The sequence below is a fragment of the Microcaecilia unicolor genome, chromosome 3 (assembly GCF_901765095.1).
Source record: "Microcaecilia unicolor chromosome 3, aMicUni1.1, whole genome shotgun sequence".
Lineage (NCBI taxonomy): Eukaryota > Metazoa > Chordata > Amphibia > Gymnophiona > Siphonopidae > Microcaecilia > Microcaecilia unicolor.
In genome coordinates, this window is record NC_044033.1 from 457,595,719 (window position 1) to 457,667,153 (window position 71,435).

At 43.7% G+C, this 71,435-nt stretch overlaps 1 protein-coding gene across 3 annotated transcripts; it reads left to right on the plus strand.

Moving 5' to 3' along the window:
* Nucleotides 1-7,535: 7,535 nt before the first annotated feature.
* TMEM14A (transmembrane protein 14A) lies at nt 7,536-46,729 on the plus strand. 3 transcript variants are annotated; one of them, XM_030198951.1, is made up of 5 exons: nt 7,536-7,593; nt 12,546-12,629; nt 33,780-33,881; nt 36,623-36,710; nt 46,540-46,729. In XM_030198951.1, exons 2-5 carry the CDS (start codon nt 12,554-12,556, stop codon nt 46,577-46,579), a joined length of 306 nt encoding a protein of 101 aa, XP_030054811.1. In that variant the 5' UTR covers nt 7,536-7,593; nt 12,546-12,553; the 3' UTR covers nt 46,580-46,729. The 3 variants fall into 3 exon arrangements, with proteins under 3 accessions (XP_030054811.1, XP_030054809.1, XP_030054808.1); XM_030198949.1 differs by lacking the exon at nt 7,536-7,593 and adding an exon at nt 11,058-11,271; XM_030198948.1 differs by lacking the exon at nt 7,536-7,593 and adding an exon at nt 11,281-11,390.
* Nucleotides 46,730-71,435: the final 24,706 nt, after the last annotated feature.

Below are 71,435 nucleotides of genomic sequence, written 5' to 3' on the forward strand. Positions count from 1 at the left end.
GCGAAGCCGAAGTATTTTTAGATGACAGGCAAGGACAACAAAAAGTAAAGAAACAGAAGTGTTTGGGCAGGAAGGGGGGGCCATGGGCTGTCAGAAGTGGCGGAAAATAGGACATAAAATACACAGGGGTTCAGGGAAAAAGAAGGAGGAAAACAAATGTTGGACTGAGACTTAAGACACGAAATGTCAAGGCGTTAGGCAAAGAATAGCCCGCATAAGACCGCTCACTGACAATCGTGCTGAAAAGGAAAATACAGTCACCATCTGCTAAGTATGGTCTCCCAAAACTCAGAATCGAGATGGCTTACATATTCTTTCATACAGCAAACACTCAAAAGGAACAGTATATAGGTGATGAATACAAGATAAAGTATACGGACAGTCAGAAAGAAGGACCAAGATACAGATGTATTGGTTCAGTATAGGAAGCCAGCAAAATAGGAGAAAATGGGGAGAAAGGTGAGAGGTAAGAAAAGAATGGACAGAATAATAGTGCCCAATACCCCTCAAGTGGGCAATGTCCGTAAGAGGGAAATAAAAGAATGCAGGAGATAAAGACATGCAGGAGACAAAGGAAGAAGGCAGAAACATAGGAGAGTATTTAATGCAGGGGTGAGAAAAAGAAACGGACAGAACATGAGTGCCCATTACCCCGCAATAGGGCAATGTCCGTAGGAGGCAGAAGGAGAGAGAGAAAGAGGGAGAAAACGAAGGAATGACAGAGGGGGGGCACGAAAGAGATAATGGCCACGGGGAGAAAGAAAAAATAGGACATTGAACGCACAGATTAAACATCCCCTCTTGCGTTCAAATGGGGGGGAGGAAGGTCAGCGAGTACGCTCAGCGACCGGGGCTCACCACTGTTTTAAATGGACCTCGTTTAGACCCCTTCTGGACTTTTCCAAATGGGGAGGGGAACCTCTTAAGTTCATCCAGAAGATTCTTTATAGTTTCCCTCCAATCCCAGGGTGGTTGGTTCTGGGGAGGCATCAGAAGGCGTAATTCAAAACTGATCCCCATGACCTCTGCTTTCTGCCTTTCTGGATCTAGGTGTATTCCGGGCCATTTATGTTCCCACATATAGTCTATTTGAATCTATCAGTATTTTGTGCACAAAATGAGTGTCTGGTGTGGGTTTAGTTTAGTTTGTAAAATAAGTAACCGGTAAGGAATACTTGAAAATGAAGACAGAGATAGGTTTCAGATAGAAGGCATTTATTCTTACCAAAGGTTCAAAGTAGTACAGACATCGGACAGATTCTGGGTTCAATGGCACAGCGCTCTGCCGTCTGAGATGCGTTGGGGACGACTCCGAACCTAAGCCAAAATCACCCTTCTTTTATACTCTCATCTCTCTATTGAAGTCTATGGCAGCACCTATTTTGGGACCTGTTTTTTTCAAATATTTCTCAATTTCTGCGGTTAAACTGTCGCGTACTGCCATCTGTGCTTTTTGTACCCAGCTCTTCCGTTCCATGTATTTCACAAGGTTGCAACATTTTCCGGTAATATCAACATGTTTTTTTGGAACAAACTGTTTTTGCGGTTACTAACATTTTTTCTGTTGAGATACCAGTTTCACATATTTCATCAACATCTTTCACAACACCTTCTGATCTCTGTATCAGTATCATTTTATACAATAATATACTAAAATAGGCCCCATTTTGAGAACCACATTTTATTCATTTTATCCATCATTCTTTCATTTCAGGTGCTATATATTATTTGGATATTGTACCTGTACCTGTTTGTGTCAAGACTCATTGTTCAGACCTGCTTTCTGCAGATTCTCAAATATTAATTCATTTGTTACTTGTTTGGCCTAATCAGTACTTTTTCAGATGTTTTTGGCTCTGTGGCTTTGTCCGTCACAATTCCTGTGGCAGATCTAAAACCAGGCCATATATTAACAGCGCCCTCACACATGGTATTATCTTCAGGGTCGCCGCCATGGAGCCCAACACCTGAACATAGTCCCAGGCCTGGGGATCGACAACCACAGAATATTGGAAATCTGAGAATGGAGCTTGAACCTCCACTTCTCCAGCAAGAATACATGGCCCAGAGCCATGTCGAAGTAAGCTCCCAGGTAGTCCAAAGTCTGAGAAGGGATCAGATGGCTTTTAGGAAGGTTCAGTACCCAGCCCAAAGACTGCAGCAGCACCATGACCCAGTCGGTGGCCATGCAACTCTCCTGTACCGAGTCTGCTTCAATCAACCAACCAACCGTCCAGGCAGGGATGGACTCTGATCCCTTCCTTTCATAGAAATGCTGCCACAACCACCATAACCTTGAAGAAGGTCCATGGAGCAATAGACAGGCCAAAAGGCAGCACCTGAAACTGGAAATTGTGCCCCAGAACGGCAAAGCACAGAAAGAGCTGATGTGGAGGCCAAATAAGAATATGGAGATAAGCCTTCTTGAGATCCAACGCCATCAGAAACTCTCTCAGCTGAACTGCCACCACAACGGACTATAACATCTCCATAGAAAAGTGCTGGACTCTCAAAAACTGGTTCTTCCTGAGAAGATCGAGGATAACATAAAAGGAGCCCCCTTTTCAAGGCACCATGAAATAAAAGGAATACCGCCCCGCACATGCCTCGCAAGGTAGGACAGGCACCACTGCTCCCAGCTCCAGCAGGGAATGGAGTGTGGTCTCAACTGCTGCCGTCTTGGAGGCAGTAACGCAGTGGGACTCTAAAAATGCATCTAAGACATGCGAAGCGAACTCTAGCTTGTAGCTGTCTCTGATAATATCCAGAACCCATTGATATGAGGTGATCTTGGCTCACTCTTCATAGGGGGTCATCTGACTCTCTTCTATCTTGAGAACCGAAGTGGACCGGTGCCCCATCGTTGGGAAGAGCGGCCTGTAACTCCTGGATGTGTGGAGTTGGCTGCAGACAGTTTATTCCCTCGAAAGGAAGGATGCTGCTGAAAGCAGGGGTGCTGAAAAGTAGTCACAGGACGACCTGGGCGATAACGGCAAGCCTCTCTGAGATGAGGCCATGCAGGCCCGGTCTGCAGGGCTGCTCTGGGCTTGTCCTCCATGAGACATTGATCCTTGTAGTCCACTAAATCCTTCACAAACTTCTCCAAAGAGAAGCTTGCCCCGAAAAGGCAACCAAGTGAGTCGCTGCTTGGAAGCCAGCACCATCTGTTTAGCTGAAGTCCAGACCAGGTCGTAAAGAGAATCAGCTAGATAAGCTAAGCTCAATTCCATGTGGGGTACAATGGACCCCAACACCGGACCCACATCAGAGTCCTGCTTCAGAGCCTGCTGAAGCCAACTGAGGCTCACCCTGGCCGCATAAGAGCTACAATTCGAGGCCTGGCGTTCCAACTCGGAAACTCGAGTGCCACACCCCCTTCCACCAGAAGTGTAGTCTTTTTTTTTTTTGGTGCAGCTTGCTGGGCCTTTCTGCTGTGGGGTCCCTCCTTTGAGCCTGCGGTGCCTATTTGGCAGTGGACCGGTGTCTGGGAGGCGCCGTATCTGTCCAGGACATCTTCCCTGCTGTGAGTGCTTCTATCTTCATTTTCCCCTGTCCCACAGGGTGTGCGCTGGTATTATGGCAGCAGAGGCGGTAAAGCGGTGTTTCCGCTATGGGAAAAGGAAATCCCCAGCGGGCCTTTGTATTGCGGGCTGCTCAGAGGCCTTGGCTCAGGGGGACAGAGTTACTTTTGTTTATAGTGGAGTCTGGGGTTGTATGGTCCCCTCTGCTAACCACCCAGTCTCAGGCTTTAATATGTGGTAATTCTTTTTCTGGTCTTTCTATTTACCATAATAAATATACCAATAGGGTTTCCTGCCTCCTTACACCCCCCCCCCTCAAGATACAGTGGACCAGCCACCCCATAAGATATGGGGTGACAGAAAAGACAGAGGCTATGTTTCTTCCAAAGAGAACGTGTTTATTCCTTACCAGTTTAGATAGCAGAGCGATAAGGCAATAACAAATTGCAATTTGTTATGAGAGGGAGAGAGAGACCAACGCGGTAAAGACCTACTCACTGTTGATCATCTCAGCCTCTGTCTAGTACAATACAACAGTGCCTTATATACAGTGGATTGGGCATCATCTCCCCCCCCCCCCCCCCAAACCATACAACCTTGCAACTTCAGCTAATTTCTGTCTTATTTCAGCTAATTTCTGTCTTACTTCATTGTTTACATAAAATGGAAAACACTATCTGAATGTTATGGAATACAGAACACATCTTGTAACAAGTACATGGTTTCTTTTACAGAAGATTGTAGTGCTATTTTGCTACAGGAATTTCTCCTGGACCCAGGTCTTTATCATTATTTTGTCTAGTAACCTCAACACATTCTTCACTTTCAAACTGTGTGTATTCTCAGTGTCCTTGTGATGTCTAAGTCAGTGGCACCAACTCTGTCAGGGAGGGTGAAGAGTGCTCCTTGCTGAATCAGTATGACCACGAGTTTACAGCTCTCAGCAGAAAGTAAAGATGCAGCTTTCAGGCATTTTAAGTTTGATCCTTTTAGCTATGCAGTTCATAGGTCATAACTGACTTGTCAGTGGTCAGAAAAGTGCAAATCAATTCACTTTGGCGAAGGCGTTCATTTCCTGGGCTGATGCGAGCACACGCACCATTTTATCTTCTAACTCAGACGCAGTTCCCGCTAAACAGCTAATGGTGTTTTCAGAGTCCTTGTTTGGTTCAGGGGATTTTTGTTGTCTTCCTTTGAACTGCATCAAGTCTTTTGATGTCCTTAGTGAGATACCACAGAAGGCAAAAGTAGAGACTAATAGACGATTCACCACTGGAGACGTGAGTCCAACAGTCTTTATTTTATCAGAGATAACGACCCGACACAGGCCGTGTTTCGACGCTGAAAAGCATCTGCATCAGGGGTCAATAAATACACCAAGTAGTGGATGCAAAACGAAGAGTCCTACTTGTATATGTGTTGTCAACTCACTGATCACGTAGCACCAAACAGAATATGCTGGATACAAACTATCTGATAGTAATACTTGGTAGCAATAATGAAACAGTGATTGAATATTCAGATAGCAAGCAGTATGAGCCAACAGACTTATTTTCCACTGAACATAATTAACTTTGTATGAACTTGGCTGCTAATAGTGTGCTGAACTGGACAATGTTGGCACATTTAGCCACACCTGTTTACTAGCCACGGCGCATATAAACAGTAATCATTGAAAATATTACACCAGTACAGGAGAAGAAAAATAACTTATTTTGCAATGTATAGCAATGTTCTGTTTTTCTGGTATTGTGCTGCATGCAGAATCTGTATGCTAATTTGGTTTGTGTCATTTTGGGTATACTGGAGCTATAACAGCTTAAAGAAATTATTTATAATGAAAAAAAAAACCCCAAGTTATTCTTCTCCTGTACTGGTGTAACAAAACAAAAAAAGAAAACAGATTTTGGGCTAGTTTCGGCGCCGTTACTAAAATCGAAATTCAGTTTACTAAGCAGCATTATAGGCGCGTTAACCATGTATGTGCCTACAATATCCTTATAGGCGCCTATATGGTTATCGTGTGTGCTAAGTTTAGGCGCTCTAAAAACACTAACACACCTTAGTAAGCAGGGCCCTTTGTGTGAAAGCTAGCTTTTACAGTGAGTGGAACTGTTATATAAATTTATTTCATCTTCATGCCATATAGTGAACCTCTGTTTCTCACACATTTTTAAATACCGTCAATGTCTTTGACCTCACTGCTTTGGGAACCACTGCTCTACAGCAAGGGTGTCAAACTTGTTTCAACATGTAAAGGTGATAAATAAATCCCACTAATCAAACATCAGGTCGCACAAGAACAAAATGTACCCCAAGTGGACTGACTTAATGAGAGAGATCCTGGAGTTGAGATGATGCTGTCAGGCACTGCAGTGTATATAAGTCCAAAAGAGTACTGGCCAGCGTTTCATCCCTACAGAACATTATCAATAGATAAAACACAAATTTGTGTATAAACAAAAACAGCTCAAAAGCAAATTCAAAAAGAATCTACTGAACAACTTGTATCCTTTTCTGTCATACAGTGTCTGACTACTAAAGCTTATCATATATGCTAAAAATGGTCTAGTTTAAGAGGTCTGTACATGGGGGGAAGGGTCAGGAGGAACATCATAAAATATTTCTTCATGAAAAGAGCGGTAGGGGTGTGGAATTATCTCCCAAAAACGTGATGGAGACAAACTGTAACTGGAGTTCAAGAAAGCTTGGGATAAACATAGAGGATACCAGGACACACAGGAGTGAAGGGAAGAGATCAACTGTGATCTATGGCCATTTCCCACCTCACTCCTTCCCCAGGCTCCTACTTCCCATTACCACATTTCTACCCTCTGAACTCACCAGCCTCCTCGCACTTATTTCGCTGCCATGCCCCTACCTTTTAGCCTCTCCCATATGGTTCCACAATCCACTCCTTCCACTAGCCCTCATAGCCTAACATCTTCCTGTTCCATCCCTCCCCCCTGTTGTCCAGTATGTCTCTCTCCCTCTACTCCCCTCTGCAGTCCAGCATCCTCCCTCAACTCTGACCCTCCTCTGTGTCTGTTAAAACACATGTCTCCTGTTATAGGGATTGCCAGCAGTGGCAACAGTTGTGATTTACAGATGCTGCCTGCAGTCAACCCTGGACCCTTCCTTTTGCTACAACTTCCTGTTTCCACATGTGTGGAATGCGACAGAAGACTCGAGTCGGCCACAGGCCACAGGAAGATGGAAAGATGAGGCTTGGTTAGTGGGTGAGGGAGATGCAGCAAAGGGGTGGAGGGGTGAGGAAGGGAGAAGTCTTGGCTGTGTATGAGGTGGAGGGGAGGGACACATGCTGCATACAGAGGGGATAGGTGGGGAGGGGGAGAAATGGTAGGCATAGGGGTGGAGAGGAGGGAGAAATGGTGGGTATAGTGGTGGAGGGAGGGCAGAGCAGAGAAAATTTTGTGCCCACCCACTTTGGGATCAGGCCCACCCAAAACTAGCTGTCTGGCTACGCCACTGGACTAAGGTGTCCTTTTACTAAGGTGCACCGAAAAATGGGCTGTGCCAGTATAGGTGCGTGTTTTGGGCATGCACAGATCCATTTTTCAGTGTGCCTGTAAAAAAGGCTTTTTTAAAATGTTTGCCAAAAATGGATGTGCGGCAAAATAAAAATTAGCGCACATCCATTTTGGGTCTGAGACCTTACCGCCAGCCATTGGCTTAGTGGTAATGGATCATGCGGTAACTGTGTGGTAATCGTCTACGCACTGTGACGAGGCTACATCCCAGATGTATAGAATGAAGCAGCAAAACCCTAAACTACATCTCCCAGAATGCAGTTCCAGTCCCAGCAGTGAGAGCCCAGGGGATAGGCAAGCTGGCCATATACCATCTCTGACCACAAGAGGGAGGGAGAATGAAGGAGCCCAGTTCCCCTGGACCAGAAATCAGTATATCATGCTGCCCACCTGTAATAGGGAGGGGTGGGGTGAGAAGCAGAAGGAGGATTGGATGGAAGAGGGGATTAATCAGGCTGAGCAGGGAGAAGAAACCAGACTGGAATGGGAGCTTGAGAGCCTGGGGAGAGCAGTACCTGAAGGTTTGAAAATCCATATTGTTTTGAAAGTTATTTTGATTGAAACCTTATTAGAGAAGCCTGTTTTCTTTTGGGTTAGACCTGTTTGCTGTGGAGAAACCCTGACTGTTGAGGGAGGTTGCTGGAAGAGTTACAAGCCTGGTTCCCCCCAAGCTGCACCCTGATTATTTTGGAAGGAATATGTGGAATCTGAAAGACTTAGGCAGGAGGGGGAAACCCTGCTTGGAGGCAAGTATTGATTTTGCTACTGACTTTGAAAAGGAGGGAGTTTCAAAGGACTATTGCAGTCCTTCAAGAAAGGGGCAGAGACTCTGTGTTTGCTGGCTTGTACCCTAAGAGAGGCAGAACAGCCCTGCTGGGAAAGCCCTAGCCCAAGGCTCTGGACTGAAGTGTTTGTCATTAACTTGGAAAATAAAAGAATATTTTAAAGTATCCACTGGTGGCAATTTGTGGAGATCTATTTGGGGGAGGCTGCTTCCTCCCCCCCCCACATTCTGGAACAGCGGGCCCGTTTACAGCGCATTGGATGACGATTACTGCCCGGTTTCTCCTGTGTGCAGGAAAATAAAATTATTTTCTGGCGCGCGTAGCAGACTCATAAAAAATGAAATTATCGCAGGGCTTCACAGTAGCCAGGTGGTAACTCCAAATTGACGCACAAAGGGCACGCATAGGTGCCAACGCGGCTTAGTAAAAGGGCTCATAACACCAAGAACAACCCTATCTGGGATTCAGCGATAACTGTGGCTTTCTAACAAAATAAAAAAATAATTTTTCATGTCTTCCACACTACTGTACCAGCAGATCATGCAGCACACACATGCTGCAATATCCCAGGCCCAACCTTAAGCTTTGGAGACCAATATTACTAGTGACTTAACTAGGATTAATCCACTTACACAAATTTGTTTTACACAATCATGCACTTGTTCTCAGTACCTCAGTCGTAACTGCAAAACTTTCAAAACAGCACATGAAAAAACAAACAAAAAAAAATCAGTTAGATTTTTTTTTCTCTGCTCAAATCCAGCACCTTTCACTTCCAGCTCACTTCACCTTCACTCAGTGCTCAAACACTTGCAGAAAAACTCACTTTCCAATACTTTGTCTCAGGAATCCTATCATACAGTCAGAGCTCCCTCACACACACACATCCTCACTCTTCAATGTCTTTAGCCCCTCTTCCCACTCCCAGGCAAACTGTTGCTAAGGGAGTCAGTGACTCTGAGTCCTTTGCTAGCCAGGTCTCAGAACACAGAATGTTTGCAGCATGAACCCTAATTAGCATTTTTCACAGTCTCCAGTTTGGAAAATAATAGAAACGTTACATTTTTAGAAAAAATATCATAAAATTTCTATACAATTTGATCAAAATATCCTGTAACCATTAGTGCTGTCGAACTACACATACAGTGCATTTTTAAATAAATGTAAACACACATTTAAAGGCGCTTACAGATTTTGTCATAAATCTCTATCAAAACTTCTGTGAAACTGGAGACATTCACTCTAATAAAATTGTGCATCATCCCATGCCTGAGTGGTCGCTCAAAAAAAAAAAAAAAAAAAAAAAAAAAAAAAACAAGCTCAGAACTGTCCAAAACTAAAATCTTCTCAAATAAACCCAAAAATAATTTTTTCAAAATACTAGGCCACCTAAAGAGGGTCTCAGGGACCCAAAACTACCATTAGAATACCTCAAAAATTAACCCCTTAAGTGCCACCAAAAAGAATACATTAAAAAAATAAAATAAACAATTTCTTGCGCCACCACACCCCTTACCTGGTCCCCAGAAGGGTCCTCACTCAACCTCCACCACCGGTCAGAGTCCCGGAGGTCCCTCTGCAGCTGCGGCAGACCACCACGGATTAGCTCTGTAGCTGCGGAGCTCCCCACCGGAGCACCTCAAAAATCAAGGCCCTGGCTTTACTTCAGGCTTATTGCTGATCTCGGAGTGCTACCACGCATGTGCGAAAAAGCGCGCATACCCAGTGCTTCCTCCAAAGGCTGACACCAGCCATTCTGATAAGTGTATCCAGCTGGGAAATAGCACTTCTTGACCGGGTAGTATCAGGGGTGGTTGCAAACAGCAGGACTCCCCCCCCACCACCTAGGAGACCCCGATGGGCACCGGAGCCCTGAAACTGGCCACCAATGATGTCTGGAAGCCCCGGAGGACCCCCAAACATCATCAGACTCCAGGTAATAAAAAAACAAAAGGAAAAAAAAATCCCACTGGGTTACATTATACAGGAAGAACAAAGGTTTCTTTTCAAATATGAAACAATGTCACCAAAGGGCCTTAATACTGAACTAGATTTGTCAATTTTGTTATGATTAAATTATGATTGAAGGGATATATACATCCTGAGCTTAAAGATGGATATGCATGCATTCAAATAGTTTTTGTACTAAGGAAGTCTTGTATAGTAGGGAAAAAATGTATTCTTAATCATTGGATATCGGACATACCTCCCTCCTATTGGTAATGGAGAAATAAGCTTCATCAACTAATGTTATGGGAATCCCGAGGGGCAAAACTATTGCCAAAAAGGCAGTTGAGATTTTTGGGCATATGGCAGCAATATTTAAACAAAATATCTCCTAGGGCACGTAGCCAAGTTCTGAACAGTTTGCCATGGGGGTCCCCGGAGTGAATAGAATCCTAATGATTGGTTTATGCAAGCAGGACTTGGGAGGGTGGGTGGGATAGTAGAGAAGGATAGGAGGATGGAAGGGTGGAGAGAGGTAGAGGGTTTAGGCTGTTGAAAATTGTTTACCTGTTTAATTGGTTGGAGCTCTATTATAAGCGTTGGGAATGAAGCAGTAGAAGGGGATGGGGTGGGATAAGATAGGGGGGTAAGGGAGTGGGGAGGAAAATGTTAAAAATGTTGATGGTGAGCCCAATATATGGCACACATTAAGTTGAAATGTGTTTTAATTTGATGTAAACTGAGCTTGTCGGTTGTATTAGTGGTTGTATCATCAATAAAAATTGTTGAAATAGAAAAAAATAGTTTTTGTAATGATTCATCACATGATATTTGTGTATGTTTTTTTTATTTGAACTTTTTATGCGCGCTGTTATAGAATAAGGAGGATCTGCGCCTAATTTAGGCATGGGGATTTACGCCAAGGTTTCATTGGTGTTATGGTTGCTCCTAAATGTAGTTAGTGGTGGTTCCTGGTGCTTAGCGCTATTCTGTAAACAGCACCTAACTTTGAGCGCTGTCTATAGAATAGCTCTAAGCGCTATTTTTTTTCAGCACCAATCTTTAGGTGCCTTTTTCTGAATTTACCCCTAAAAAAATAAATAACAGATTCAAGGTTAACTCTCAAGAGTGGCCATCTTCCCACTCGCCTGTTAAACAAAAAGAAAAGTTTAAACTGTACAGCAGATGGCAGGCAAACATAAGTGTCAGAGAGAGAGAGAGAGACAGACGTGCAAAACCACAGCATTTGAGGAAGAAAAAGAAACGAAAACATGTTCTGAGCAACAGGAAGAGTGACAGGAGGAATGACTATCTGAAGTTTCGGCCTCACTAAAGTGGCTGCTTTTTTATTTTCAAGTATAGAAGAAAGCGGCTCGGCTGCAAACTGTAATATAGCATTCCTGAAGAGTTATTATACGGAAATCCCAGCAAGAAAAGGCAGGCAGCATCAGAGGATAAAGTTCAAGGGTTAGTCACTGGAGGCAGGCACCAAAGGCTCAAGGCAGGAAGCTGGCTGAGAGGGAAAAGAGGAAGAATTTCTGCTTCTGAGTGAGCTCAGGCCTGGACCCTGAACCCAGCCAGCAACTGTATGTTATATGAGGAGAGGCAATGCATAACCATAGGGGAGGGTGAGAATGTAAGGAGTAAGAACCGGGGAAGGAGAATCTTGCAGATAAGTGTGGAGGAGAAGGATAATATGAATAAGCAGACCAGCAGGGAGGGAGGTTATATGATTAGTAACAGGCAGGTCTTAGGGTGTGGACCATTCTGTTTGTGGCTTTCCTGACTTCTGTGAGCTAGAGATCTTTATGGCATAGTGCTGGTGCTTCCCTTTCAAGGTTACTAAGTCCACTGTTCTAGGTTCATAAGAACAGGGCAGTTGCTGGACCAAACAGTGCCCTTTTGCTAGGGCTACTTTCAGCACCTCCATTCACTTTTTCGGCTTGTATACTTGTTGACTTGCAGAGTGGTGGCACCTCCTGCTCTCCAGTTTGGTGCTCGGGGCAGTCATGCGTGTTGCCCACTCATTGTGATAGCCAAGGAGTATCCCCTGAGGCACCAAGACTCCTCCTGCCCTCTGCAGGAAAGAGAGAGAGAGATTCATCACTCAGGGATGTTTTGGAGCATTTGTCTGCTCCAGGCTTGGTGGTGGTGGTGGTTTTTTTTTTTTTTTTTTAAATCTTGTGTAAAGCGTGCATTTGTATTTGAGATTCCCAGCCAGTACTACTGGTTTTCAAAATTACATTATTTTTGTGTTGAATTTTTTATGTTGTAATTTTATCTGATTTAATGTCTTCTGTTTCTATTTCCATGCACTATTGCCTTCTGTAAGTCAAATCCATACATTGGCTTTAAATTTTACCATTCATACCCGTCTTTCCTGTGCACTGTCTGCTTCCCCTACTCATTATGCATCTTTCCTTATTTTCCCCTTATTGTATCGGTGTTCCTCCTATCTTGTCATTCAAGAACACACTTCTTATTCTTCACCTACCCAATGCACTATTCCTCTTACTCTCCCCATGCATCAGATCCCCACTCCAATGCATCATATTTCACCACTCCCACCCAATGCTGCATCTCTAATCCACAAGCACTTTTACCCTACTGCTCCATAACATGCACCAATTTTCCCCTTATCACTTACTCCCAAATACTGTTGTGCCCTATTTCTCACTGTCGCATCCCTTGTCTCATTAGCATATTTTTTCTAAGTTGTTCTGTTCTTCTTTTTCCCCTAGAAATAACCATGGCAATTGACTGGATTGGTTTTAGTTATGCTGTTGTCCTGGCTTTGGGAGGTGTTCTGGGATATACTCGTAAAGGTAATTCTGTGTGATAATCATAAAAGTTGTATGTATTTAAAGGCAATACTTAGCAAAGGCTCTGTCTGCATTCTTACTTATGTACACACACTGATATACCTGTATTATAACAAGAAGAGTGGAAGAATGGCCTGGTGGTTAGAGCACCTGTCTTGCAATCCAGAGGTACCCAGTTCAAATCTCACTGCTGCTGCTTGTGATCTTGGGCAAGTCACTTAACCCTCCATTGCCTCAGGTACAAACTTAGATTGTGAGCCCTACTGGGACATAGAAATATCCAGTGTACCTGAATGTAACTCACCTTGAGCTACTACTGAAAAAGGTGTGATCAAAATAAATAAATAAAACATAAGAATAGCCATACTGGGTCAGACCAATGGTCCATCTAGCTCAGTATCCTGTTTCCAACAGTGGCCAAATAGTAGCAAAATTCCATGCTACCAATCCCAGAGCAAGCAATGGCTTCCCCCATGTCTATCTCAATAGAAGACTATGGACTTTTCCTCCAGGAACTTATCCAAACCTTTTTAAAACCCAGATATGCTAACCACCAATACCACATCCTCCAGCAACGAGTTCCAGATTTCGGTGCAGAACACTAGGAGTGATATATAGAATCCAGGGGATAGAATGTATTTGCATGGGGGGTATATTCATGGGTGGAGCTTGGGCTCCTATTTTCTTAGAGCATGAGTGAGGCTCAAACTTATGTGCGAAGCTTATAGAATACTGTAAGTTACGCTCATAACTGAGCATTTGGGCACTAATACTTACACCAGACCTATAGCTGGTTGTCCTTGTGCCTAAATGTTAGATGCATAAATATCTGGCTAGGCTAGTATTCTATAAAGGAATGTAGGTGCCTGCATTCCTTTATACAGTAAGTTCCTACCAAGCGCCCTGTTATAGAATTGCCTTCTATATGGATATTGCCACTGAAACTTTTTATACAGTGCAAGCAGTCCGCCTAAATCTATGAATGGTGGTATAACAGGAGCTGGGGATTGGGCAGTCAGATTGGGCCTAGGTGGCTGCAAATGAGTCTAGAGTCTTAAATTACATTTATCTCTGGGCATGGGCTGGGACTGGAAAAGAATCCAGGAGACCGAAGAGGCTGGATTCCGCTCACTCACTGCTTGCTCTTTCTCTCAACAAATGCAGACCACACGGTTGGCTATGTTCCAAACCAAAAGGGATCTTATACTTAAATAGTCTTTTAGGGGTTCTTTTACTAAGTTGGGGTAAGCACTAGCATTAAGTTTGACATCTGTACGCGCAAACCACACTCTGGAAAATGTTTTTAGTCTTTTCCACAGAGGGGGCACATCAGGGGGCAGACAGTGGGCATTGCTGCATTAATCAGTTAGTGCATCTACATTACCATGCACTGACTAATTAATGTTGGTAAGGGCTCACATGCTAATTTATTAAATGGCTGTGCACTAATGGGGAAAAACCCACTTAAGGGTGTGCTAAGGCCAACTTTTCCTGCAGCTTAGTAACTTAAATTCAGGGACAGCATTGGCAGAGGCAGTATAAATGCGGAGTTTCTCCAACTATGTACAAATTCATATTGATCATTTCCTTCTTGTGAATTGTAAAGTTCTTTTCAGTCAGCATACAATAAAGCTGTCAGCTGTACTTAGTAGCAATGGCTATAGATACTCTTAGTGGCAAGGGGCAGGCAATTGCCCAGTTCCTGCAAACTCCTTAGGAAGTGGGAAGTTGTTCAGAAGTCAATACTTGTAAATATAGATGCTGTCGGTAGTTCTTCTCCAAGCCTAAAAAGATGGCACGGGCAAAGCATGAAACCGTAAATCAGGGGAGTAGCCAGACACCCAAATTTGGGTGGGCCTGGGCCCAAGATGGGTGGGCAGAAGTACTCCGCCTTGTCCCACAAGTGATTTCGTCCCTCCCTCTCTTGCCTGCATCCATATGGTCTCTCAAACATCCACCCTTCCCTGAATACCTTTTAAATAGCAGATTTTCACCGGCAGCAACTAATACACACTGCTCATGTTGGCCCCACAGCCTTTCCTCTCACATAACTTCCTGTTTCCGCAAAGGCGAGAATACATCAGAGGGAAGGCTGCAGGGCCAGTGCGAACAGTATGTATCAGTCGCTGCTTGCTGCAGGCAAAGATCTGCTATTTAAAAGGTATGCAGGAGGGACAGTTGGGAGTTTTCGGCTGGTGGAGCTTGGGAATCCCTGTCAGCCACATTATAGATGTGCTGCTACTGGGTGGGCCTGGGCCCACTCGAGCCCACCCTTGGCTACGCCACTGCCGTAAATCATACAAATGATGCTAATTTGGTAGGTTACAGAGTAGATACAGTTTCCCTTTCTCTTTCAGTCCTTAGAAAAGGGTGAAATGTATACCCTGCTTCCACACAGTACAGGTCAGAGGCCTGGATGACACTTCTGGTGCCTATCTTTTAAATTATACAAATTATTGTGTTCACTGGCTTAGTATAAATTCATGGCATCATACTGGAGAGCTCTCCCAGTATGATGCCATGGATCCTGTGCAGGAGGAATGGATCCTCAGGAGCTTAGTCAAGATCGGGAGGCGGGGATAGTGCTGGGCAGACTTATACGGTCTGTGCCGGGGCTGGTGGTTGGGAGGCGGGGATAGTGCTGGGCAGACTTATACAGTCTGGGCCCTGAAGAACACAGGTACAAATCAAAGTAGGGTATGCACATATGAGTTATCTGCAGACTGGATGGACCGTGCAGGTCTTTTTCTGCCGTCATCGACTATGTTACTATGGAGAGCTCTCCCTTGCACAGAAGGTCAGGGCCAACAGACAAAATTTAAATCTGTGCTCCCCCTTTTACATTTCTCAGAATTCCCTCCAGAATTTAACTCCTGCTTGGTTTAGTGTATCTGCCAATTAGATACTCCCATTTCCTTTTTGAGATCACCAGAACACACTCTTCCTTGGTAACCAGTGATGTCATCACACTCTCCACAGTAATTACCATTAGCGGAATTGAGGGACTTTCCTATGCACATTATTTGTCCCACAGTACAACATTCAGCTGCTATCCGGTTTAATCTCCAACTATCTGTACAGCCAATAGCAGTCGCCGATCTCCATGAATATTCAGTACTGCTTGCTATGTAGACAGTAGCACTGAATATACATAATATATTTAAAAATTACAACTGGCATTTTAAAAATGCTGACTGCCGCCGAGAGTTGAAATCTCGCGAGGCTGCTTCAACTCTCGGCAGCTATTTTGAATTTCAAGACCGTCACAGCAACAGGATGCAGAGCAAGGGCAGCGCTCCGGGCAGGAAAGAGGGGGCTCTTTCCTGCCCCGAAGAGGTCACTAGACCACCAGGGCAGTAGATGAGAAGGGGAGGCTAGGATAGGCCCGCCCGTCCGTTTGTCCAGAAATCCAGACAAACGGGCGGACTGGCAAAACCAGTCCGGATGCCCGAACATGTCCTCAAAAAGAGGACATGTCCGGGTAAATCCGGACATATGGTAACCCTAGTTGTTCTGTATTTTTCCAATGTTATTTATACAGCACCAGAGTTTTGAGCATCGGGGCCTCTGTGCCTTTTGGAGCTTTATAATTACTGCTTGCCGAGAGCATGCTGGGAGGAGCAGAATTCCCCCTCCCTCTGATTGCTTTCTCGGGAGAAAGAGAGATGGAAGCTGTGCCATTACCGTTGACTGGCTGTGCGGTGGTACTGTTACTGCTGTGTTTCAGTATTTCAAGCACCAGTCACTGACAGTTCTCGCACCTGGAGAGGGGCTAATCACAGATTCAGACTCAGTCTGTATGTACAGAATCCTAATCCATATCAGTGCAATTGTAAGTAATTGAGTTGCTTCTCTTGTCATCAAATGAATTAAATAAAGAATGGGATCAAAGATGAAAATCAAATATTGGTAACAAGCAACTCCAGGTTAAGCCTCCACTCCCATCCCACTATCTGTTGGAGTTCCCCAGGGATCTGTCCTTGGACCCCTTCTCTTCTCAATCTACACATCTTCCTTGGGCTCGCTGATCTCGTCTCATGGTTTTCAGTATCATCTTTATGCTGATGACGCCCAGCTGTACCTCTCCACACCTGACATCACCGCGGTGACCCAGGCCAAGGTATCGGCCTGTTTATCCGACATCGCGGCATGGATGTCCAACCGCCACCTGAAGCTGAACATGTCCAAGACCGAGCTCCTCGACTTTCCTCCCAAACCCACTTCTCCTCTTCCTCCACTCTCTATCTCTGTTGATAACACCCTCATCCTCCCCGTCCCATCTGCCCGCAACCTCGGAGTCATCTTCGACTCCTCCCTCTCCTTCTCTGTGCATATCCAACAGACTGCCAAGACCTGTCGCTTCTTCCTCTTCAACATCAGCAAAGTTCGCCCTTTCCTCTCTGAGCACACCACCAGAACTCTCGTCCACGCTCTCATTACTTCTCGCCTTGATTACTGCAACTTACTCCTCACCGGCCTCCCACTCAGCCATCTATCCCCCCTTCAATCAGTTCAGAACGCTGCGGCACGTCTTATATTCCGCCAAAACTGATATACTCATAACACCCCTCTCCTCAAATCACTTCATTGGCTTCCGATCAGATATCGCATACAATTCAAGCTCCTCCTCCTTACGTACAAGTGCACTCAGTCTGCGGCTCCTCACTACCTCTCCACCCTCATCTCCCCCTATGTTCCCACCCGTAACCTCCGCTCACAGGACAAAGCCCTTCTCCACCACTGCAAACTCCAGGCTCCGCTCATTCTGCCTTGCTTCACCCTATGCCTGGAACAATCTTCCTTCACCCATAAGCCATGCCCCCTCCCTACCCATCTTCAAATCTCTGCTTAAAACTCATCTCTTCAATGCTGCCTTCGGCGCCTAACCGCTCGAGATAGATAGACTGCCCCAATCTATCCACCCTATCAGATTAACTGTTCACTCGTCCTCTAGATTGTTCTCTTGTCTTTTAGATTGTAAGCTCTTTGAGCAGGGACCGTCCTTCTATGTTTAAATTGTACAGCGCTGCGTAACCCTAGTAGCGCTTTAGAAATGCTAGTTAGTAGTAGTAGTAGTATATACAGGGCCGTTAATGCCTTGTAGAGGCCAGTCGAGTAAAAATTCACTTTATTATAGTGTTTCAGAGGATTCTTCATCAAAAAGCCCAGGGCTTTTTTTGAGGGGGTACTTGGGGGGTACTGAGTACCGGCACCTTTTCCACTGTCTGCTAAACTTGACCCATGGTTCTCGTATTTTAATGAAAGAGCTCAGGATCTACATACAAATTCTGCCTTGTTATAGATTCTATGACTGGTTGCAGGGGTCCTGGCTATTGTGGGGTGAGTCCCTCAATGATCACTCCACCCCTGAAGGGTTGCCTGGCATTTGAGTACCGGCACCTTTTTTGCTAGACAAAATGCACTGAAAAAGCCTTAGCGACACAGAACCAGGATTGTGTCAGCAGTATTCAGATTGGCTTCAGTGAGAGCTAATTGCTATAGAAATCAGTCAGTTTGTGGAAGATTACTTGCTGATTAGCTGTGATAACTGTGTGGGGACTGTCAGGATTGAAATGTGATCAGTATAAATTAATCTGAAGCAGTGGCATAACTACAGGGGGCCCAGGCCCCCCCCCCATTTCTGTTTCAGGCGCCTCCAACAATAATGGCCAGCCAGGCGGTTTTTTGCTTCCTCAGGTTCCCTGCTCCCTGTCCCCACGGTCAGGCAGCTGAGCTCTCCCTCCCTTCCTTAAGGTGCGGCAGAGCGGGCAGCGCTGAAGGCAGCTGATTCTGGCTGCCCCAGTTCATTTGCTGCTTCATCCCGCCTTTTCAACTTCCTGTGAGTGGGATGAAGCAGCGAGATGGACCGGAGTAGCCAGAAGTATCTGTCTTCAGTGCTGCCTGCGCGGCTCACTAGCTGCTCAAGGAGGTTTGATTGAGAACAGGAGCATGACATCAAAAAGCTGAAGCCACGGAGGTTAATCTCTCTGCTCCCCCTCGTAGCCGCCATATCGATTCCCCATACCCTCAAAACAAAGCTACTTCATCCACGTTCTCGTTCTTTATTGTTGGTACCATTTTTATTTGATTCCACTTATATTTTCAAACATGCTGGCTTGTGCAGCATACGGATGTACACAGAAGAAGTATAATAATGGAATAACTTTTCGTATCGTGCAGAGATTTTTTTATTCCTTGTAAAGGGCCACGAAAACAGACATCATGATATGAGAATCAGGTGCTCAACATTCAGAGTTTCTATCTATTTATGTATTTTACATATTTATGCCATTTATATCCCACATTAAACATGAATTAGGTTGAATCCTAGAAGCATTTAAAATATTTTATTCCTGTGCCTAGATAAAATAAGAAATATGGTTTGTGGGAACTTGCTCCTTTTGTTTTGTGGAATGCAGTGATATATTATAAAAATGCACTTAATATTGTTCATTACTACTATTTATAAGAAATTATTACCTATTAAACTATCCAGCTTATTTTCGAAAGAGAGAGACGCCCATATTTCGATCCAAATCGGGAGATGGGCGCCTTTCTCTCATGGGCGCCCAAATCGGTATAATGGAAAGCTGATTTTGAGCGCCTCCAACTGCACTCTGTCGCAGGAATGAACAAAGTTGACAGGGGCGTGGTGAAGGCAGGACAGAGGCGTGTTTATCAGCTGAGGAGATATGGGCGCGCTTGGCCGATAATGGAAAAAAAGGGCGCCAGAAATGAGAATTTGGGTCACTTTTTTGGACCCTTTTTTGTCACGAAAAAGTGCCCCAACTGCCCAGATGACCACCAGAGGGAATTGGGGGATGACCTCCCCTGACTCCCCCAGTGGTCACTAACCCCTCCCACCAAAAAAAAAGAACTTTAAAAACTTTTTTTCCCAGCCTGTATGCCAGCCTCAGATGTCATACCCAGCTCCATCACAGCAGTATGCAGGTCTCTGGAGCAGTTGTTAGTGGGTGCAGTGAACTTCAGGCAGGTGGACCCAGGCCCATCCCCCCCTACCTGTTACACTTGTGCTGCTAAATGGGAGCGCTCCAAACCGCCCCCAAAACCCACTGTGACCACATCTAGGTGCCCCCTTTCAGCCATAAGTGCTATGGTAATGGTGTAGAGTTGTGGGCAGTGGGTTTGGGGGGGATTTGGGGGCCCAGCACCCAAGGGAAGGGAGTTATGCACCTGGGAGGTGTATTAATTTTTTTTTTACTTTTTACAAGTGCCCCCTAGGGTGCTCTGTTGCTATTCTGGCATGTGAGGAGGACCAGGGCACTATGAATCCTGGCCCCTCCCACGACCAAATGCCTTGGATTTGTTCGTTTTTGAGCTGGGCGCCTTCAGGTTTCCATTATCGCTGAAAACCGATACCGCCCAGCTCAAATCCGCCCAAATGCGATGCATTTGCCCAGCACAAACAGTATTATCGAAACAAAAGATGAACACTCATTTTTTTTTTTTTTTTTTTGAAAATACGGTCTGTCCCACCCCTTCGCGTATCCGTCCTCGGAGATAGGCGCCTATGGAGATGGGCGTTCGCGTTCAATTATGCCCCTCGATATCTCCTTTATTGAAAATTACAAAGCATAAAACTATTTATAAAAACACCAGGTTCACTTAACATTAATCCCACACTCATATTCATACATACCAACATCACTCTTTATTATCATCCTGACTATGAGAGCACATTCACTTTCCTACTGCTTTTCCTTCATATCTAATTTCTTTAACAATAACTCGTATTGGTGGTATTATGTAAATATTACACAAATACTTCCAACAGCACAAACTGTAAGTCTTCAATATGTTGTTGTTTCAGAGCAGTCTTGCACCTTCCAGGATTTTATAAGCTCGACCCCCTCACCGAAATGGGTATAAGGGTTCCACCACTAGGGCAAACAGAAGTGGGGACATGGGGCAGCCCTGCCATAAACCCCTATGCAGGAAGAAAGCTTCAGACTGCACCCCATTAACCAGGATCTGATTGCTGGGCATCTAATAAAGTCTCTGTACCCAGCTCCCAGACCTACTTCCCAATCCCATGACCTCTAACACCTGAAAAAGAAAGGACCACACCTTCTATATGGTCATACAGCTCCTCAAGCCGCTGAAAATTTTCCAGTGTCTTTTTTTTTTCCCCCCTCTTCCAAGTCCATGAGCTTCACCTCCACTGCATCCAGGCACTCCACAAAGGCCACAAACTGTTCTTGTAGTTTCGCCTCCGCCTGATCTTCTGTAACATTCTTGGCCTCCCGAAGCTCCTGGATAATCTGCCCTAATCGTCCACCCTCCACCGCAGGCTGCTCAGAAAGGCTGCTGACGGGGCTTGCAACAGGTTTTCCTGGTGGGGTACTTGAAATCCCGGCCTTTCCACCATCAAGCGCTGGCGAGGGGCCTCACTTGTTTTCGCATTCCTCCCACTCACCCCACAAAGCAATGCACTTTCGATCCTGTGACCATTGAGCCTCTTAAAACCAGGAGGGGGGGCTCCTATGGAGCTCGTTCACCCACAGCATACAGCATGGCTGCCACACCTAATTTTCAGCATTTATGTATGTGCACACACAGCCACATGTATATGTTGGCATTAAAAACTTCTACTAATGTAATCAGCGCATAAATGTTAGTCCCCACTTTACAGAATTACCTCCTAAGGTGGTAATTTTTTTTAACAGAGGCTCTATTACAAATGCTCTGTTACAGAGCATCTGGTTTAAGAGAGAAAGTAGGGGCCTCCTTAGGCTCTATTTTATAAGGACACGTGATAGAGGTGTATTTTGAAAGCACATAGACTTACAAATTTACATAGAGGGGCATTTTCGAAAGAAACATCTAAGTCGGAATTTGGACGTTTTACAAAGACATCCAAATTTGGAGGTGGGGAGAAGGCCATTTTCGAAAAAAGATGGATGTCCATCTTTTGTTTCGAAAATACCAAGGACGTCCTTTGATTTGGACTTCTGATTTTCGGCGATTTTTGAAACCAAAGACGTCCAAGTCTAAAATGTCCAAATGCAAGCCATTTGGACGTGGGAGGAGCCAGCATTTGTAGTACACTGGTCCCCCTGACATGCCAGGCAGCAATAGGGCACCCTAGGGGGCACTGCAGTGGACTTAATAAAATGCTCCCGGGTATATAGCTCCCTTGTGTGCTGAGCCCCCCAAAACCCACTACTCCCAACTGTGTCACGGTTATGGCTGTGCCCTTATGTTCAGACCTACTGTTTCTCTGTATCTAGCTCTGTGACCTCTCCAGTCTGCCTTTTTCCCTATTGTTGTTCTTCCTGTAAGCCAAGCCTCGCTTCGGTCTCCCTGCTTCTGCTTCATTTCCTACTTATGACATCATCAGCCTACTCCTTTATAAGGATCTAGGGAGCTTTCCTACGTTGCCTTTGCAAGAGGTCTCTTAATTTGCCTCTGTGTTACCTGTATAGGTCATATCTCTGCTTGTCTTTGTTCCTGAGAGGCTTGCTCCTGAAAGTCTGTTCTGTGTTTCTCTGAGTCCTATGTTTCAATGCTTTTCTTTTGTACCTTGCTCCTGAAAGTCTGGCTCTAGAGCCACACCCTGCCCTTGGTGTCTGTATCTGTTTAATTCTACCCATGGCTCCTGCTTTTAGTCTAGCCCTGCTTTTGACTCTTGCTATAGTTAAGCTCTGTGTTTAGCCAAGCTCTGTTCCTGTTTCCCCTGTGTATTTCTTGTCTGTTAATTCTGAGAGTCTGTAGAAGCCAGTATTGTCCCTAATTACCTCACTGCTATGCAGCTGGGTCTGATGCCTCTCAATCTGCCTGGCCTCTCCCTTTCCAGCTGTGGAGGCTGGTAAGCACATTGCTTCTTTGTTTGTTTGTCTTCCCTTAGTCTGCTTAATCCTTTGCCTGCTATGTTTGCTTCCTGGCTCTTGAGCTCTGTTTCTGCCAGGTTCTGCCCGTTGTGTGTTTGAGCTAGTTCTGTCCCTGCTCTCTATCAAGCCATGTCCCTTTCAGTATCCTACATAAGTATTGCCATACTGGGAAAGACCAAAGGTCCATCAAGCCCAGCATCCTGTTTCCAAAAGTGGCCAATCCAGGTCACAAATACCTGGTAAGATCCCAAAAAAGTACAAAACATTTTATACTGCTTATCCCAGAAATAGTGGATTTTCCCCAAGTCCATTTAATAATGGTCTATGGACTTTTCCCCTTAGGAAGCCGTCCAAACCTTTTTTACACTCCGCTAAGCTAACCGCCTTTACCACATTCTCCGGCAACGAATTCCAGAGTTCCCTGTTCCCTGTCAAGCCAAGTCCCTTTCAGACTCCTGTTCCAGCCAAGCCTGTTTGAGAATCCTGAATCCTGTTCCAGCTAAGCCTGTTTGAGAATCCTGTTCCTGCCCAGGGCAAGGCCACTCCCCCTTCATCCGCCACCGGGCTGGGCCCCCTGCATTGAAATCGCAGTCTCACCTCCATGAAAGCAGCGCTGCAGACAGCAGAATGCCTCCCTTCAGCCCTCCTTCCCTCCTTGTGGCTAGATCCCAAACACATCAAAGGCGGATGTTTTCCTGAGTTGTTGGAAAAAGAGTATAATGATTTCCAACAACTTATGGAACCTGGACTATTATGAACTGATATTTCAAATATAGTAGAAGGATTTGTTTCGTTCTGCTGTATAATGATTTCCAACAACTTAGGAAAACATCCGCCTTTGATGTGTTTGGGATCTAGCCAGAAACAGGTGGAATTGATTGCGTTTTTTAGTTTTTAGTTTTGAGTTTTCTAATACAATTTTTATTAAGTGTTTTAATGATTGTAATATGTATTTTATATTTTTTGCATTATAGGATGAATTTTAGCTTTATTTAAAGGGGTGTATTTTGATTCCCCTGTTTTTAGGTATGTATTCACTAGATTTAAAAGCATGCTCTCAGTTATTTAAGGTAGTCACAGTAAATGACTGCATGCAACACGATATGTCTTGTTCTCCACCTCTCCTCACATACGTTTTGATACTGCTGTATTATCAAATATTTTAATCATATTGAATTAATTTTTAGTTCACATTCTGTCATGATTAAAAGTTTGTTTATGTATATTTTTCATATGTTTTTATATTTATTTAAAACAATATAATATATGTTAATATATATTTTTTAAGGATGACTTAACTATGTTAGTATTTATTTGTTGTTGATACATGAATTTATTTTATTCGAATATACATGTTAATGATTCAGATATGCTGATTTTATGTCTGTTTGAATTTTTGAAGATGACTTGTTTATGTTGATATATGGATTTATTTTATCCCTATATACATGTTAATGATTTCAGTATGCTGATTTTATGTTTGTGTGTTTGAATTTATAGTTTTACCATGCAGCCTGAGGGCAAAATGTGTCCACATCAGGTATTGTTTTTAATAAAGTTTTCTTCTTCATTTTGTAGATATTTAAGTTACAGTTATTGGAACCGCAGGGGCTTAATGGCAAAGTTGAATGGCATCACTTTTTTAAAGAAAGTATCCATATTGCTTTGATGTGGTTATTCATCTCATTCTGACGTTTGAAGTTTTTGTCTCTTCCTGATTGGCTTTCCCGCGATGGCGTCTGACCTAGGTAGAGACACCATTTTGGGTGTTTTATAGCCAGTAGCGGTGGAAGCAGCGTTCTAGCACTATAGTATGTTTTTGAGAGTATGAATGTATTCTAAATAGTTTACTTGAGCTTATGCCTTTTCCGAATGCTTTTTTAGAATACTGCATGTCCCTGATGCAGGTGGACAAAACGCTGGCCATCGTAGGGCAGTTGCGGCAGCTACGTACAGAATGGCTATTTTTTTTTCTAAAAGCTAAGTATACAGTTCTAATGCGTAGTACTTATAAATGAGGCATGCTCTTAAAAAATTGAGTGAAGAAAAGTAAGAGTATAAAAGCACATGAGGTTTTTTTATGCCAGTGATAATTTTGTAGCCATTGTGTGACCGCAGCAAAGTACTGGCAGTTTGGCTCATTGAGGCTTTTTCCTCTTTATTATGTGGTTTTACTTAAATAAATTTTGAGGTGCTATGAATATACCCACTGCCCACAAGTCTACACCATTACTATAGCCCTAAGGGGTGAAGGGGGGCACCTACATGTGGGTTTGGGGGGTTGGACGACTAATAAGCATTAAGCAGCACAATTGTAGGGGGGGGATGGGCCTGTGTCCACCTGCCTGAAGTCCACTGCACCCCCTAACAACTGCTCCAGGGACCTGCATACTGCTGCCAGGGAGGTGGGTATGACATTTTGATGGTGAAAATAAAAAGTTGTGAAACATCATTTTTTTTTGTGGTGGGAGGGGGTTAGTGACCACTGGGGGAGTCAAGGGAGGTCATCCCCGATTCCCTCTGGGGGTAATCTGGTCATTTAGGGCACTTTTTGGGGCCTTATTCGTGAAAAAACAGGGTCCAGGAAAAGTGCCCTAAATTCTAGCTACAAACGCATACTTTTTTTTCCATTATCGGCGAAAGGCGCCCATCTCTGTTCGGGTGATAAATATGCCCCAGTCCCGCCTTCACCACGCCTCCGACACGCCCCCGTCAAGTTTGTACACTTCCGCGATGAAGTGCGGTTGAAAACGTCCAAGTTTGGCTTTCGATTATACCGCGTTATTCGTTTTTGTGAGATAAACGTCCATCTCCCGATTTAGGTCGGAACTTGGGCATTTTTCTCGTTCAATTGTAAGCAGGATAATGAATTTGGCTGGTTTTAAAGTTATGCTGATGATATAAGGATTTTGCTCCCAGCTTCTCAGACACCAGGACTAATCAGAATAAAAATGTATGACACTTCTGGAAACTTGAATTATCAATAATAAGCTGAACTTACTTAAACACTTAAATAGTGTGTGGTATCAATTCTTTTTTTTTCTTATTTTCAATTCAAAGTGGAGAAAAAGACCTCAGCAGTCTCTGCATGGCAATACTGTGCTCAATGTGCTCAAACGCCAGCATTCCTTGGATTCCATTATAATCACTGGTCTCAAAAAAAACTCCACTATTATATATGTGAAATACTAAATCGTGATATTTAATTCTTCTAGCAATAATATTATTAATGTTACTTAGTTTTATCCCTGTTAAGCTTTAAAGAATGGCTGTTAATTGAAAGCTAAGTTCCTACTCCTAGGTCATCAAACAATATATATGGAATGACTAGCCGTTAAGCCCGTTAAAGCGGGCGAGATTTCCAGCTACCCTCCTCGCCCCCGCTCCCTCCCCCCTCCATGCCGGGCCCCCTGCACTGACCTGACAGCGCCTCTCACCTCCGTGTGGAAGCGCTGCCTGCAGCGCTTTCACACGGAGGTGAGAGGCGCTGTCAGGTCAGTGCAGGGGGCCCGATACGGAGGGGAGCGGTGGCGGGGATGGGGGGGGGAGGGTGAAGGTTGGTGCACGCGATGTTTTGTTTCCAGGCTGCAGCGGCAGCGTCCAACAGTCCGACTCCATTTCCCTCTCTGTTCTGCCCTCTGACATCATCACGTCTTGACGCAAGGGCGGGACAGAGAGGGCAGTCTCTACTGCGCATTTGCAGGTGAGTCGGTCACTTGCCATTTATATGTTTGATAGTTTGTTGAAATCATGTGGTCAGCATGTCATATTTGAGAATACCATTAAGATCTTAAGGGTCCTCTTAACTGGGTCACTAACGTTGGAGTCTCACATGAATTCTCTAATCAAGAAGTCTTTTTCTTATGATGAAAAAACCATTAGGCTTATTAACAGCATTTTAAAATTCTTGAAGTGTCTTTTGTATCTGTTGAAACTGGCCAGAACAATCCTTTTTTATATCCTATCCTTGCAAATGTATGGGGGGAGGGGTCTAAATATGTGACTTTTTTCTTACCTGATCAGTTACCCCTCTGTTTACTAAGCTGCATGACGATGCCTACATGGCTGTGACGGCATTAGTGCACAGCAACCACTAGAGCAGCTTAGTAAACAGGGGGCTAAAATCATTCATAGAGCTTAAGAAGATTGAATAATTTCAGATTGCTATTGTTTGATATGCTGTGGAATTTGTGTGCTATGTCTTTTTTTTTTTTTTTCTATTTGCCTTTTTGGTTCTCCTAACCTAAATTACCCTGTTCCCTGTTTATTGTGGTCTAAGGATGGAAAAAATGTTGTTTTTATACTTACTAGCCCATTTCGTCAACAATGAAATGGGCCCTAGGAAGGCGCTTGTGTAAGCGTTTTTTTTCTCTCCTCCCCTCCATGTCCAGCGATTTGTACCTAAACATTCTCTGGCTGGCTGGCTTTCGTTCCATTTGTAACTGATGTCAGCTCGCCTCTAGCATTCCCTTCCCTCTCACTGTTCCGCCCTCCTCTGACATCATTACATGTTTACGCAAGGGCGGGATAGTGAGAGGGAAGGGAACGCTGGAGGCTTGCTGACGTCAGGATATGTTATGAACCCAGCCAGCCAGAGAACGTTGGAGGTACAGATTATTATATACAATAGGATATTTTCTTTAATGATTTCTACTAGTCTTTTCTGCTTTTCTGTAACAAGTGGATACTTGTGAATTTATGTTGGAAATTTGTGAACATAAGAGTAGCCACCAATCCAGATCACCTGAAGAAACCCAATTAGCAGCAACATTCCATGCTACCAACCCTGGGGCAAGCAGTTGCTTCCCCATATCTGTCTCAGTAGCTGGCTATGGACTTTTCCTCCAGGAACATGTCCAAACCTTTTTTTAAACCCAGATATGCTAACCGCTGTTACCACATCCTCCGGCAAAGAGTTCCAGAGCTTAACTATTCGTTGAGTGAAAATATATTTCCTCATATTTGTTTTAAAAGTATTTCCATGTTAACTTCCTTGAGTGTCCCCTAGTCTTTGTACTTTTGGTAATTATGATTCGGATTATTCTTTCCAATGTGCATCACCTTGCATTTGTCCACATTAAATTTCATCTGCCATTTGGACTTATGCTAGCATTTTGTAATGGAATTTGGGCACCATTGTTCCCTCGAAGCTGAGTGGGAGTCCTCCAACTGCATTGCTTCCAGCGGGGGATGGTGCTTCAATATTGTGTTTTCATTCACTAGAGGCAGGCAGATTCTATGTTTTGCAGAGCTTGCCTGTCCCTCACTATTGAAAGTGTGCTAGTGAAACATCACCCCCCATCACTGGCAGGATTGTAGGTGGAGGACTCCCGCTGAGCCTAGAGGGAACAATGCTGGGCACGCTTACTGCTGGATTCTATATGGTGTGCCTAGAGACCTGTGCCGAAATACAGGTATACCTACCTACCCATCCATTTACTACCCATCCATCCTTCTTCTATTATGTTATACTTTATTTCCTACTTTACATAACAAAATTCTGTTACCTATTACTATGTAAGCTGCATTGAGCCTGCACCTAAATTCTGATATGTACAGTTTAAAAGGACATGGCTATGGGCATTCCCAATTTATGCACATAGCTATAGGATATGACCCAGTGCGTGTAAATCTACTTGCAGGGATTTACGCCACATTTTCATTGGTTAAATGGAGTCGTGTAGTTTTAGGCATTGGGATAAGTACATAAGTAGTGCCATACTGGGAAAGACCAAAGGTCCATCTAGCCCAGCATCCTGTCACCGACAGTGGCCAATCCAGGTCAAGGGCACCTGGCACGCTCCCCAAACGTAAAAACATTCCAGACAAGTTATACCTAAAAATGCGGAATTTTTCCAAGTCCATTTAATAGCGGTCTATGGACTTGTCCTTTAGGAATCTATCTAACCCCTTTTTAAACTCCATCAAGCTAACCGCCCGTACCACGTTCTCCGGTAATGAATTCCAGAGTCTAATTACACGTTGGGTGAAGAAAAATTTTCTCCGATTCGTTTTAAATTTACCACACTGTAGCTTCAACTCATGCCCTCTAGTCCTAGTATTTTTGGATAGCGTGAACAGTCGCTTCACATCCACCCGATCCATTCCACTCATTATTTTATACACTTCTATCATATCTCCCCTCAGCCGTCTCTTCTCCAAGCTGAAAAGCCCTAGCCTTCTCAGCCTCTCTTCATAGGAAAGTCGTCCCATCCCCACTATCATTTTCGTCGCCCTTCGCTGTACCTTTTCCAATTCTACTATATCTTTTTTGAGATACGGAGACCAGTACTGAACACAATACTCCAGGTGCGGTCGCACCATGGAGCGATACAACGGCATTATAACATCCGCACACCTGGACTCCATACCCTTCCTAATAACACCCAACATTCTATTCGCTTTCCTAGCCGCAGCAGCACACTGAGCAGAAGGTTTCAGCGTATCATCGACGACGACACCCAGATCCCTTTCTTGATCCGTAACTCCTAACGCGGAACCTTGCAAGACGTAGCTATAATTCGGGTTCCTCTTACCCACATGCATCACTTTGCACTTGTCAACATTGAACTTCATCTGCCACTTGCACGCCCATTCTCCCAGTCTCGCAAGGTCCTCCTGTAATCGTTCACATTCCTCCTGCGACTTGACGACCCTGAATAATTTTGTGTCATCGGCGAATTTAATTACCTCACTAGTTATTCCCATCTCTAGGTCATTTATAAATACATTAAAAAGCAACGGACCCAGCACAGACCCCTGCGGGACCCCACTAACTACCCTCCTCCACTGAGAATACTGGCCACGCAATCCTACTCTCTGCTTCCTATCTTTCAACCAGTTCTTAATCCATAATAATACCCTACCTCCGATTCCATGACTCTGCAATTTCTTCAGGAGTCTTTCGTGCGGCACTTTGTCAAACGCCTTCTGAAAATCCAGATATACAATATCAACCGGCTCCCCATTGTCCACATGTTTGCTTACCCCCTCAAAAAAATGCATTTGATTGGTGAGGCAAGACTTCCCTTCACTAAATCCGTGCTGACTTTGTCTCATCAGTCCATGTTTTTGTATATGCTCTGCAATTTTATTCTTAATAGCCTCCACCATCTTGCCCGGCACCGACGTCAGACTCACCGGTCTATAATTTCCCGGATCTCCTCTGGAACCTTTCTTAAAAATCGGAGTAACATTGGCTACCCTCCAGTCTTCCGGTATTACACTCGATTTTAGGGACAGATTGCATATTTCTAACAGTAGCTCCGCAAGTTCATTTTTTAGTTCTATTAATACTCTGGGATGAATACCATCAGGTCCCGGTGATTTACTACTCTTCAGCTTGCTGAACTGACCCATTACGTCCTCCAAGGTTACAGAGAATTTGTTTAGTTTCTCCGACTCCCCCGCTTCAAATATTCTTTCCGGCACCGGTGTCCCCCCCAAATCCTCCTCGGTGAAGACCGAAGCAAAGAATTCATTTAATTTCTCCGCTACGGCTTTGTCCTCCTTGATCGCCCCTTTAACACCATTTTCGTCCAGCGGCCCAACCGACTCTTTGGCCGGTTTCCTGCTTTTAATGTATCTAAAAAAGTTTTTACTATGTATTTTTGCTTCCAACGCTAATTTCTTCTCAAAGTCCTTTTTTGCCCTCCTTATCTCCGCTTTGCATTTGGCTTGGCATTCCTTATGATCTATCCTGTTACTTTCAGTTGGTTCTCTTCTCCACTTTCTGAAGGATTGTTTTTTGGCTCTAATGATTTCCTTTATCTTACTGTTTAGCCACGCCGGCTGACGTTTAGTCTTTTTTCCCTTTTTTCTAATACGTGGAATATATTTGTCCTGAACTTCCAGGATGGTGTTTTTAAACAGCATCCACGCCTGATGCAAGTTTTTTACTCTGCGAGCTGCTCCTTTCAGTCTTTTTTTCACCATTTTTCTCATTTTGTCGTAATCACCTTTTCTATAGTTAAACGCTAGCGTACTTGATTTCCTAGTTTCACTTCCTTCAATGCCAATATCAAAACCGATCATATTATGATCACTGTTATCAAGCGGCCCTCGTATCGTTACCCCCTGCACTAGATCATGAGCACCACTAAGGACTAAGTCTAGTATTTTTCCTTCTCTTGTCGGCTCCTGAACTAGCTGTTCCATGAAGCTGTCCTTGATTTCATCAAGAAATCTTATGTCCCTTACGTGTACAGATGTTACATTAACCCAGTCTATATGCGGGTAATTGAAATCCCCCATTATTATTGTGTTGCCCAGTTTGTTTGCGTCCCTGATTTCCTTTAACATTTCCGCATCCGTCTGTTCGTCCTGGCCAGGCGGACGGTAGTACACTCCTATCACTATCCTTTTCCCCTTTGCACATGGAATTTCAATCCACAGTGATTCCAAGGAGTGTTTTGCTTCCTGCAGAATTTTCAATCTATTTGATTCAAGGCTCTCATTAATATACAATGCTACCCCTCCACCAATCCGATTCACCCTATCACTACGATATAATTTGTACCCCGGTATGACAGTGTCCCACTGGTTATCCTCCTTCCACCAGGTCTCAGAGATGCCTATTATATCTAATTTTTCATTTAGTGCAATATATTCTAACTCCCCCATCTTATTTCTTAGGCTCCTGGCATTCGCATATAGACATTTCAAACTATGTTTGTTGTTCCTAAGTACATCATGCTTAGTACTTGACAGTATTAACTGGCAATCTTTTGTCTGATTTTTATTGTTATTTAAAGATACCCGATCTACTACAATCTCTTTTGCAACCTCACTATCAGGATACTCTATCTTCCCTGTTATGGTGATATCTTTGATAGATACCTTATCCTGAACCATGCTCTTTTGAGCGACTGTCGGCCTTCCCCCCATTTCTAGTTTAAAAGCTGCTCTATCTCCTTCTTAAACGCCGATGCCAGCAGCCTGGTCCCACTCTGGTTAAGATGGAGCCCATCCTTTCGGAATAGGCTCCCCCTTCCCCAGAATGTTGCCCAGTTCCTAACAAATCTAAAGCCCTCCTCCCTGCACCATCGTCTCATCCACGCATTGAGACTCTGGAGCTCTGCCTGTCTCTTGGGCCCTGCGCGTGGCACAGGTAGCATTTCAGAAAATGCTACCCTGGAGGATCTGGATTTCAGCTTTCTACCTAAGAGCCTAAATTTTGCTTCCAGAACCTCTCTCCCACATTTTCCTATGTCATTGGTACCCACATGTACCAAGACAGCGGACTCCTCCCCAGCACTATCTAGAATCCTATCTAGGTGACACGTGAGGTCCGCCACCTTCGCACCAGGCAGGCAAGTCACCAGGCGATCCTCACGTCCACCAGCCACCCAGCTATCTATATGCCTAATGATCGAATCACCAAGTACAACAGCTGTCCTAACCTTTCCCTCCCGGGCAACATTTGGAGATATATCCTCGGTGCGAAAGGATAATACATCCCCTGGTGGGCAGGTCCTGGTTACAGGAGTACTTCCTACTTCACCAGGGTGATGCTCTCCTTCTAGGAGACCTCCCTCCTCCAAGGTAGCACAGGGGCTACCTGACTGGAGGTGGGACTTCTCTACAACATCCCTGTAGGTCTCCTCTATGTACCTCTCTGTCTCCCTCAGCTCCATCAAGTCTGCTACTCTAGCCTCAAGGGAACGGACACGTTCTCTGAGAGCTAGGAGCTCTTTGCATCGGGCACACACATATGACACCTCACCAATTGGGAGATAATCATACATGTGACACTCAATGCAAAAGACTGGATAGCACCCCTCTCGCTGCTGGACTGCTGACTCCATCTTAGTGTTTTTTGAGTTTTTCCGTAATTTAAAACTTGCTAAAGTATTAAGGATATCAGCCTATCACTAACTTACAGTTCCTCCTTTAAACCCCAATCTTCAAGTTCCGAAAGCACAAGCAAAATTTGTTCACTTACCAGAGAAATATCCTCTTCTCCCAGAACTTATTAGAAGGAAAGCTTTCAACGGCGCGCGGCACCTTGAGCAGAGGCCCCGAGTGGATCGGAACGGACCTGGGAGTCACTCTGGCGAAGGCTCCGAGGATATGCAGATGAGCTGCAAGTCCTCCACGGCACCTGAGAAGGCAACCGGTGGGAGAGCTGGGCACCTCTCAACCAAGAAAAGGCTTACCAGGGGTTAGGCCGAAGCCAGCATTCCTCCCCCTGAGGGTCACCTGATCCTGGCTAAGAAGTACCTGGCTAAGAAGTACCTGGTAGCTCAACTAAATATATTCTATATACTGCATCCTAAATCTAGGTGCTGCTTATAGAATATGTTTAGGTGGAAATGTTTACTGCGTGGATTTTTTAGGCGCCTTATATAGAATCTGGACCTTAGCGGCCTGCATTTTGAGGCACTTTATATTATTGCTGCCCAAATTGCCCGTGCTGGACAGAAATCTGGGGCTGCATATGAATATTTCAGCACACATTATCTCTGAATCCTATCAGCTGAATAGGTTACCTGTTCAAGGTTAACACCACTGGCATACCAAAGGTGGGGCAGTAGGTATGGTCCACCCTGGGTGCAGTAAGGGGGGTGCACTGAGCAGTTGAGTGGCTGTCAGCTCTGCCGGTCCCCTGCCCCCTCTGATGTCAACTTCCTGTTCTAGGGCGTGGGACCGGCAGAGCCAACAGCAGCACAACTGCTCAGTGCACCCTTTTACTGTTTGTTTGGATGGATGGAGGGGGGGGGGGGGGTGATGTGCCTGGAAGAGGGAGGGGTGTTCTGCCCCAGGGGGCAACCAAGCTAGGTATGCCACTGGTTAACACACACATAATCGACAAGCAGAGAAGAAACCAAAACCTTCGTTCAGATCAAAACAAGCAAACAAAACAGCAAAGGAGACACCAAAGATGATGAAAAACAACCAACAGACTGAAAGAGTTTATTCCATAAAAAGTACTGTACTCGACACGAATCATGTTTCAGCCACAGAGGCCTGCCTCAGGAGTCCCTGTGGTTTACAAACACTTCTTAAGGTGTTGCAACGTCTGTGTATGGTGAACCAAACAGAAATCTAAAACACCTTGAATATGCAGAAACAGTATACAGACATTGGTTGGCTGTTTTTCATCATCTTCGATGTCTCCTTCTCTGTTTGCTTGTTTTAACACACACATAAATCACCCTCTGCAGTCCCAGATATTTCTGCTCCAAATCCGGGTCGTAAGGATTTCTTGTGAAGTCTCAAGATCAGAAATGTTCTAAGTATTTGCCCTGAAGTGTGATTAAAGCCTTTTGTTTCCTTTCTGTAACTGGATATCTTTTTGCAGGCAGTATAGTGTCTTTGGTTGCTGGACTATCTTTTGGTGCATTGGCTGGTTATGGTGCTTATTGCGTAACATGTGACCGAAGAGATGTAAAGATATCATTATGTAAGTAACTTTCTTTCTTTCTTTTTTCTTTCATTCATTAATTTTCAGTTCATACCTGGTGCTCTATACATAAGGTACTTCAGAAAAACTACTCAAATTATCAAGAAATGTTACAAAACCCAGACATTGAGTAGAATTATAGGTAGAAAACAGAGAAACAACGGGACACATTCTAAGGTGCAAATCTATTTGACGATGGATGTAGTAAGCTGCAATTAAATGGGCTGCTATCACACTTTAATGCATGATAATGGACCATGTTAACTGCATGCAAATGAGTTTGGAGGAAAATTAGAGTAAGTCAAATTTCTCAGAATAATGCCACCATTTGTGGAGGAAAAACTTCCAGCTGTTAAGGTTTACTTAAATTTTGTCATAATAATGACTGTGCATTGACAGTTGCATGTTTTGACAAGTTATTTGGGAATGCCAAGTTACTCAAACAAGTAATTTTTGTAGTGATCTTTGAATAACATGCAAAAAATAGCTAAAATCAAAAGATTGCAAATAGTTAATGATTTGCTGATTTAGAGTGTATTAATATGTTTCTGAACATCACCTGCCAGAGTCTCTGCAGAGAAGTGTTAAAAGGAAAATCTCTCTTGCCGAATTTGCATCTTACTTCTGCCAGTCAGAAAATCACAAATTTCATTAAACTTGTATATTTTCCGCTTTACTGAAAAATTTTATGCAAAAAACTTTCTTGTGGAAATATTTCCTGTTTTTACTGCATAGACACAAATCAACCTACATATGTATGTTATAACATCATACTTACTAAACACCAAGCATACCACCATTCATACGTCAATGGAGCTCATTGCCACCACTTTTTTTTTACTCAAATTACAAATGCAATACAAAAAACCATCCTAAGCATAAACAAATGTCCTGAACCAATCCTCTAACAAAGTTACACTTTTAAATTAGCAAGGAGTCCTCTGAAAAACAGTGCTGCATTTGTAATCAAGTCTTATCTTTGAGCGGTGCAGCCTTGTAGGCTCCTTAGTTTTTTTTATCGGCTTCATGGTTGACTGAAGAACAGGGATGTCAGGTATCATGTTCAAATTTTGTACTCAAACTTTGCTGGTCTATGTGGCTTGTTGATGGATGGAGGCAATGAAAGTTGGGGCTGTGTAATATGAAAATGTCAAATAGGTATGCCCATTTTCTTATTAAGATAACGACAAAACTGATAGCGTACACAGTGCCTCACCTTGTTATGAGAGCAGATTTCAGTACTGTAGCTGATTCCCTGCTGGACTGCTCTCCCCAGCAATCTGTAAACCACCACAGTTGTTGATGTGTGCAGGCCCATTTTAGATAACCTGTGGATGCCAGAAAATAAACGTGAAAGTAACAATGTGTAAAGAAGGAGCATCATTTTAAAAGAGCAACTCTTGACATGGAGGTTCAATGTGAAATCGACAGATCCACACCCTCAAGAATATACAGTTTTTTTAAAACTCTTGTGTGAAAGCGAAAGAAACATATGGAAAGGCCCCAAAACATGGAGATTCCATGTATAATTGTGTGTGTGTGTGTGTGTTGTTGGGGGGGGGGGGGTGGAGAATATTGGGGGCAACCTGGGGGGGGGGTGGAGACACATATGTATCTCTGGCATGGCCACAACCTGCACAGGTGAGTGGAGGAGTAGCCTAGTGGTTAGTGCAGCGGACTCTGATCCTGGGGAACTGGGTTCAATTCCCACTGCAGCTCCTTGTGACTCTGAGCAAGTCACTTAACCCTCCATTGTCCCAGGTACAAATAAGTACCTGTATATAATATGTAAACCGCTTTGAATGTAGTTGGAAAAACCACAGAAAGGTGGTATATAGTCCCATTCCCTTTTCCCTTCCCCTAACCATGTCTTACATATATATTTGGCTATTCTGAAAGGGGTACATATATAGAATGCTCTTATACGTGGCATGTTGGCTGCCACTTATACATGCCTTCATGCACTGCTCTGGGGCCTGGCAAAGTGAGCCATGACGACGGGTTTCCTGTCCTGCATAACGCAGCTGCCTCTACTGAACCCCATGCACTAAAACATACTTTTTCTTTTTTAACGCTGGGGGCATATTTGGGGGCAGAGAGTAGGCATGCCCAGCCAGCGCTAATCGGTTAGCACAGTTACATCACCACACACTGATTAGCCCGTGGTTAGCGTGGGAGCCCTTACTGCCTAGAAAATAGGTGTCGGTAAGGGCTTCCTCACTAATGGCAATGCGCTAATTGAGAAATTAGCATGTGCCCATTAATTGAAGAAATGGAAAATGTGGCCATTTTACAGCACACTAAAAGTGTCCTCTGCGCAAGGGAAACCCACACGCTAGTCATAATGCAGGCCACTTTTTAGGGCAGATTTAAATTCAGCCTTAGTAATGGTGTTTCTTTCCAAAGCCATCAGAAGCACATGCTAAATATATTCAAAGAGTGCCGGACTCGGATCATCATCAAGTTCCTGTTAGTAGTGCATATCAGACAATTGTCAGGCCCCACAGAGGCTCATATCCAGGTGTTTGAAAACTTGGTATTACATGACATTATACATCTTGAAAAGGTTCCTGTTAGGAGCACAGACAATTTGTCGGTAGAAGTATTTCTTGTTCAACAGTTAATCTTGTAAAATATTTTGAAATGAATAAAGGGTAAAAAAAAAAATCAGTTAAGCTTTATATCTAAGTGCCAGGTTTGCTTAGTATAACACAAATAATTAATTTTTCTCTGAATCATAGATGCAGCTATCATTTTGGCTACAGTTATGGGGATACGCTATAGAAACTCAAGGAAGCTAATGCCAGCTGGCATGATAGCTCTCCTAAGGTGAGCATATATTTTTTCTCCAGTTTTCTTGCTGAGAGAGAGGTCACAGAAGGGCTGAACCATCTAGTATGGATTTAAGTCAAGATGCCTCTGGTCTCATTGAGAAGGAGGGGCAAAAGGAGTAGTAGTGGGACTCGGACCTTCCCCAAGCCATAGCAGGCTCTGTTCCACTGGGTTAAGGAGAGGAGTGTGTAAATAATTCTATCCAAGGAAATAAAAAGATGTTCTCATAACATTTATCCCACGGAGGGATATAAAGGATAAAGCACCAGATGTTATTACACCAAACCTTGTATGAGCGGTCAATTGGTGTAAGTAGCTCTTCAGTTGTTGTTTTCCACACAGCAGAATGAACATAAAACAAAGCTCTCATGTGTTTTGATGTCCCAACGATTTTCATTGAGTTTATTCTATTTCTTCCTTCTTGCTATGAGGCCTAAGTTGGGATTTCAGCCGTGCCCAAATCGTGACAGCTGGGAGGAGCAGCCAAGGGCTGACCCAGAGCAATTGGGTGGGATAGAAGCTGAGATACTGCTGGCTGCCACAAATGGGATAGGGACCTTGCTGGGGTGCTGACCTCATCAGCCCCACAGCAGCCTTGTTGGTCCCATAGCCAACTCTCTCACCTGGGGTTCCATCATAGCTGCCTGTCAGCCACATGGCCACCTCTCCCTCCAGGGGTTCACCATAGCGGCAGGTGCCATGAGACAAACCATGACTCCCTCCAGGAGATCCACAATAGCGGCAGATGCCATGAGATGAACCGCGACCAGGAAGCTGGTTCTAGACCAAACTGCAGCTGATCACCACAACTCCCAGCACTGAGACTGAAGACAGGTAGGGGAATCGACTCAGAGAGAAGCGTGTACAGGCAGCGGAGGCAACAAACTCTTGAACCCCAACATTTTGGAGAGTAAGCCCGAGATAGACAACCTCCTTCACCCAACTTTATCACATCCTGATACAAATTAAAGCCAGTGGGACAACCCATGGCGCAGGAACTAAAATCCACTAAAAAGAAACTGCAGAACACCTGAACTTGCAAACTCACACACATGCATTATATATTTATTATATAAATATATAAATACTCCCCCAGTGGTCACCAACCCCCTCCCACACTAAAAAAATAAAAATAACCTTTTTTTGTCAGCCTGTATGCCAGCCTCAAATGTCATACCCAGCTCCCTGACAGCAGTATGCAACTCCCTGGAGCAGTTTTTAATGGGTGCAGTGCACTTCAGGCAGGCAGACCCAGGTCCATCCCCCCCCCCCTACCTGTTACACTTGTGTTGTGCCCCCCTTCACCCATAAGGGCTATGGTAATGGTGTAGAGTTGTGGGAAGTGGGTTTGGGGGGGGGGATTTGGGGGGCTCAGCACACAAGGTAAAAGAGCTATGCACCTGGGAGCTATTTGTGTATTTTTTAAACATTTTTAGAAGTGCCTCCTAGGGTGCCCGGTTGGTGTCCTGGCATGTCAGGGGGACCAGTACACTACAAATGCTGGCTCCTCCCATGACCAAATGCCTTGGATTTCGCCGGGTTTGAGATGGCCGGCATTTTTTTCCATTATCGCTGAAAAACAAAACTGGTGATCTGAAACCTGGTGAACTCTGGCATTTGGCCGGGCTAAACTGTATTATTGAAAAAAAAAAAGATGGCTGGCCATCTTTTTCGATAATACGGTTCCGGCCAGCTGTTGCGCTGCCGCCAAAATAGATCGCCGGCGACGTTCGATTATGGCACCTATGTGAACCCAGAACAGAACACACAAAAATTGTATGAATTCATGAACAATCTATTGAACACCCAAGCTCTGTGAACATCAAATGAAACACCACCAAGTGGAGACAAACTCATACAATACTTTGAACTAAATATAGTAAAAATAAGATCTTTCAGCAACACAAATATCCCTCATAGACTTCTTACATGAAAATAAAACCAACAATGATCATACCAAAGAAGAAAAAATCTGGTCCTCCTTCAAGACAACTACAACCAACTATTTAAAAAATTACTGACAAAATACGCATATGCAAAGTGCCTACTAGACAGCTGGCCCAACTACATGATGAAAAATCCACCAGACTGGTTAATCGAATGCCTTACAGAGCACATAAAATACATGCACTCAAAAGGCCACTTCCTTTCTGACAAGGGAGGTATCATACTCCAGTCCCTAAAAACACTACCAGTAAGATAAATGAACTTACAAACTATAGACCAGTGGCCTCAATACCATTACTGGCCAAAACAATGGAGGCTAAAGTAGCAAAACAACTAATGGACTACTTAACACATTGCTCACTCCTTCACAATCTTGCACAACTTGCAATCAGGATTCAGACCACTATACAGCACTGAAACAGTCATAACCACTCTGATAACAAAATTCAGAAGAGTAATATGCCAAGGCCAAAACATCCTATTACTACAATTTGATATGTCAAGTGCCTTCAATCTAGTAGACCACACAACACTGATGACCCTACTCAACAATATGCGAATTAGCGGAGTGGTGGCAACCTGGTTTAATTTCTTTTAAGGACCAGATCCTACACTGTAAAGATGTCTAACCAACTCTCAGCCTCCTGGATTCCAGACTGGGGGGTACTACAGGGTTCTCCAGTATCACCTATAATATAGGGTAAGATTAAAAAAGGTCTGGGCCTTATGGAATAATGGGCCACAACCTTCAAACTCCAACTAAATAAAGACAAAACCAAATTCCTGGTTCTATCCAGTCCACACAACCCCACTTCCTACCAAAACTTCACAATCAAACAATAAATATACCAAATCGAAACAACTAAAAATACTAGGAATTATTCTCTATAAACATCTTACTCTAGAAAGCCAAGCATCAGCAATCATATCAAAGTGCTTCAGAAATCTATGGAAAATGAGACAGATCCGAGACTACTTTCCCAGACAAACATTTTGCCTAATAGCACAATCACTGATACTGTCCCAACTAGACTATTGCAATGCAGCATACTAAAGTTGCTGCAGACCATTCAAAACACAGCAGCAAGACTGATATTCAAAAAGTCAAAATACGAAAGAGCAACACCACTACTCAAAGCACTACACTGGCTTCCAATCAAGGCAAGACTATTCTTCAAAGCAAGCACTCTTATTTTCAAAATACTATTTGACATATCCCCAGACTACATTTTAGACCTGATTGAATTATCCCCAAGAAATGAAAACCCAGGAACCAGAAGCACCTTCTACTTCACCTACCAAACTGGAGAAACATAACATACAAATTCATCTACATAGCTGGATTTTGCTATCGGGGTTCTAAATAGTGGAACTCAAGATCACAAGAAGCATCACAAACTATCTCCAGTTCAGAAAAGAACTAAAGACATACCTTTTCAAGAAATTATATGGGTAACAACCCAGCTTATTTTCGAAAGAGAAAGATGCCCATATTTCGACCCAAATAGGGAGATGGGCGCCTTTCTCTCATGGGCGCCCAAATCGGTATAATCGAAAGCCGATTTTGGGCGCCTCCAACTGCAGTCTGTCGTGGGAACGGACAAAGTTGACGGGGGCATGTCGGAGGAGTGGTGAAGGCGGGACTGGGGCGTGTTTATCAGCCGAGGAGAGATGGGCGTGCTCGGCCGATAATGCAAAAAAGAAGGGCGCCAGAAGCGAGAATTTGGGTCACTTTTTTGGACTTTTTTTTTTTTTTTTTTTTTTTTTTTTTTCACGAGCAAGTCCCCAAAAGATGCCCCAACTGCCCAGATGACCACCGGAGGGAATTGGGGATGACCTCCCCTGACTCCCCCAGTGGTCAGTAACCCCCTCCCACCAAAAAAGAACTTTAAAAACTTTTTTTCCAGCCTGTATGCCAGCCTCAAATGTCATATCCAGCTCCATCACAGCAGTATGCAGGTCCCTGGAGCAGTTGTTAGTGGGTGTAGTGGACTTCAGGCAGGTGGACCCAGGCCCATCCCCCCCTACCTGTTACACTTGTGCTGCTAAATGGGAGCGCTCCAAACCGCCCTCAAAACCCACTGTACTCATATCTAGGTGCCCCCCTTCAGCCATAAGTGCTATGGTAATGGTGTAGAGTTTTTTTGGGGGGGGGGGGGATTTGGGGGGCTCAGCAACCAAGGTAAGGGAGCTATGGACTTGGGGGTATTTTAATTTTTTTTTTAATTGTTACAAGTGCCCCCTAGGATGCCCGGTTGGTGTCCTGGCATGTGGGGGGACCAGTGCACTACGAATCCTGGCCCCTCCCATGACCAAATGCCTTGGATTTGTTCGTTTTTGAGCTGGGCGCCTTTGGTTTCCATTATCGCTGAAAACCGATACCGCCCAGCTCAAATCCGCCCAAATGCGATGCATTTGCCCGGCACAAACCGTATTATTGAAACAAAAGATGGACGCTCATCTTTTTCAAAAATATGGTCTGGCCCGCCCCTTCGCGGACCCGTCCTTGGAGATAAACGCCCATGGAGATGGGCGTTCGCATTCGATTATGCCCCTCCACATGTGTTACCAATGTTCTACACCACTTTAATCATAACACACCAATGTATCACCGTCTAATTGAAAATTGTAAGCCACACACATCAATGTAATTTCAATAATTATAATCAGTAAGCCACTTTGAACCAAAACTTGCTTTTGGATAATAGTGGGATACAAGAATGAATAAATACATACAGTGGGGGAAATAAGTATTTGATCCCTTGCTGATTTTGTAAGTTTGCCCACTGACAAAGACATGAGCAGCCCATAATTGAAGGGTAGGTTATTGGTAACAGTGAGAGATAGCACATCACAAATTAAATCCGGAAAATCACATTGTGGAAAGTATATGAATTTATTTGCATTCTGCAGAGGGAAATAAGTATTTAATCCCTCTGGCAAACAAGACCTAATACTTGGTGGCAAAACCCTTGTTGGCAAGCACAGCGGTCAGACGTCTTCTGTAGTTGATGATGAGGTTTGCACACATGGCAGGAGGAATTTTGGTCCACTCCTCCTTGCAGATCATCTCTAAATCATTAAGAGTTCTGGGCTGTCGCTTGGCAACTCGCAGCTTCAGCTCCCTCCATAAGTTTTCAATGGGATTAAGGTCTGGTGACTGGCTAGGCCACTCCATGACCCTAATGTGCTTCTTCCTGAGCCACTCCTTTGTTGCCTTGGCTGTATGTTTTGGGTCATTGTCGTGCTGGAAGACCCAGCCACGACCCATTTTTAAGGCCCTGGCGGAGGGAAGGAGGTTGTCACTCAGAATTGTACGGTACATGGCCCCATCCATTCTCCCATTGATGCGGTGAAGTAGTCCTGTGCCCTTAGCAGAGAAACACCCCCAAAACATAACATTTCCACCTCCATGCTTGACAGTGGGGACGGTGTTCTTTGGGTCATAGGCAGCATTTCTCTTCCTCCAAACACGGCGAGTTGAGTTCATGCCAAAGAGCTCAATTTTTGTCTCATCTGACCACAGCACCTTCTCCCAATCACTCTCGGCATCATCCAGGTGTTCACTGGCAAACTTCAGACGGGCCGTCACATGTGCCTTCCGGAGCAGGGGGACCTTGCGGGCACTGCAGGATTGCAATCCGTTATGTCGTAATGTGTTACCAATGGTTTTCGTGGTGACAGTGGTCCCAGCTGCCTTGAGATCATTGACAAGTTCCCCCCTTGTAGTTGTAGGCTGATTTCTAACCTTCCTCATGATCAAGGATACCCCACGAGGTGAGATTTTGCGTGGAGCCCCAGATCTTTGTCGATTGACAGTCATTTTGTACTTCTTCCATTTTCTTACTATGGCACCAACAGTTGTCTCCTTCTCGCCCAGCGTCTTACTGATGGTTTTGTAGCCCATTCCAGCCTTGTGCAGGTGTATGATCTTGTCCCTGACATCCTTAGACAGCTCCTTGCTCTTGGCCATTTTGTAGAGGTTAGAGTCTGACTGATTCACTGAGTCTGTGGACAGGTGTCTTTCATACAGGTGACCATTGCCGACAGCTGTCTGTCATGCAGGTAACGAGTTGATTTGGAGCATCTACCTGGTCTGTAGGGGCCAGATCTCTTACTGGTTGGTGGGGGATCAAATACTTATTTCCCTCTGCAGAATGCAAATAAATTCATATACTTTCCACAATGTGATTTTCCGGATTTAATTTGTGATGTGCTATCTCTCACTGTTACCAATAACCTACCCTTCAATTATGGGCTGCTCATGTCTTTGTCAGTGGGCAAACTTACAAAATCAGCAAGGGATCAAATACTTATTTCCCCCACTGTAAATAAAATAAACCACATATTCAGTTCCATCAGACCAAAGTAATCCTTTAGACTCCTCCCAGGTTTTTACTGAAGGTTGTAACCCCATATGAATGAAGAAATAATGCTTCCCACTTTCTTTTTGAAGCCTCATTCGAAAGCTCAAGAGAAAGCCCTTCATACTCTAGATTGTAAACAAGCTGTTGCTTGTTACGTGAACAGAACTGCTTTATTCAGAAAATCAACTCAACTGTTCATTGCATTTAATCCAACTCGTACTGAAAGGTCAGATGCATAAAGAACCTAAGTCAAATGGCTCTTGCATACAATTCTACCATGAACAAGCACATATTCCTCTCAGCTCCAAATGCAAATCCCATCAAATTAGAACTACAGCTACAATAGCTCTCTTGAAATCTGCCTTATTGAACACAAACTGTAAGGGAGTTCCCTGGTCCTCTCCTCATACTTCACACCACTGTTTGAACCAGACTGCAGCACAAAACAGTGCCTTTGGTAAGACTGTGCTGATCAAGCTGTCCTTGCCACTCTCACACTTGACAGTGCAGGCTGCTCTAAGACCATATATTAACTGAGTAGCCCTAAGCCTGAATCAATCCTTCTTGGGGTTGATGGAAAAAGCAGTGTTGCTCACCTGTACCAGCTGTTTTCTGTAGGCAGCAAGATTGATAAGGCACACAATCCTTCCCACCTTCCCAAGAGCTGTTTAAATGTGTTGCGCTTTAGAACCAGCTGAGGAGACTGCTACATGCAGGAAGGGATGCACTTGCTCTATTCTATTCTATTTTATCTGAGTTTTGTATGCCGCCCATTATTCCCAAAAAGGATTCACAGCAGTTAACAAATAAGTACCTGTATACAATATGTAAGCCGCATTGAGCCTGCCATGACGTTCTCTATATTAGAGGGAGTTACAGTAATTGTTGTCATACAATTAACATTGTTCAACTAAAATTCTAATTTTCTCATTACATATCAAATAGATTTTCAAAGCCTTCCTGAAAAATAAATAAGAAGGTAGACCCTTCATAGTCTTGGGGGCAATGTATTCCAAAACCGTGTCCCCTGAAAAGGAAAAGAACCCTCATAAATTGATTTTAACCAAGCATCTTTTGAAACAGGATAACTCAGTTTTAGAGTTTGATAGAAACACAAGTTCCTCCCAGAAGAGGGCATATCAAGCCAGTGAAGATCTTTCATAAAAGGTGAGATACTGTCAAAGCGACCCAATCCATAAAGTTCTGAGCTCTGGGAGAGCAGTTATTTGATGACATTAGACACTTATTTATTGGGATTTATTTTTTTGTGGGCCTTATCAATCATGCTATCTACAGGAAACGCCAATTACAATGAGCAGCACTACTTTATCCACTCCAGTTCATGAGCTGAAATGGTGGTTCATCAAACTGTACAATAGCATGCCCACTTCCAAAAAGTCACTACTTGGCTGCTGCTTGCTTGTTGAGCTCATTACTGCTCAACATAAATTAACCACTCGTATGACTTTTTGTGGTGTATAATGATTATATCATCTGGTGGTTCTTCATTTATGAACTTTTGTAGATTTCCCCCGAGATAAATAGGATTGTTTTTTAGGGCCCTGTTTACTAAGCTTTGCTAAGGGTACACTAAACAGCACGTGTTAAACACTAAAAACACCCATAGGAATATATGGCTGTCTCTAGCATTTAGTGTGTGCTAGAAACGCTAGTGTATCTTAGTAAACAGGGCCCATAATTTGTAAATTGTAAATGAAGAACAATAAAATAGTTTATGAACATACCTTTTTTTTTCTTTCGACAGTAGTATTGCATTTATGTAAAACATTTCAAAACGCTTCAAATTTTCTCAAACTTTGGTTTAATATTTTTAGGGCTCTGTTTATTAAGATGCGCTAGTGTCTTTAGCCGCACCTAAAATTAGCATGCACTAAATCCTAGAGACAGCCATATATTCCTATGGGTGTCTTTAGTGTTTAGCGTGTGCTAAAAACACTAGCACGCTCTTAGCACAGCTTAGTAAGCAGGCCCTTAGTTATTAAACTAGTGTTTTGTTATTTGATATCTGTACTTTTAGGGATCAAGAACTACTACAAAATTATTCTTTAGGAGGAAATAAATTCTAATAGTTTCCCTGGGTCAAAAAACATATAATTAGTAGAATTTAAGAAACACAACATTTGCAAGGAAACCTAAGCAGGAAAGTTCCTCCTATTCGGAGAACTCTCTCCTTCAACAACAAAAATTCTTTTCTTCTTCTTTGTGTTTCCTTGGCAAAATCAGGGAAAATCTGAACTTTTGATCCAAGGAAATTTGAGTTCATGTGGCGGAAATAAAGCTTAAATATATTGTTACGGTCTAATTCCAGAGCAAAAGTGACCAGCAGCGTGGTTCTTTCAGTTATAACCTCCATTGAGCTCTCCAGGAATTCTGTTAAATTTAAGCCAGATTGAGGAGCTTCAGAAGAGGTTCCCTTTCCAGCACCAGAATATATTGCATTTTAGTAATGGGTGGAAAACCCTCAGGAGGGACACCCAATATTTCCCTGAGGTATTTTTTCAACATTTCCAGTGCTGGAATCAGGGGAGATTTGGGAAAGTTCAAGAAACGTAAGTTATTTCTCCTAGTCTGGTTCTCCAAATATTCCATTTTACGCTGATGGATGTTATTAGTTTTTATCAACGATAAAACTGAGGAATTCACTGCTTTTAAATCTTTATCAAAAAGTTCCATTTTAGTTGTTTGCTCTGCTATTTTAATAGTAGCCACTTCCTGAGCCTGCTTTAATTCAGCCACATCTCCCCGTAGAATACCTGAAATCTGTTGTAGGCTGGAATTCAGTTCTTGAATTGCTTCCCAAAGTTTGTCTAGGGTTACAATCGTTGGTCTTATCATTACACCACGCTCAATGGCAGAGTCGCCGATTTCCCTCTCAGGCAGCAGACCTGCCTGGAACGTTGTTCCTACCGGCGTCGAGGCAGCAGCGGGGTCTCCACACGCAGTCACAGGGGTCCGACTTCCGGCCTCCATGTTCTGCTCCCTCGCTGCCCTCAATTCCTCCCCATCTGTCGCAGGAGAGGTGGAACTGCCCTGCCTGTGGAGGTAGGCAAAATAGACTTTCCTTTCCGCTTTCCCATTCTGGGTCCGAGGAAACTCAAACTGTGACAGAGTCTAGAGGATGTCAGAGGCTAGCTCGCGCACGTCTGCTTCAGGCGCCATCTTGGATCCTATCTTAATTGGGGTTTTTTTGGTCAATCCAATCTAAGTTTAGTGCTTATTACCATTGTTTGTCATGCAAACTTTACCAGATTGGATCCTTGAGCCAGCTACTCTTTTGAAGTCAAACCGCTTTAGGCTGGATGCCACAAGCTGCATTAACAGAGTCTTCATTAACTTTCTGTCATTGTTTATGACAGTAACCTGGCTCCCTCACCTTCCTTGCTCTGGCTTTACTGTATAGTTACTGAGAGAAATATACTGTTCATAGATGGCCATTGAGTCATCATGCGTGAACTCAGTCCTGATATATTTTTTCTGTGTGTTGTTTGCAGTATCTTCATGATCGTGAGACTTGTCATTAACCTCCTGTAGAGTCTGCAGGAACTGATGACTGAAACACTGTTTCTCTAGAAAACAAGCAAGATCGTTGTCCTTTAGGACATGGAAGAGATTTAACAAATCTCTTTGTCTGGTGTCATATATAATTCTATATTTCTGAAATAAAAATTTTGTATTTCTGGACTGCTGTTTCAAGTTTAGCTTTGAGATGAATTATAATATTTTTTTTTCCAGATACAATAAGTAGGATTGAAAGTTACATCAATTCTTAAACTTTTGCAAAAATATTTTACAGTTTTTTAATCAGGTTTTTAATTGATACAAGGTATAACATTATAAATATAAGTATATTAAAGATGCTTAGAAGTATGGACCATATGGATTGTGTTCTCTTTCCTTAACCTTGAGGACGGACTTAGGAAACAATTTTATTTATTTATTTGTGACATTTATATCCCACATTATCCCAAACAAAAGTTTGAGTTAAAATTTTCACAACTATCCATATAGGTGCAAAGCACACACATACCTTCCCTTTCAAAAATGCCATGGAAAAATTCCCTTACAGAGATATACATCTGCTATTTCTGTGGATGCATTTTCTGAGGGACCAAAAGCTCACTGTGGGGAATGCAAAACAGGCAATACATAGAATCCGCTACGTTGCCTGGCTTTAAATCGGTTATTTTTTTCCTATCAAGACATTGACAGAGTCAGAACAGAAACTAATAAGGGAAATGGGATGGGATTTGATATACCACCTTTCTGTGGTTACAATCAAAGCGGTTTACAAATTATATACATGTACTTATTTTGTACCTGGGGCAATGGAGGGTTAAGTGGCTTGCCCAGAGCCACAAGGAGCTGCAGTGGGAACCTCGAGGTGGTTAGCAGAAAGATGATTTATTGCCATGAGCAGGGTTTCCTGCATTTGCTGTATGATATATGTTCATGATCAAGAGGTCTGTATAAGAATCTGGAGAAAGTACCAAATCATAATGCAAACTTTATCCCTGCATAAGCCATTTGTCTCACCATTACAGCGATCAAGCCTGTTGTAGCATGTGCTAAAAGTAATTCAGAATGCAGGGTGGCAAGAGCTTGTTTTTATTGCAGTGGGCTTTGTTAAATTACAGGAAATTTACAGGAAACTTCATTAAATTACAGAAAACATCAGCTTTATAGGTTTTTTTTATGAGTCAAAGTTACATAGTAATTGGCCTATCCAGTCTGCCCACTAAAGGTTCTTCTCTGGTTTCTGTCATACCGGCTAGTGAGAATACAAATCCCCATATACCAACTGCCACCATCACCTCCACCCTTGTTGTCCTTTTAGTCCTCCTCCCACCACATTGTACTAAGCATGTTCAAAATCTGCTAGAGTGCTGGCATCTATCTCCACTGGTAGGCCATTTCAGGCCCTGCAACATCCAATATGAGTCTTACAAGACCAGTACTTAATCCAATATCCAAGTCCTCTTCCATGGCTTAGTACCAAGTTTTATAATACTTCACACAGCCAAGAAAATTAGAAAGGCTGTTGTCCGCTGCTTCCTCTAAGCTGAGTGGGAGTCTGCCACCTACTATCCTGCCACTGGATGGTGCTCTTTCACTATCCTTTTTTAATAATGAGGGACAGGTGAGCTCTGCAGGACTCCAAGAAACTTGCCTGTCTCTAGTAATTGAAAACACAATATTGAAGCACTGCCTCCCACTGACAGCAGTGCAGTTGGAGGCAGGGGCGTAGCCAGACCTCGCGGTGGGAGGAGTCAGAGCCTGAGGTGGGGGGCATATGTTGGTCTGCCGCCCTGGCGCTGCCCCCCACCGCAGCAAATACCTTGGCTAGCAGGGGTCCTCAACCCCCTTCAGCTTAAGCATTGCCCAGCACCAGTCTCTGGTGCCACCGCGTTGCCTACCCTGCTCCATCTTCCCCTCATGTCCTGCACGCTCCTTTTAGTGAAATTGAGCATGCTCAGTTTCACTAAAAGGAGCGTGCCGGACATGAGAGGAAGACAGAACAGGGCAGGCAACGTGGCAGCGCCGGAGACCAGTGCTGGATAACACTTCAGCTAGCGGGGGCTGGGGACCACTGAGAGCAAAACCAGGGGCCCAGAGGAAATTTTGTTTGGGGGGGGGGGGGGGGGTCCAGGCCCCCATGGCCCCACATAGCTATGCCACTGGTTGGAGGACTCCCACTCAGCTTAAAGTGCTGTTGTCGTAAAAGCATTCAGCCTTCACATGCTCACTGATGTTTTAGTTCTAACTATGTCCACTCTGTGTAGATTACCCAGATGCTTCTACCACTGCTGTTTAGGGTGATAGCCAACACTCCATGACCCTCCCCCACTGCCAGATTGCGCTTTAAAAATGGCCACCGAGACTTCCAACGGCGGCCTCGTGAGACTTCTGCTGAAGTCTTGGAGGCCGCCCTTGTAAGTGTTGGTGGCCATTTTGAAGAGTGATGCAGCAGCAGGAGAGTCAGCGCCAGCAGCGGGCAGGAAAGACTGGCGATCTTTCCTGCCTGCCCCGAAGAATTCACTGCACCACCAGGGCGGTTGCCTTCTTCAGGTATGTACACTGGACTCGGAGCCTGGGATCCTGTAGCTCGGGGGAGGGAGGGACGAGAGCCAGCTCGCCCTGAAGAATAAGAGCAAAACTTGTTTTCATTTATGGTTGCAGAATACAGTGGATATTTGACCAGGCTCAGTCTGTTGCAGTCTACACAGGTACGTGTTGAATGGTGAGGAACAGAGGGAAGGAGATGTAGGTGTTGAGTTTCATATGGGAATATATATATGCATATCTACCCAAATTGGACCATCTGGTATGCCTAGCAGTGATTTGTGTCCTTTTTAGTCTTTATCTACCATCATTTACTCTATATGCATTTGACCATCTTCTCTTCCTGAGATGACTTAGCTGCCCAGCAGGTGTTTCCTCCTGTTTTTGGATCTTCTGGTACCCATGAGGAGCTTTTGAAGATATCTGGCTTTCAGTAGACTTACAATAATGTTGCTAGATTATAGCAGCATCTTCTAATCAAATATTTGTGCACACAACCAAAAAAACACAATGTAACTGCCAATACAGACAAACACACACTGAGATATGAAAAATGTGCATATTTGATCAAACTAGTAAACGTAAAGGGAACTCTGTAAGACAGATATCCGCTTTCATCCCTTTTTTCCAAAAGCACAAGGTGAAGTCTTGTTTAAGAGGCTGCTTGGATTGTTCAACCAATCAAGGAATTACGGACAAGTATTCTAGAAGCGCTGGGTAGAAGATATAGTACAATTGTCAACTTGTTCAGTATATTAAGAGAATTCCAGAGATCATGTAGGCCCCTAACATCTATAAGGAAAGAAAAAAAACTGAAGAGTTATGCAACCATAAACACTTATTCTATCTGTGTTTTTTTAGATTTGTACACTGTGGGCCTGATTTACTATTGTCCCCCCCCCCCCCCCCCCCCCCCCCCCCACACACACACACAGAACAGGAAGCCTTTTCAAATCAGGCTCTAAAAAAAATTCTATTTGCTTAGAAAACCACCCCATTTATGACCCATATATTTAGTATTTGCTACAGCTGGAGCTGTTTCATGGGAGGATCAGCTCTTAGAGTCAGTGCACACTAGAGAGTGCACAATTCTCCAAGTAAAGGAGAAGTCAGCTGCAACCAGGTGTGCTAGAAAATCTGGAGTGGAGCAGCTGGGTAAAGGCAGTATACCTGCATCCAAGGAGGTTTAATAGACAGGAGTGGAAGTAAGCCTATCTAGTCCAGTTTAAGCAAGGAAGTGTAGAAAAATGGTGCAGCCTGAGGCCTTTTGGAAAAGATAGGTCAAGCAGATTTGATTGGCCTAGAAGTAGAAATCAAAGGGCTTGTCTGTATCAAATGATAACCAGAATTCAGTGACACTTGTTTGTGGCAGTTGGCAGATGTCGAAACTGAGTTCTGACGAAAATAACTGAAAATAATTTAATAAACACCAGGTGCAGGGCAAAAACGAGAAGTTGTGGTTAAAAGTCCAGTATGGATGTCAGAAGACCAGGAGTACAAAAAAGGGGGGACATTTGTGAAAATCTGCGGTTAGGGTGCAGTAATGGCCATCTGGAAAATTAGGCGTAAACATGTTTATCAATTTTGAGGCTCATTGGAAATAATGTTAGCCAAAATGATATTTAAGGAACTGACAGCTCATATGCAATGGAGAATTCCAGGATATGTCAGACCTGCCGGTCACTCTGTCCCATGGATCTCCCTAAGAAGACGCTGATCGGAAGCCGAACTTGTTAGACTGTCCGGAGAGAAGCCGACATATGATCCTGAGCACTAGTATCCCTTGAAAAAGCGGTGTGGAGTGAAACAGGCACCTGTCGGGATTACCCGTGCGGGACTACAGGCTACATTGGAAGCAGTGGCGTAGCAGGGGGGGCTGCCACCCGGGGCGGGGTGGTTCACCGTTGCACCCCCCCGGGTGCAGCACGATGACACCCTCCCCGACCAGCTCCCGCACCCTACCTTTAAAAAGAATATCGGGAGGCGAGGCGCAGCGCCTCGCGCCTGCCCTGCACATAAAAGAAATGTGGACCATCGGGCCTTCTCTCGCTCTGTCTGTCCCGCCCTTGCGGAAATAGGAAGTTGCGTCAGCGGAGGGCAGGACAGATAGAGCGAGGGAAGACCCGATGGTCCACATTTCTTTTACGTGCAGGGCAGGCGTGAGGCGCTGCACCTCGCCTCCCGATATTCTTTTTAAAGGTAGGGTGCGGGAGCTGGTCGGGGGGGGTGTCAATTCACTGAGGGAGGGAGCTGGCAGGGAGCACCCCCCCTGAGCTGACACCCGGGGTGGACTGCCCCTCCCCCCCCTTGCTACGCCACTGATTGGAAGTCTTGTGAACCGGAGACCAGCGTCATTATAGATAAGTGTGGCTCAGCAATTTAAGGGGTATTGTTGCATCACCTAATACCTAGACTCAACTGGGAGTATTTATAAATGTGCAAACATCAAGAACAATTAGATCACTCCTCCAGTTTATTAATGTGCAAAAAATAAGCAAATTAAGCAAAATCAGATTAACTCTTAAACACTCACAAACACTGGAAGGAAGGGGTCAGTCTATGATTATAAGTGTCACTCAATGAGAGTTCACCTACATTAGTGTTAAGAATCACCCCTGTGACTGTATGAGACTTTCCCCGACAATGCATGTTGCATTTAACTCCCTAGTTCATCTCTACTATTTGAGTATTTCTGGGATAAGCAGCATAAAATGTATTGTACTTTTTTGGGATCTTGTCAGGTATTTGTGACCTGGATTGACCACTGTTGGAAACAGGATGCTGGGCTTGATGGACCTTTGGTCTGTCCCAGTATGGCAATACTTATATACTTAGGGAAGCCAACTTTTCAAAATTATTGGGGGTGCTAAACCGAATAGAAATGACCTCTCCCGGGACACAATCAAGGAATTTGCTCAATATTGGGGGGTGCTCAAGCACCCACAGCACCCAAAGAGCCGGCTCCTATGCTTATGTATTTAAAGCAAGCAAACTTATGAGCTGTCATTCTTTATTGTTAGTCCATCTGTAACAAGTCTAAAGCTGTTTCAATTGGATAGGCAGTGCCTTAAATTTGGAGGACAAAAGATTTTTTATTATTATTATTTTTACTTATTGGACAGCTTTTTAATTTATTTGAAAGCTTCCCATATGTAGATATAAATATCATGAAATAACAATTGAATATCACTAAAACAGCTTAAAAATTATTATAGCTGATAGAAACAGCAATTTTAAACTGTATTTTATGCTCATTTTTCTACACTAAAATCTAAATAAATAAATACATTGTATACAATACAGATGGCCAAACTTCAATGAGGATATCCTGTTTCTTGATGGGTTCAACTTAATTGTTGTTATAATCTGCCTTGGGAAGCCTGGTGTTATAAAGATGATGGAATATATTGAAATTAAATGGAAATAAAACTAAACTCTCCTTTCATTGGGCACATGAAATCACATCTTCATCTGTTTTGTAGAAGTTTAACTTTTAGATACGCAAATGGATTATTCTGTTTTGAACATGTTTCAGGGGCAAGTGGTTTTATAAGTCAAAATAAAAATAAATATTTTGTTTCATGCAGATCTCTTTGGTTTAAACATTACTAAGTGGGCTATACACCCCTAATGCAGTCTATTGGTTTTCTTATATTTTGTTTTTGTGATGACTTATACTGTGCCAAAACTGAAAACGCTTATCTCTATCTAGTCAATAATAAAAGGAGCTCATTGTGAACACTATCCACCCTAAAAGGTTGTTTTGTGGCTGTACATGAGAAATTGTGATATTGAATAAAGTGTATGTTTTTGTACCTAGTCATGCATGCAAAGTTTATATAATCCTTTGAAGCAAGCCAGTTCATCATTTAACTTATTAGTGGAACATAACCAAAGAGGCATGGTATGGTCTCATTTTCAATATGGTAATACTAGGGCCCAGCTAAGAAACAGGTTATTTTGAGTTAGTCTTCATTGGACCAAACTTGCTTTCCTTGTGCCATCACTATCCAGCAGGTAGGCAGCGTCTTAAAAGGAGGAGGATAAAGGATTTTTTTTTACATTTAAATCACACATTATCCCAAGCAAAATGGGGTTCAATATGGCTTACATTGGAAAATACAACGAGACAGAATAATAGAATTCAGTTAGATCAAGATATTGAAATATACAGCTTCTCTACATTTCATTTTGTTGTATCTTTGATGCTGTACTGCTGTATATTTCAATATCTTGATTTATCAAGTGTTAACCTTCAACTTTGACTGAATTACTTGACTCCTGAAGCAGGCGCACGTGGTACAAAAATGCAGGACTGCATCAAGTCATTGTTACTTTTCAAAGTTGATCCATTTACAATAAATACCACGAGCTGGAACTCCATTGGTCTACCATTGGTCTACCCTCTTCTTTTCATTTTCTTGGGCACTTTCCCTAAATGTCATGAAGCTGTTCACCTACCACACTCCTGTAGATCTTATTAGAGAGGGACCCAGGGAACAGAGGGTTGACCTTGAGGAAAATGAACAGCCTATTTTTCTATGGTATGCCAAAACCCCAAATTACTGAAAAAACAATTTCCCCACTAGGGAATACAAGGCTGAATTTTTAGCTTGACTTGGTAAAGTGTCTCTAAGTTAAAAGGAATAATGACTACTCTCTAAACTGCCCCGAGTAACAAAAACACATTAACTGTTGAGAATGTAAATATGAGAAAAGTCAAAAAAACTGATTCCTTTGAATAAACCCCCATGATGTAATTCTTGACCAAAACTAATTTTATCTTTTACTGGCGTGATATGTGAGAAACAGTATCAAAGCAATTGAAATGCAAGGGGCCTGCAAAAAGGAAGAAGTGATGCGGGTCACCTTGAAAAGAGAAAATGGAACCTCTATCCACATAGGTGTTGTATACAAACTCAAAAACAAGCGGAACAGTTTGATAAAGATTTGGTTGTAAATATACAAAAGTTGAGAAGGAAAGAGGAGGTACTGTCGCTGGGAGATTTCAACCTTCCGGATGCAGATTGGAATGTTTCATCTGTGAAACTGAAAGGAGAGATCATGGATGCCTTTCAAAGTACTTTGCTCAGACAAATGGTGATAGAACCCATGAGGGAAAGAGCAACGCTGGATCTGGTACTCACAAATGGGGAAAGTATGTCTAAATGTCCAAGTGAACATAAGAACAAAAGAATAGCAATACTGGATCATACCAATGGTCCATCTAGACCAGTATCCTGTTTCCAACAGTGGCCAATCCAGGTCACAAGTACCTGGCAGAAACCCAAATAGTAGCAACATTCCATGCTAAAAATCCCAGGGCAAGCAATATCTTCCCCGTGCCTGTCTAAATAGCAGGCTATGACCTTTTCCTCCAGGAACTTGTTCAAACCCATTTTAAAACCTGGATATGCTAACTGTTCCGGGGCAGAGAGGGCAGTGCACCAGCACGGAGCCGACACCGCCCCAGCGGCATGCACCCGGGGCAGACCGCCCCCCCCCACCCCCCCTTCCTATGCCACTGGTCTGGAGTGATCTGAAAGGTATTAATCCCGAAGCAATGGATCAAGTGCTCTGTCTATTTTATAGCCATTTTGGGTAGGAGAAGTCCCAAGAGTCACCAAGAAAGGTTCTAGAAGGACAGAAGGCCAGGAAGTCCCCATTTTCCTTCAAGAAGCTGAAGAAGTGATTTCATGTGAATTTGTGATTTTTTTTCTGCTTTTGAGTTGTATAGTTATGTGACAATTTTGATTATATGAAGTAGAGAGTGATAAGGAGACAGAGATTCATCCCTGTTCACTCCCCACAACAAAAGATTTTTTTCCCATTCCCACCTTATCCCCACAGTCAAGCAGACTTCGTAACACCATCCTCTCACCGTTCCTGCATTCTCCATCCCCCTGCCCTGTAAAAAGGAGATTACAGTTGTGCAACCTGATCTAGTAGAATGGGATTTAATATCTTGTGGGGATTAATTATTTTCCACAAAGTTTCTAAGCCTCTGAAATTACAGATTTTATCCATCTGCTATGAAGGGATTTGCAGCTAAGAAACCTCATCTTATAGACTTTTGTTTCATGTAAATATAATGCTGTCAACCTCTAAGGACCTCAATGTTTCTTCCATTTCATTTTGAGACTTAGTCCAATGTGGACAATACAATCTCTTTTAAACATGAAAAACTCAGAATTTAGTTTCAGACAGCTTTGCTAACAAAACTGTCTTGCAAACCCTGTACTAAGGGAGAAATAGATGGTGAGCTTTAAGTTAGTTTGGCTATTAACTACTGAAAAAATGTAATACCAAATTTAAATGCCAAACAGCAAAAGAATGGGTGCTAAGCTTTGGTGATTCCATTAAAACGAAACATGTTGTCCTGAAATCTTCTGCCCAGTGTGCGGTGGCAGCCAAAAAAGCAAGCAGAATGCTAGGAATTAATGACTCTGTATCAGACTGAGGAACCCGAATTATAGCTACGAAATTTCCAGGTTCCACGTTAGGTGTCACCGGCCAAGAAAGGGATCTAGGTGTCGTCGTTGATGATACGCTGAAACATTCTGCTCAGTGTGCAGCCGCAGCAGCTAAGAAAGCAAATAGAATGTTAGGTATTATTAGGAAAGGAATGGAAAACAAAAATGAGGACGTTATAATGCCTCTGTATCGCTCCATGATGCAACCGCACCTCGAATGTTCTGTTCAATTCTGTTCGCCGCATATGGAAAAAGATATAATGGAATTAAAAATTGGGCATGCATCAGACTTCGTGCATACTCAGTTTCACTAAAACAAGCATGCACGCAATGTGAGGGGAACAGCAGGGCAGGCAATGTGCCAGAGACCAGCGCTGGAGAAACACCTCAGCTGGCGTGGGTTGGGGACCCCCGCCAGCCAAACCAGGGGTCCCAGAGCCAATTTTTGGGGGCCCAGGCCCCCATGGCCCCCCATAGCTGTGCCACTGCCATAAAGCAACTAGTGCATGGGTATAAAGTCTCTTAAAAGCAGTGTTGTCTAGTAACTAAATAAATGTAACTAGTTACTGTACTTAAGTAAAAGTTTTGTTACTTTTATTTTACTCAGTGGCGTACCAAGGGGGGTCGGTGGGGGCGGTCCGCCCCGGGTGCACGCTGCTGGGGGGGTGCCGCGCACCTGTTGGCTCTGCCCTTTCTCTGCTCCCTCTGCCCCGGAACAGGTTACTTCCTGTTCCGGGGCAGAGGGAGTAGAGAACGAGCGAAGCCGACAGGCACGCAGCACCCCCCCAGCAGGTACAAATTCACCCGGGGGGGGGTGTCCTTTCGCTGGGGGGGAAGTGTCCTTTCGCCGGTGGTGGGGTCGCGCTGCACCTGGGGGGGGTGGCGCATCGGCGATCTGCCCCGGGTGTCAGTCACCCTAGGAACGCCTCCGATTTTACTGAAATAATAATTTTGCCAATTTTTAGTACTTTTACTCAGTTACATCTGATTCTTGCAGTTAAAAGTAAAAAGTAAAAGCAGAAGGGAGATGTAAATGATGATTCCTCAGTAAGCAAAATGAAACAGCAAAACTGGAAACAGGATTTTGCTATTGCAAACCTTGTCATGCAAACAGTGGATCATCTCATCTTAAATTTTGCTGTTCAGTGAATATAACTTATAAGAACAGTGGAGTTGCCTGTGTTTGTTGAACTGGTTAGTGGCCTCCAGCCAAAAAGGACAGTGAGGAGTTGGGTCACTTTAAAGAGGAGATGAAGCTAAAGCTGATAGCAATTCTTGGTGAACAGACATATGCCTCTACGGCTCTACCTCAACAGACTGCATTTCATCCCATGGGAAACTTTACATTGAGGTTATCTGTCTACTGCATGGATAAGAGTCTTTAGGGAGGAAGGCCGCTTGTCTGGCCTTAAGATTGAAGGGTTCCAACACATTTGAAGTTCTTGCATCAGTTCTCAAAAATATTCAAACAGAGTTTGCCATGAGATGAAAAATTGTTAGAAGATCAACAGACAGTGATTCCAACTTTGTGAAAGCCTTCTTTGTAATTGGACAGCATGACAATGATAATGAAGATAAAGATGAAGATGTAAATGAGCAGCTCCTGTGACTTGATTGACAAATATGTGAACACTATCATAGTGTTTCTTACTTCCTAACAAGAAGTCCCTTTGTAAAAGATTTTCTGTGATGGTAACTTTATTTTTTAAAAATAATTTTAAAATAGAGACAAACAAGTATGACTCTATCTTGTTTCCTGACAGGTATTCCTTTTTTTTTTTTAATGGCCAAGCTGTGCTGCAAACAAAAGTTAAAACTCTAAACTAGAGTTTCCAGTGACTATCAGCTCTTTATTCCTTAGTTGAACTAGTTAAGCTGTGCTGTGAACCTAAAGTTGAAACTCTATACTGGGGTTTCCTGTGACTATCAGTTCTGCTCTACACTGATGCTGCAGTAAACTTTACAATAGTCCCTTAATTGCTAGCCAATGAAAATGTAATACAGAATTTAAATGCTAAATAAACAAACAAAACCCTAAATTCCTTAAACTGCCTTTGCTAAATGAGTAGAGTAACTTAAAAATAAAGACACTGAGATAACCCATTTAACTCTAAAAATCTACCTTTCCCAAATTTAAAAGAAATTTCCAAGCAAATAACTTACCAATGAAGATTTGTCCTGTTCTGGAAGTCCTCGCTTGTGGAAAAAGAAGAACTGAAAGTGTGGCTTCTTATGTTCCTGTGTTGATTAGATTACTCACATGTAACAACAGGGCCCTTTTCAACTTCCCTCTTTAACCAGGTCCTGTGACTTGATTGACAGATAACTGAACACTATCACAATGTTTCTTACTTCCTAACAGGAAGACCCCTTGTAAAAGATTCTCTATGAAGGTACCTTTCTTTTAACAAACAATTTTAAAATAGAGACACACAAGTATGGCTCTACCTTGTTTCTTACTACTACTACAAATCATTTCTATAGGTAGGGTTACCATACGTCCGGATTTACCCGGACATGTCCTCTTTTTGAGGACATGTCCGGGCGTCCAGATGGATTTGGCCAGCCTGCCCGTTTGTCCGGATTTCTGGACAAATGGGCTGGCTGGCGGGTGCGGGACTCCTCTCCCCTACTCTACTAAGGTACCTCTTCGTCTTCGGGGCAGGAAAGAGCCCCCTCTTTCCTGCCTGGAGCGCTGCTGCTAGCTGCCCTACATACTGTGAGTCCGGATCTCGGCGTTTCAAAATGGCCGCCGAGAGTTGAAGCAGCCTCGCAAGACTTCAACTCTTGGTGGCCATTTTGAAACGCCGAGATCCGGACTCACAGTATGTAGGGCAGCTAGCAGCAGCGCTCCAGGCAGGAAAGAGGGGGCTCTTTCCTGCCCCGAAGACGAAGAGGTACCTTAGTAGAGTAGGGGAGAGGAGTCCCGCACCCGCCAGCCAGCCCATTTGTCCAGAAATCCGGACAAACGGGCAGGCTGGCCAAATCCATCTGGACGCCCGGACATGTCCTCAAAAAGAGGACATGTCCGGGTAAATCCGGACGTATGGTAACCCTACCTATAGAAATGATTTGTAGTAGTAGTAAGAAACAAGGTAGAGCCATACTTGTGTGTCTCTATTTTAAAATTGTTTGTTAAAAGAAAGGTACCTTCATAGAGAATCTTTTACAAGGGGTCTTCCTGTTAGGAAGTAAGAAACATTGTGATTTTAATATACCAGTTGTTGATTGGGGTGTCCCTATTGTGGAATCTTCTAGAAGTAAAGTGATCCTGGATTCTACCCAGATAGAACTAATCCAGCAGTTGGTAAAGGAACCCATGTGGGATGGGGCCATACTGGACTTAGTGGTTACAGTGGCGTGGTTACTTCCTGTTCCGGGGCAGAGGGAGCATGAAAACGAAGAGCCGGCAGGCGCGCGGCACCCCCCCCCCCCCCAGCGGCGTGCACCCGGGGGAGGTTCTTTCGCCGGGGGATATGGGGGTTCTTTTGCCGGGAGGGGGTGTCGCGTTGTTCTGGGGGGGGGGGGGGCGCTGCACCCGGAGAGGCGGGGCGCATTGGCAATCCGCCCCGGGTGTCAGCCCCCCTAGGAACGCCACTGAGTGGTTACAAATGGGGATAGTGTTTCTGATGTTATAGTGGGTGATCATCTGGCATCCAGTTATCAACGGATGGTCTGTTTTAATATTAAGACAGGTGTAGAGCGGATTCATTCAAAAGTGAAGGTTGTAGACTTCAAAAAAACTAACTTTGTTCATATGGGTGATTATCTCAAGGAATTGTTGTGTGGATGGGAACATCTGGAAGTAGATGGAAAGCAGTGGTAAAAACTGAAAGGAGTTATTGTAAGGGCAACAAACCTTTTTGGAAAGAAAGTAAATAGAAATAAGAGGAAAAGAAGGCTATTTTGATTCTCAAAAGTAGTAGCTGAAAAGGAAAAGGGGGTTAGCCTTCATATCCTGTAATGACAATGTTTACAAAACTATGTAAGCCACATTGAGCCTGCAAATAGGTGGGACAATGTGGGATACAAATGCAATACATAATAATAATAATAATAATAAACTCCAAAAGACCGCAGGAAGAGGAAGACAGGTGACAACATCTAGAAAAGCGAAGATGCAAATTGAAAAAAAAAGAGTCGATAGGGTAAAAGGGGGGGGGATAAGACTTTTTTTTTTAGATAGTTTAGTGATAGGAGGAAGTGCAAAAGTGACATTGTGAGACTTAAATATGCAGAAGCTGATAAAGATAAGCGGAATTGCTTAACAAATATTTCTGTTCTGTGTTCACAGCTGAAGGGCTGGGAGCAGGACTGCAGAAAACAAACACAAATAGGAATGGAGGTGTGGTTGTCCCTTAATGATTTTCAGAGGACTGTGTTAGCTAAACCAAAGATGAGCAAAGCGATGGTGCCGGACGGCATACATCCAAGGGCAGTGAAAAACTTAGAGAAGTTCTGGCAGCTCCACATTTTCAATGCTTCTTTAGAGTTGGGAGTAGTCCCAGAGGATTGGAGAGGGGCAGATGTGGTCCTTCTCCACAAAAGGAAGAGGTTGGCAACTACAGGCCGGTAAGAGGTCCTTAAAAAGTAAAAAAGAAAATTAGATAAAAAGTAAAAAAAGAAAAAGAAGAAAAAAGATTAAGAAACTCGTTGGCTACAATGCTATTTTGAAATACTGCACTGTAATATGTTATATTGAAAGTATGTGAGGTGCCGGGCACCTTTGCTCTGTTACGGAGAGGAATGGACAGTAGGAAAAAAGTGGTGATGCCCCAATGAGACCTCACTTAGAATATTGTGTACAATTCTGGAGACCGCACCTTCTAAAAGATATAAACAGGATGGAGTCGGTCTAGAAGGTGGCTACCAAAATGGTCAGTGGTCTTTGTCATAAAGTGTATGGGGACTGACTTAAAGATCTCAATATGTATACTTTGGAAGAAAGGAAGGAGAGGGGAGATATGGTAGATACATTTAAATACCTACGTGGCATAAATGCACTGTAGGCGAGTCTCTTTCAATTAAACAGACAAGCTGCGTGTATGAAAGCAGTAGATATACCCTTTTATTTTTTTGGGATGAATAGACCTGTGTTGGGGCTCCCTCCCTCCTCGCTGCTGGGAAAAAGTGGGAAAAGCCTCTCTGCTGCTCTCGGCTCTCATTTTCTGTGAGGAATCAGCATCAGGGCTTGGTTCCACCCCAAGCTGTTCCTGCTGCTTCTTTCTATTGGCCGGCTGACATCCTAGAATGCCTATCTCCCTGAAGATGGACTCTCATTGGCTGGCTGCTGTCCCAACTCCTCCTCCCTGAGGGCTTCCCTGGTGACATCACTCTAGAGCTGTGAACTGATTGAATCCGAACATCCTGGTGTCCCCCTCCAGTAGTGAGTGGGCGGGACATCCCAGGCTGACACTAATTGGTTTAGCCCTTCTCTGTTGTGCTTCTAGCATGGGGGATGCTGTTTCCCATAGATGCTGTTTGATGGACCCTTGTCTTCCTTGCATTTTTGGTAAGTCACCATTACTTTTATGCTTTACATTTCAGTACTGCCCCCCCCACCCCAATTTCTTGCCAGTAAAATGCCATTTGAAAAAGAAGCATGGCACGGCTTTCAGACACGCGAAGAAGCTGCGCGTAAGCCAGTGTACTTTTTTTTTGTGCTCCATCTTCCCTGCCTTGTTTCTCCCTTTCTTCTACTTGCGACAATGAAGAACGAGAGCTCCAGACCTCCCATTAAAATTTCCATGGTAAAGGTTGGGACTGCTTTTGTGCATGGGGTCGGAAACGGCTGTGCATCTCCTTGCATGCACATTATAATAGTAATTATCTCATTATAATAGCTTTGCATTCCATTTTCATTAGTTGCTACCATGACAGGAAAATGGCTCGGAGAACCCTTTTGTGTATGTCTTGTTTTACTACTTGCTCGCTAAACTGGCTAGAGCTAGTTTAAAAACCACATTGCTGGCTCATTAGGTTTAGTGCATCTGGCCCTCAGATCTGTAGAGTGGGATATAAGATTTTATAAATAAACAAATAATCACGCTGAATATCACTGCCTGGGACCAGTGAATGCTAAATTATCCAGGTAGCAAGTGCTGTTACTAAAACAGCTAACTTCAACTATCAACCCCATAATATACACACCACTGCCAGTGTTTAAAAAAAATGACCATGAGGTTTATACGTTTGAGGCAGAGTTTAATATGAGTACTTTTATATGTGCTTCTTTCCTTTTTTTAACCTCTTATCCCCAACCCCCACCCTCAGGTAACTGAGTCAGAGGGGAATGTTTGGCTTCCCCCACATGAGATGGCTGCAAGTTTGATAGATTTGCTTTAAAGATGAACAGAATTAAAATGCGAGTCACACTCCCATTTGTTTGGTTTCATGATTGTCATGTAAAAGTGTCAGGCCAATAAAGTTGTGTGAATGTATTAGCAACATAAGGAAGATCCACCGTCCCACCTCCCCTGCCCTCAACCTCAGCTTTTTCCTCTTCCTTCTGAGTTCCACTTGCCAGCCCTTCCATTCCTAGTTTTAAACCTAGTGCTTTTCTGGCACTTCAGGAGCCCACCAGGACAAATAAGAGAGAGCTATCAGCTCCTGAGCAGTTGATCCCATTGGAGCAGGAGAAGATAAGCAAGACAGCAGGATCAGAGTAAAAGCTCCCATTGCAAATGGCTGTTCCAGAGCTCTTATGGCACAGTACATAAGACAGAGCCACAGGCTAAAGGTTCTCCCCCCATCTTAAAGCCCAGATCTATCTTCTGCCAAAACTGAGGATCATCTAGGCCTATCTTATGCTTTCTTTAACTCTCTTATTGTAGTTTGTCTCCACCACTTCTGAAAGATGATCCCTTATATCCAGCACCATTTCTGCAACTTTTTACAACCATCTATTTTTCATTTCATATCATTATGCTGAACATTTTCTCAGATTATATGTGATATTGTCAGTGGGGTTGTTTTGTTTGTTTTTTGATCATGGATTAGCAGCTTGCTCGCACTCCTTGGTTCTTCCACAGTTCAGTTAGAATCAACCTTTTCTGGTTACAATTGCCAGGAAACGTCATTAATATGAATTTAGATCACATCTTTTTATTGGCAGCTCAAAGTGAGTTAAATTCAGGTACAGCAATACCAAACATACTCAGTTAGGTTACTGCAGCAAAGAGCCTGGCCCAAGGGCCACATAGCCTGACTCCCTTCATAACCAGGCAGTACCAAGAGCAGAACCAGCCTGGAAAGAATGGGAAATTACAACTTTGTATTGAAGAAATATCACAACAGATAATTATGATAACCCAACATGACTGTATGGCAGCAGATTACACTTGTCAGGAATTCAGATTCTTATAGGTGAAATCTGTTCTTCAGGTACAGCTCCTACCAACAAGGAGAAGCATTAACCAATGATAATGGAGGTCTTCTGAAATTTGCAGTCTGACAGCCTTCAGGTATGAATCATATCAGCATAACCCCATACCAAGTACTCATACAATACAAACATACTCAATTCCCCCTTGTGAAATCACAATAGCACTGTCAAAATAAGTCTGGGATAAAGTCAGTCAAAGGTATAGGTCACTGTTTTTCAACTGGTGTGCTGCAGACACTCCAGGAATCTCCTCCAGATAAGGAGGCAAATCGCACAACACCTATCTTCCTCCTCCCACCCCTTAGGTCTCTCTTGTCTCTGCCCCATTTCTTCAAACTTTGTAGTTGCTGGCAGGTATTAGAACAGGCCTTCCTTGGGCCAGCCCCCAGCTCTTTCCTTTTGCCACACAGGAGGGACATGGCAAAGGAAGGCCTGTTCTAATAGCTGCTGGCAATTCAAAGTTTGAAGAACTACTACTACTACTATTTAACATTTCTAAAGCACTACCAGGGTTGCGCAGCGCTATACAATTAACAAAGAAGGAAAGTCCCTGCTCAAAGGAGCTTACAATCTAAAGGACAAAAAGTGCAGTCAATCAAGATTGAGGCAGTAGATTTCCTGGATAGAGGTACAATGGTTAGGTGCCAAAAGCGACATTGAATAGGTGGGCTTTGAGCAAGGATTTGAAGCAGGGTAGGGAGGGGGCTTGGCATTTGGACGCAGGGAGTTTATTCCAAGCATAGGGTGAGGTGAGTCAGAAAGGGCGGAGTCTGGAGTTGGTGGTGGTGGAGAAGGGTACTGAGAGGAGGGATTTGTCCTGTGAGCGGAGGTTACGGGTAGGAGCGTAAGGGGAGATGAGGGTAGAGAGGTAGAGAGGGGCTGCAGATTGAGTGCATTTGTAGGTTAGTAGGAGAAGCTTGAACTGTATGCGGTACCTGATCGGAAGCCAGTGAAGTTACTTTGAGGAGAGGGGTGATATGAGCATATCGGTCTAGGCGGAAGATAAGACATGCAGCAGAGTTCTGAACGGATTGATGGGGGGGATAGATGGTTAAGTGGGAGGCCAGTGAGGAGTAGGTTGCAGTAGTCAAGGCGAGAGGTAATGAGAGTTCGGGTGGTGTGCTCAGAGAGGAAAGGGCGAATTTTGCTGATGTTATAGAGAAAGAAGCGACAGGTCTTGGCTGTCTGCTGGATATGGGCAGAGGAGAGGGAGGAGTCGAAGATGACTCCGAGGTTGTGGGCAGATGAGATGGGGAGGATGAGGGTGTTATCGACTGAAATAGAGTGGAGGGAGAGGAGAAGTGCATTTAGGTGAAAAGACAATGAGCTCGGTCTTGGCCATGTTCAGTTTCAGGTGGCGGTTGGACATCCAGGCAGTAATGTCGGATAAGCAGGCCGATACTTTGGCCTGGGTTTCCGTAGTGATGTCTGGTGTGGAGAGATAAAGCTGGGTGTCGTCAGCATAAAGATGATATTGGAAACCATGAGATGAGATCAGCGAGCCCAGGGAAGAGGTGTAGATTGAAAAAAGAAGGGGTCCAAGAAGAGGAGAGAAAGGCCCAAGGAGTAGGTGGAGTAAGGTGGGGGTGGGGGTGGGGGGGAGAGAGAGAGGAAAGATTACACCCAAGGGAAAGGACATGAACGATCAGTACCAAACAGACCACATCAAACGGAAGAAAGACCAGCTCGTATGCATTTAAAAATGTATATCCAAGTACCCAGCATGACCACGTTTCGCCAATAAGGCTGTGTCAGGGGTTTATAATCCACTGTTAATAAGAAGAATTAAAATCCACAATTAAAAGTTAAAAATATAGCTTAAAACAATCAGTGCAACCTACATAATATGGTAAAACAAAACCATACAGATCCTTAATAAAGTTGTGAACAGAAATACATACATACATATATATTTGTAGGCTGTACAACTGATAACCAGGCATAATTGGAAATACACAGAAAATGACCACTACATGCATAGAACCAAAACCCATATATAACATAGTAGACAAAGATAAACTCATTGTATGTGCTACTTTATATATATATATATTATATATATACATACATATATATATATATATATACACACATACTAGTAAAAGAGGCCCGTTTCTATGTGAAATGAAGCGGGCGCTAGCAAAGGCTCCCTCCATCTCACCCCCCCCAACCGCACACAGGAAATGAGGGCGGGACCAGAGGCACAGCTGAAACAGAAGAGAAGGCAGTCTGAAGTGGCCTGCGTGGGTGCTGGACTTCACTGTTGCCGGCGGAGCAGGAGGTAAAAAGTTTTAAAGAACAGCCGGCATTTACGAAGGGCAGGGGCAGCCGCACACATCCTGCTTGCACTCGGAGGCCACAGAGAGAGGGAGGCACTGGGCAGTGGAAATCAGAGGAGGGAGGCGTGGAACTCGGACGGGTTGGGGCCATCGGACGGGAGTGGGCCCGTGGAACTCGGATGGATAGGAGTGGAAGGAGGGAGGGAGGTAGGGGGTCATGGAACTCGGGGGGGGGGGGAGGCAATTCCTTACTCACCTCCGATGGCTGGTGCTGAGTTCCCTTCCCTCTCACTTCCCATTGGTCCGCCCTGTGACATCATCCCCAGGGCAGACCAATGGGAACTGTGTTACGAACCCAGGCATCCAGACGGCGGTGCAAATTATTATATAGGATATATATATATACAGTGGTGGAAATAAGTATTTGATCCCTTGCTGATTTTGTAAGTTTGCCCACTGACAAAGACATGAGCAGCCCATAATTGAAGGGTAGGTTATTGGTAACAGTGAGAGATAGCACATCACAAATTAAATCCGGAAAATCACATTGTGGAAAGTATATGAATTTATTTGCATTCTGCAGAGGGAAATAAGTATTTGATCCCCCACCAACCAGTAAGAGATCTGGCCCCTACAGACCAGGTAGATGCTCCAAATCAATTCGTTACCTGCATGACAGACAGCTGTCGGCAATGGTCACCTGTATGAAAGACACCTGTCCACAGACTCAGTGAATCAGTCAGACTCTAACCTCTACAAAATGGCCAAGAGCAAGGAGCTGTCTAAGGTTGTCAGGGACAAGATCATACACCTGCAAAAGGCTGGAATGGGCTACAAAACCATCAGTAAGACGCTGGGCGAGAAGGAGACAACTGTTGGTGCCATAGTAAGAAAATGGAAGAAGTACAAAATGACTGTCAATCGACAAAGATCTGGGGCTCCACGCAAAATCTCACCTCGTGGGGTATCCTTGATCATGAGGAAGGTTAGAAATCAGCCTACAACTACAAGGGGGGAACTTGTCAATGATCTCAAGGCAGCTAGGACCACTGTCACCACGAAAACCATTGGTAACACATTACGACATAACGGATTGCAATCCTGCAGTGCCCGCAAGGTCCCCCTGCTCCGGAAGGCACATGTGACGGCCCGTCTGAAGTTTGCCAGTGAACACCTGGATGATGCCGAGAGTGATTGGGAGAAGGTGCTGTGGTCAGATGAGACAAAAATTGAGCTCTTTGGCATGAACTCAACTCGCCGTGTTTGGAGGAAGAGAAATGCTGCCTATGACCCAAAGAACACCGTCCCCACTGTCAAGCATGGAGGTGGAAATGTTATGTTTTGGGGGTGTTTCTCTGCTAAGGGCACAGGACTACTTCACCGCATCAATGGGAGAATGGATGGGGCCATGTACCGTACAATTCTGAGTGACAACCTCCTTTCCTCCGCCAGGGCCTTAAAAATGGGTCGTGGCTGGGTCTTCCAGCACGACAATGACCCAAAACATACAGCCAAGGCAACAAAGGAGTGGCTCAGGAAGAAGCACATTAGGGTCATGGAGTGGCCTAGCCAGTCTCCAGACCTTAATCCCATTGAAAACTTATGGAGGGAGCTGAAGCTGCGAGTTGCCAAGCGACAGCCAAGAACTCTTAATGATTTAGAGATGATCTGCAAAGAGGAGTGGACCAAAATTCCTCCTGACATGTGTGCAAACCTCATCATCAACTACAGAAGACGTCTGACCGCTGTGCTTGCCAACAAGGGTTTTGCCACCAAGTATTAGGTCTTGTTTGCCAGAGGGATTAAATACTTATTTCCCTCTGCAGAATGCAAATAAATTCATATACTTTCCACAATGTGATTTTCCGGATTTAATTTGTGATGTGCTATCTCTCACTGTTACCAATAACCTACCCTTCAATTATGGGCTGCTCATGTCTTTGTCAGTGGGCAAACTTACAAAATCAGCAAGGGATCAAATACTTATTTCCACCACTGTATATATAAAATCACCATTGTTATGCCTGAAATATATTCACCTTTGATATAATTGTATTGGTTCTATGCATGTTTTATTCATTTTCTATACATTTCAATTATGCATGGCTATCAGCTGTACAGCCTGCATGTATTTCTGTTATGTTCACAACTTTATTAAGTATCTGCATGGTTTTGTTTTACCATATGATGTATGACTGATTGTTTTAAGCTATATGTTAACTTATTGTGGATTTTAATTTTGTTCTTATTAACAGTGGATTATAAATCCCTGACGCAGCCTTATTGGTGAAACATGGCCACAGCATGTACTTGGAAATACATTTTTATCTGCATACCAGCTGGTCAGCTTTCATTTGTTTTTATGGGTTTATCTGTAAGCAGATCACTGCCTCTTTTGTTTGTACAGACATAGGTGAGACAAGAAACAGCAAATGAAAAGGAGGTCCTGGAAGCACATACAGAGGAAAGCAGATCCAAAGATTAGGAACAAGATGATTAGTATAATAAAAGCACCAGACTACAACAGGTAGGAAATTTATTTTAGTGATTGAATTATGTCAGTTTTGAGAATTTATATCCATCAGCTTTCTAGTTCTCAGGTGTTCGTATCTTTGCTTTCAGTTTTTGTCTGCATGTTTTTGGCAGTTCCCTATATTGTATCAGATGAGTCAGGAATCTGTCACAGTTCCTCTTGTTCCAGTTTCCCAGTATCTGGTATACTCGTGCTCTTAATATATTTCAGTGGTATAATAGAATGAAATCTGAAGGTTACAGGTATGGGTGGGGCTAGAGATCACTTGCAGGGATGGAACAGATCTTAGCAGGAACAGGCAGGTATGGGTTAGATTCCAGTTGTGTGCACCTTGACAGTTTTTACACCTTGTAAGTGTGCCATGAGACGAAAAGGCTGAAAATCACTGGTATAGATTAAGGGAAGACTATTAAATGTCAGCCCGTTGGGTACCGTCAGGTCCATCACAACAACACAAAGTATAAGTACCAAGACTCTACCTCAATCAGGCTAACCTTCCAAAGGCAGTAACTGTAGGTTAAGAAACTGTTAAGGAAGGTAACTGAGGCCTAAGAAGATTTTATGTTCAATTTGCAAAAGGCAGGAACTATTAAGCAAGAATCTTCACAAACCCAGCACTTGCACAGTGTAGAAATAAATTTACTTCCTTGTAAGTGTGATCTTTTAACAACCACCTTTCTTTTAAAATATTCATGAAACTTTTCTTCAACATTTTCAACAAATTTACTCAGGATCTGTGTCAACATGGCCACATTTCACATAGCTGTGCCTACTGAACCATACCTACCCCTCCCCCACCATACTCTTCTTCCATCTCTATAGCATCAGCACCATGATCACAAATTTTTAATATCCAGCATCTTGCTATCAGTGATATGGACTGTACAGATCCCAAACAGAAAGATAATCCTTTTTTCAGAAGTACCTGCCCCCCCTTGCTTCCCAATAGGCCAGTTTATGAACACAAGCTCTCCATGTCCAAAACAATGGAGGTTCAGGGTCCAGGCAAGAGCACAATATACATTTCCCCCCAATCGCTATTAATTTCTGTTCTTTCCCCACCACTACCACTCCAGAAGTTAGATCAAATAAGATGAGTTTGAGATAGTTGGACTTTTAGTCTTAGAAGGCTACCCAGGTATAGTGCTATCTCAGACCAAAAATGTTGTATAAATGTAGTCCCATAGTGCACATTGAAATTTTTTTTCTCCTCTGGTACACCTGACACAAAGATGCATGGGGTTTCCTCCTTGCCTTGAACATTTGTGCCTGTGTGAAGTATGCTCTATGGATGACAAATGACAAAAAACTAACACATTCATAGCACCACACTGTGATCAGCTGGTGTATTCTTTTCAAAAAGAAAGCTACATTCCATTCTGATGATGATTGCACCAGAGCAAACTCACTGTTGCAAATTCTCTCCCCCCCCCCCCCCCCCCCCCAAAAAAAAAAAAAAAAAAGTTCTGAATAGCTTTAACAAGATCTGAAATAGTTAATCTTTCCTCTGCAACCAAGTCAAAAAAGACATCTTAAATTTCTCTCATTAGTTGCAAGGTCAAGGGATTTGAATATAATGTTTAAGATAGCAAAAGGCAAATTGATGCCCCATACCTCACTTCTATACATTATTGAAAAATCCTCAAACTCCATCATGTTACCCTCTTGGGGGAGCATAAAAGAAGTTGAAAGATCATCCCTCGGTATCCTCCAGGACCCTCTTATTTGGGTTCCCCTGCCCTTGCACAACAATATTGCAACCCCTCTTTCCCTTTTCTCAGTGGTGAGGCCTAAGACTTTAAAAAGAATGCTGGAGGCATCTGGCTGAGGCAGGAAAAAATGCTGACAGATCAACATTTGGAAGATCAGTCCACAAACTGCTTGTACTAGAAGTGGCAAGAAAGGAGCCACTGTCCCCTTTCATTTCTATTTTTCTTCTCTCTCTCCTTCAGCTCTTTCAAAGATCAGATACTATTTTTCTCTTCCTTTTCTCTCCCTATTTTCATCTTATTTCAAATCTCTTCTTCATTCACCCTTCCATCCCCTCCAACAATCTCGTCATTCTCCGTATTTTACCATTCCTGGTTCCTCCATCTCCCTATTGCATCTCTTCCTCACCACACTGCTCATAGTTGCTGTCTCCTCTATCCCGAACCTTGTTTTTCCTTCTCCCCTCCCAATTCTTGCTCTCCTCTCAATCAAATCAATCTCCTTCTGTTAACCTCCACTCCCCCCCCCCCATTTCCTCACACTCATGCTCTTCCTTTCACTGTCCAACTTGCACACATGCTCTATTTCCAGCAGACATATGCTCTTCTCCACTTTTGATATCCCCCTTACATACAGTCTCTTGCTCTCTTCTCTGTACCCTCCCTCTCACCTATGTTCCAACTCCTTGTCTCTGCACACAATCGCTCGCTTGCTTGCTTGCTTTCTCTGTGTACTCCTATTCTCCATCACCCTATTAGTCTCTTGCTTCCACCTCTATTCCCCACTGTCACTCATTCTTGTTCTGTCACCCCACAATGCTCACTCTCATTCCTCTTGCCCTGTCTTCACCCAGTCTCTTGCCTTACTGCCACTCCCCCCACCCCTACTCCACAACACTATCATCTCTCTACATGGCACCACAAATAATCTCCCACACAATCTCTAGCACTCTGCTGTATGTACCCCCTTTAAAAAAAAAAACCCACCACCATAAAACAAACTTCTTACCCATCACACCTGGGTACAGTCTCTTGCTCTCTGTGCCAGAAAAAGTTTCCCATCCTCTCACTGCTGGTCAGTTACAGCCAACAAAATATGCTATCCAGGCTGGGTAGTGGGAAGGCTTAGCCTTTAAGTCTCTTATCCAGGTGCCAATTGCAGTGGTATGATGGGATCCACAAGAAAGCACAGGGGTAACCTGCACAGAAGGGCAGTTTATAATGCTAAAAGGAAGTGGTATAACACTGAAAAGTTTGGTGAAGAACACACAGGGAAGGTGGAGTAAGTGTTAGGGTCCATATGGAAATATGTACGCGTATCTACCCAAAGAGGACAAAACTGAACGCTAGGGAGACCAGGCTGGCCATTTTGGTTTTGTGTGCCATCATTTACTATATGAATCAAATACACCAGTCCAACTTCAGTAGTGGGGGGTCATTCATACATGTATCATAAACACACCCAATGCTAATCACCTGTTTTTGGATCATTTGGTACCCTCAAGGACCATTTGAATTCAGCTGGCTTTGAATACATTTATAATCATGTTGGTAGACTTATGCCCACAATTAAAAAATAAAAATCACAATGCATCTGCCAACACAGAGATAGTAAAAATGTGCATATTTGACCATATAGTATGAGTAAAATGGACATGCATATTTATTTGTTACATTTATACCCCACATTTTCCCACTTAAGTGCAGGCTCAATGTGGCTTGCATAGTACCATGAGGCGTTAGTCACCTCCAGTGATGAAACAAATACAAAGTGATGTAATTATCAAAGAGGTTCATGTGTTACAAACACATTATGACCCTTTTCTCTACGATTCTCCTAAAGTGTTCATTATGGCTTTGGTTTTGTTGTGTTGCTGGGTTCAGGCACCTAAGTTGGATCAGTAGGGTATGCCTTTTCAAACAGGTTGGTCTTTAGTGATTTCCGGAAG

Excerpts from the sequence above, each read along its gene's own strand:
- TMEM14A (XM_030198951.1), top strand. The coding sequence starts at position 12,554 with ATGGCAATTGACTGGATTGGTTTTAGTTATGCTGTTGTCCTGGCTTTG. Across the intron at positions 12,630-33,779 it reads TCTGGGATATACTCGTAAAG|GCAGTATAGTGTCTTTGGTT; the intron begins GTAATTCTGTGT and ends ATCTTTTTGCAG. Across the intron at positions 33,882-36,622 it reads AGATGTAAAGATATCATTAT|ATGCAGCTATCATTTTGGCT; the intron begins GTAAGTAACTTT and ends TCTGAATCATAG.